The sequence below is a fragment of the Bombyx mori genome, chromosome 1 (assembly GCF_030269925.1).
Source record: "Bombyx mori chromosome 1, ASM3026992v2".
Classification (NCBI taxonomy): Eukaryota; Metazoa; Arthropoda; class Insecta; order Lepidoptera; family Bombycidae; genus Bombyx; species Bombyx mori.
In genome coordinates this window covers 9332302-9386723 of record NC_085107.1, presented here as the reverse complement: position 1 = coordinate 9386723, position 54422 = coordinate 9332302, and the positions used below count along the sequence as shown (strand labels likewise).

The window sequence follows — 54422 nt, the reverse complement described above, 5'->3', positions numbered from 1 at the left end:
CAAGGTGGACAAAAATGTCTAAGTAATACATAATAAAATATTTAATATTTGTTCAGAGTAGGGGTATTCATCTGATTAATCCATGGAATAACCGACACACCTAATCTCTTAACCCAGATAGAAATATCAGCACTGTCGATTGCACCTATAATTGAGGTGATGTCTGCCATGTACTTTTGTCAGTTTTTCAGTTTTTTTTATTGATGATCACTTTGTTGGTGCAACTAAATAAATAAATTAATTAAAACTATATATAAAAATAAAAGTAGTACCAACCCTAGCAAATTTCTCATTTCGTCCCAATTAACCGCAATTTTCGGGTAAATAGGGATTACACCTATTTTTGCATTTTTTGCTTATACTGGAATGCTAGTTGCATAATTTTAAATTAGACAACAAAGATGCCCCTAAGACTCAATCATTTTGATCCTTATATAGCATTATATACATCAACAACTACCTTAAAATTGCTCATAAAGTTGGAATTTGTCCCTAATCGCCCCATTTTACGGTACGTAATAAACAAATAAAAATAATGCCGCTTTTTTCTTTTTATTGTCTCGCACGGATTGTGCATTTGCCACTACTAGTGTGGAAAAGGTAGGAAAGAAACCATTTTTATTTAGGAATCAGTTGGAAGGTTTGAAATTGGGAAAGGATACGTAATATGATTAGGTTAGGTAATAATATATGATAATACCTAAAAATGAATTAAAGATTAATTATATTATAATATTTGAGATTAATATATTATAAATAGATACGCAGTGTAATTTTACTTTTTTATTTGCTCATGTTTTATTTTTATTATTTCTATGAGTGACTGACTTTTTGTTAAAAATTTTAAGTGTATTATTTATGGCAGTGACTGAAACCTATAACCATCATAACACGAATACCGAAACTTTTCTTGCTACAAGAGGTTAATCTCAATCGTATCGATTAAATGGATGTCCTGTGAAAGTATTAAAATTTAATAGATTTAAAAACAATTTTAAATACCCAAAGGAACGGTCCTTTTTTTTTTCAGTATGGCAATCAACGTCATAAGATGTCATTATTGTCCGGCGATGTCCCATACGTTTCGATAATTTGGTTTATCGATACAACGGCATGCGACTTGCATATTTTTTTTATCGATACTTAACAATGCGTTGGCAGTACTGTATTATTATAGCTTCGCACGTCATTACGGATCCTCCTGATGCATTAACGGTGCTTTTAGGCACCACAAGCACTGGTCACCGTCTTCGTCGAACCCGTCGCTTGCGATGAATGGCTCGACGAGCGAATTAACCCACAGACACAACCCACTGAGTTTCTCGCCGGATCTTCTCAGTGGGTCGCGTTTCCGATCCGGTGGTAGATTCTGCGAAGCACTGCTCTTGCTATGGTCAGTGTTAGCAACTCTCCGGTTTGAGCCCCGTGAGCTCACCTACAAACGTTATGGCGAAGCTGAAATAGCCTTTCAAGGCTATCAACATAGGTAGGAAAAAAAAAAAATAGCTTCGTCGGAATATCATATTGTATCAAGTCTATTTCATATTTGGTCTATAAAATACTAAAATAGCTACCTAACAATCATGAAGATTAGAACTAAGGAGGACCATCTTACTATAATAAAGTGTCCGCCGAACGGGAGCCAATTAAGGTGGAGCCATAGTAACCAGAAGAAATATTAAAAAAAATGGTGCGCGTGCAAATTGATGCACGTGAAAGAAGTGAAACTTCTTTTGCAATGTGTATTATTGTGGTTCTCTTCAAATTATCTTTAAATGAAATTTATCTTGTAATAGGGAATACTGTGTATAAGAGAATCGACCTCTTCACCATTTATATACATATATTTTAAATTATATTCTGACCGCAGTAACCCCCTTACCTAATCCGGGTTCTGACCTCGGAGGGAATTGGACGCCTGGGCGAAGAGTGCAGGGGACTCGTTTAGTGGGTAGGGCCCCGAAAACATCCTTGGGCTCGCGGTCTCGCAGTCGCGAGAAAAATGTTATTTATTAAATCCTTCATTAAAAATAAAATATGTATAAGATAGCCAATATGTTACCGCCATCTACAGGAGCAATGTGAAATTAATAATAAGCCGTGTAGACAGCCGACGCCTGTAAGCAGAATTTGTATAAGAGAAACGACCTTGCTCGCTTTCTCCGTATCTCAAAGGTCGAGTGGTTCGTGAAACGCTCTATCTATGTTCTCACTCTCACTCAACCTAAATTGTAATCTTTTCTCTCTAGCCGCAAAGAAACTGTCGCGAATTAATTTTACTCTCAACGCATCTAAAGAAGTTTCACTTCAAAAACAGCGCCATAAACTACCACACTTCGGCTATGTTCCGATATACACTACACCTGTCACCGTCCTCGTCGAACCGAAGCGAGTTATTCCAAAGACACAGCCCACTGAGTTTCTCGCCGGATCTTCTCAGGGGGTCGCGTTTCCGATCCGGTAGTAGATTCTGCGAAGCACTGCTCTTGCTAGGGCCGGTCCGGCAACACTCCGGTTTGAGCCCCGAGAGCTCACCTACACGTTAGGGTAAAGCTGAAATAGCCGCTCAAGGCTATCGGCATAGGTAGGAAAAAAATATATAATATTCACTACGAGCCCGTGAACGTGCACGATCACGTGAGATATGACGTCAATTTAGTATATTGCGAACCATCGAAGTTTATAAGCGTTATTTTCATTAAAAAAAAACTTTATTATTTTTTGAAATTGCGTTTTCAAGTTATTTTCTTTATTACTATTTATAAGAATTAATGGCAGTAAGTATACTTTTAGGTCAAATTAAACATTGTGCACCAAACTAATAGGCTGCGGAAAAAGTCTTTTCGCATTATAGTATGTTTCAATGAACTTGTAATAAAATCTTTTTGGCTATACTATTTGTATCTGGCTAGTTTTGGTATAATTAAAAGTTTAAATTATAAAGAAGATAATTCCAAATTCAAATTAGGAAAATGTGTAATTTTTATTTATTTTTCGTACTGTCAAGACGAGTGAATCTAATGAAGAAATTCGATACATTTTAAAATTTTACTATAAAAAAGGTAAAAATGCAACGCAAGCCGCGAAAAAAAATTGCAATGTATATGGACCTAGTGCAGTGTCTGTGAGAAAAGCACAAATTTGGTTTAAGCGCTTTCAATCCGGAAATTTTGATGTCAAAGATGCATGTCGCTCTGGTCGGCTATTACGGATAAAACTGATGCCATTTTTGAAAAAGTGGAGTAAGATCGGCATATCAGTAGTTACGACGTAACTGAAGAACTGGGAATTGACCACAAAACATTTGAAAAAAACGGGGTACACAAAGAAGTACGCAAGATATTTGGGTACCTCATGATCTCACTGAAAGAAACCTGATGAACCGTGTACTCATTTGTGATTCTTTATTACGACGTAATGAATTCGAACCATTTTTGTAGAAGCTGATAACTGGTGATGAAAAGTGGATCACGTACGACAAGAACGTGCGAAAAAAGTCATGGCCAAAGGCCAGTCAGGCTTCACAGACTGTGGCGAAACCCGGGCTAACTCGCAACAAGGTGATGCTGTGTGGGTGGTGGGATTGGAAGGATATTATTCATTATGCGCTGTTACGACCAGGCAGGACCATCGATTCTGAACTCTACTGCGAACAACTAATGAGATTAAAGCAAGAAGTTGAGAGAAAGCGGCCGGAATTTAATCAACAGAAGGGGTGTGGTTTTTCATCATGATAACGCCAGACCTCACACATCTTTAGCCACTCAGCAAAAATTAAGAGAGCTTGGCTGGGAGGTGTTAATACATCCACCGTATAGTCCGTATAGTACCTTCAGATTTCCACCTGTTTCGGTTTCTTCAGAATTCTTTAGGCAGTGTCAGGTTAACATCACGAGAGGACTGCCAAAACCAATTGTCCCGGTATTTTGATCGGGAAGCCCCAAAATTTCTATAGCAATGGGATCATGTCCCTACCTACAAGATGGAAAAAAGTTATCGAACAAAATGGTACCTACATACTTTAGTTAAATGTAAATAAACTATATTAAAAAATGTTGTGAATTTTCTTAAAAAATGCGAAGAAACTTTTTCCCCAACCTATTATTTAATGCTTAATGACTTAAAACCGAATTATTGAAATGAGGTTGCACGGATAAAGTGATCACGTGATCAAAGCACTGAGAGGACCTTACTTCATGTTCACAGTAGAAAAATTGTGACGATTTATGACGTCTATATTTCCTTAGGATAATGCGACTGTATACTGTCAGTCCATAACGGAACGAATTTTTCCCCAGTAAGAATATTTAACACTGCTCACAGTATATATCAGTACATAGCCCTCAATGTACATAGCCATCAGTACATTGCCAATTCACTCTAAAATTGCTTTAATCATATAATTTCCACTTCTTACACTAGCACTATTTCGGTGAGTCTTTGAACAATAGCTTACTGTTTACTGGTTGACACTATTTCAAATTGTCCCTAAACGAGATTTATTTATTTTTTTGTCAGGAGGAAATCGCCGGACTTCCGCCCTTCACTGGGGATAGAGGGCGGGGTATGTCGGAGTCAAACCGACTAAAACCTCCTGTCGCTCAACAACCAGCATCCAAACCTCGCATGAGACAGACCTCATGAAAAGGCAAAAGGGGGAAAGTGAAGCGTTTAGTGAGTGCGGAGCACATCTCTCCCATCACCCTCCCCTTCGGGACGCCGGACTGGCGGTCGTCGGCGCCACGACCACCAACCCTCTCGGTCGGCAGGCTGTCCGAAGCCCGCCTAGATGGCACCGGTTGGTCTATCCTACGGAATACCCCGCTGGGTCAGAACCAGCGTGGGTAGCCGGCCTTCCATCACCCGGATGCTCATGCATAAAAGGCGTGCAGAGCAGCTTGTACGTCGTCTTCTTAGGCCCCCTTCGCCGGGCCACCAGGCCAACATGTCAGAGAGACCCGAAACACCAAAACACTTAGAGGGCCAGGGCTTGGGCGAGATCCGCCTCCCTGGCCCCCGCTCGACGGCGGCGGGCCTGTGCGTCTCTCACGCGCCCCGCCGCCTCCTTCTGCGAGATGGTACACTCGCAGAAGTCGAGCATCGCCTTCCACGACTCGTCGTCACCGAGCATCGATGCCACAACACTTGGCAACGACAAGTCGTTTCCTATTTTTGCGACAAGGACACGGCGCCACCCCTCCCATGCGGGGCAGGCGACGAGCGTATGCTCTGCCGTGTCCAAGTCGCAACCACAATGGTGGCACTCTGCCGTCGGCTCGGCTTCGATCCGGTGCAGGAACTCACCGAAGCAACCATGCCCAGTGAGTACCTGCGTGAGCCGGAAAGTGAGGCGTCCTCTGTCACGATTCACCCAATTCACAAGAACTGGGCGAATCGTCTCGACGGTCCTACGACCAGCAGAAGGATCGGCCAGCAGCCTGGACCATGACTCCAGCACGGACCGCCGAGATTGGGCCCTCCGCGCTCTGACCACACTAAGGCTGGGACGCGCCACTCCCCGGGCACGAAGGTTAGCCCGCCACTGATAGTCAGCGGCGAGAGCCTCCGCCTCCAGTACCCAAGGCGGCGTCCCAGCCATCCCTAAACGAGATGGTACACAATTTTATTGCAAGACCAGACATAACAGAAAATATTCGAACAAAACTTTTATCGACTAAAATAGTAAGGAAAAGTAGTAGTAGTAGTAGTAAGAAGTAGTAAGGAATTCTTTTTTTCTCAAAAAAAGGAAATTTAGTGGACTTCAATTTTCGTCATTCCTGTATGGTAATGTCTTGTTATTCTTGTATTCATACTAATATTATCAATTTATAGTTTAACTAGCGACTCGCCCTCGCTTCGCTTCGGAAACTGTAATTTATTATTGATTTCTCCACTATTTAATGGATGTTAATATACATATAATATACCTTCCTCTTCAATCACTCTATCTACTAAAAAAACCGCATCAAAATCCGTTGCGTAGTTTTTAAAGATTTAAGCATACATAGGGACAGAGAAAGCGACTTTGATTTATACTATATAATGAAGTACATACATACATACTTGAAGTTAATTTAAATTATCACTTTTCCTATTCCGTGATTTCCTCGCAGGGGATTACAAGTTTTACCAATACAATACTGTGTAGTACCAATGACTGATAATTTGATACAAATGTCACAGACTACCTACACAGGTACAAGCTAACATGGCCTTGCTCCGATAAAATAAAATTAAATGCAGATCATGCAGATGTCTTGTATGTCTTGACCTACATATTGTAGGTAGGTACTACATAAGTACCGAGGTACCTATATCTTCTTAATTTTTTGGCTCCGTCACGGTTTGTGCATTAACCAGCGTCAAGTAATAAGATTTTTATAATTCGCCGTTTTAATTATTTATAGTTTATAATAAATACATATAATAAAATCGTTAGGTACTGGTCGCTGCCTGTACATGGAAGATATCCCAGAAAAAATTGTTATTGGGGGCTTTATGAACGCAATAGAACACAAAATAATGATTTTTAGAATTTTTGTCTGTTTGTCTGTGCGTTTGTGCACGCTAATCTCAGAAACAGCTTATCCGATTTAAATGTGGTTTTCATTTATTTTATGTGGTAAGCTTTACTTAACATTTAGTGTATGTTTCATGTCAATTGGTTCATAAATAAAAAAGGTGTACCAATTTTCATCAATCATCATCATCAATACATTTATAATAAAATCGTAACTGGTCGCTGTCTGTACATGGAAGATATCTCAGAAAAAAATGTTATTGGGGGCTTTATGAACGGAACAGAACCCAAAATAATGATTTTTAGAATTTTTGTCTCTTTGTCTGTGCGTTTGTGCACGCTAATCTCAGAAACAGCTTATCGGATTTAGATGTGGTTTTCACTAATTTATTGTGGTAAACTTTATGATAAGTTATGTTTTATGATAAGTACGTGCTTACCAAACAACGTTGTGTTAGTAGGTACTAGTTATTGTAAGAACGCCTCGAAAAAGATCCAACCTCTCTCAGTGCAGCAGGAATGCTAAAAGGATGAGATTAGTTCGATCACAGGAATCTGAAGGAAATCATGAGGCAAGACTCAGGTTTGTCCATCGATCGTGAATCTCATGCATTATCGCTTGAGTCTGAGACCTTTACTGATAGGAAAATTCGTCTGAGCTCTCAGAGGGTTCGGACAGCAAATGCCCGGTCTCAGGAGACACTAGAAGATCGGGAAGCACGACTCACTGCCGATCGCGTTTCCAGTGAGCCTATGTTTCGTGATGATAATAAATAAAGCCCAAGGTCAGATGCTAAAAGTAGTAGGTGTAGATCTTAGTGTTAACTGCTTTTCACACAGTCAACTCGGTCACACGGCTATGTAGCTCTGTCACATGTTAGCAATCCTAGCAACCGGTATGCTTTGATCCCCGATGGCTATACGTGTAATGTCGTATATAGAGAAGCATTACTTTAAATTAGATTTTTGTAAATACCCAAATGACGGTGTTCATAAACCAAAAGATATGTCCTAAAACTGTCGCCCTAAGTCGCCATTCCACGCGGACGGAGTCGCGGGCACAGCTAGTGAGTAATAAAAAACTAATCGAGACATAACATAAATTATTGAAAACGAATTAAATGTACCAATGAGATGATATTGGATGAAATGTCTTAGTAAAATGGTGGTTATTTACTGAGACTTTTTCAATGGACTTTTTGGACGATCCAGAGAAATAACTAAGAAGTTACAAAGGCTTTGTTTCATTTTCCCACATTTGTGCACTTCCACAGATACTAAACAGTAAATAAACCACCATTATTACACATTTAAACCCGAATAAACACTAAATAGACAAAATGAAACAACTCGCACAACTTAACTCCTCACGTTCCCGCCAAAAAGTCCAACTACGTAATTCTAGAACAGCTCAAACTAGGGATAATGGATGTACAAAAGTATCGATTTAATATATCGAACCTTTTTGATGTTGACATTTTCAATGAAAAATATCGATCAATGCGATTTAAAAGTTGTTGTGTTAGAAATAGTTGTATTAGTATTAAAACAACTATTATTAAAAAAATTAAAACACTTAACTGAAGTCAATAACACCGATAAAAACTACACGATGATGCTAAAAATCAAACCCGCAAATAATTAATTTGCGTAATTAGTGGTAGTATAACATGACGTCTTGTTAGTCCACACCACCCCCCTGCCTATTTCTGCTGTGAAGCCTTAATGCGTTTCGGCTAGAAGGGTAGGGTAACTGTTGTACTGTAAACTGACCTTAGAATTTATCTCTCAACTTGGGTAGCGGCCTTTACGTTGTTTATGTTTATAGGTTCCAGTAATCACTGAAAACCACCAGGGTCGTGAGCTCATGTACGTGACACTTAAGTAATATAAAATAAAAATACTATTTCTTAATTATTCATGAAATTAAATCATCTGTTTATACTTTTTTGTACTAAAAATTTAAAATCGATTTTTCAAAATATCGAAATATAAAAATACGCCCAAAAATATCGATCTTTAGAATTCAAAAGATTGAGACATCGATATACGGTATCAATTTGTTTTCGTTATGCCAAAAGAATAAGAATATGCAGTAGTGAGTAAATAGTAGATACCTACACGTATGTCTATCTCGATGTAGTATGTTGTACCTACCTGCTCTACTTTACTGAAAGTAGCATTGCATCCATCACAGATTATTGGTTGCGCTTTGCGCAGAATCCATCGGGCATCGCTCGATATAGATTTTTTCTCAGTTGAGGTATCCATATTCAAGATTGAAGCTGTCTACCGTGTTACTCCTAAAAAGTGTCTTTGTTCTGTAAAAATGAGTAGTTCATTTGTGAAAGGACTTCATTGTGTATGTGGGTAAGAATCTCGCGAAATGATATAAATTGGCAGGTTTCAATAAACTCATTTGCAGCACATAATTACTAAATCGTCAGTAGATTTAAAGACAGGATGGCGCACAAAGTGGTGGCGGAGATTACTTCGTTGTACGATACCTCACCAGATTCCCTACTTGAGATATGTTTGGAATATTTAGTTGAACATCTTAATATAGTAACAGATTTGGATCATACAACTCGCTGGCGAAAACTCAAGGAAGACATAATACTTCCTGCTGAAATATGTGAAAAATTTCTAGAAATATACCAACGAATCAATCGCATTAACGACAATATTGCTAACTTGTTTCGCGATCGATTTCGTACACGCCTCGACGCCATAAAACTACGTAATTCCCGCATCACTGATGAGGGATTTCGATTCCTTATGGAGCACAAACCGCAGGAAGTTGAACTCATACAATGCGAATATCTCTCTCCAATGTCACTGGAAACAATAAACAGAAACAGCAGGAACTTAGTCTCTCTCAAATTTGGTCCTGCCACACATGTCCTAGCTCAAGATGAAAGTGCGTATAAACAACGCGGCTTCATAATTTTTGCACCTAGACTTCGGAGACTTACTATACACAAGCGTGGACTTGCTATTTTCCACTTACTGCTCCTTAAACCTCTCTCCAATCTGACACACTTGGATCTCTCTGAGTGTGCATCAGCTGGTTCAATATGGGCATTAACTCGATTACGAAATCTGAGATCTTTAGTACTGCACAGTGTGCACTGGACCAAAGATATCACTGATTGGATTATTGGTCTTCGAGCTTTACAACATCTGGACATATCACAGTCAAATGAAAGACATGGAAAATATCTTAATCCAAATGAAGTGCTGACAAAGTTAGTGACAAGTTTACCTGCTCTGGTTTCACTTGACATATCAGGCACAAATTTAGCTGGAACAGGGGCTGCAACATTGTCAACTGTCAATGACAGCACCTCTGATAAAATGGAAACTGAAGTACGCTGTGATATACCAGGCCTAGTGTCCCGTGTGAACAACCCTCTGAATTTTCTCGGATTGTATGGAACACATCATGGTGCGTGCAAGAGACATGATATACCCGCTAAAGTGGTGAGTATTTATAGATTGTAAAGAGAGTAACTGTGCTTTGTATTTTGCACTCGAAACAGCAAAATTACTTCTTTTTCACTGAAACAAAAATCTAATACTACCTCGTCCTTAGTAGTAGTATCTTTTTATTATTTTTTCTTCATCCAGCATTCATCCACCCTGTGATTGTCATTTTAACTATTTTTGAATAGAATCTGCATGGGTTGGTACTATTGTTTATTTATAACATGTATTTCCGGTCTGAAAGCTGAGGATAACTTTATTCCAATGAAATTGAAAATTTAGCCTTTTCTCTCAACAAGAATAAGAGTATTGATCTACAATAGCGGTCGGGGAACCAGGGTAAATTAACCCAAATGGGGTATAATGAAATTTTGGGGGGTAAAAATGAAACTTTTGTGAGTAAAAAGTATATATTTTCATTTTTTTTTGTTTGGCGCCATGGGGTAATATCAACTTACAGAAAAATATTTTGGGGTAATAATTAAAAAAGTTCCCTGACCGCTGATCTACAAGCAATATGCCTTACTCACTACTACTTAAATCTTGTAATTCATTAGGCTATTTTATTACTATGGTTTTTGCAGAGATTTTCCAAGCATGGCTGTCTCCATTGCTCTATGGTTGACTTTAAGCCTCCTGATAATGTTCATTATGAGCAACCACATCTTCCTGTCATATGTACTTGCAACACAAGCTGATCAAAAACTTTCTTTTTGAGATACTGTTATCTGTTGATGAGTAATATCTGCTGTTGCTCATTTGAGTTGTATTTGACAATTATTGTAACTATTGTAATTATTGTGACTTACCATCACCCTGACTATTTCTGTCATGAAGAATTAATAAAATTGAATAGTGAAGCAGCTGTTATACTATTCTTAAGAAGGATGTTGGCATCCACGTTGTAATATTTATAGGTTTTGGTAACCATTTAGGACCAGGTTATAAGCTTATTCAGCTGCCAATGTACTAAAAAACATTGTCTCTTGTACTTGAGACCATATCTATATATGCTAAGAAAGCTGGCAGCTGTTCTGGACTTACTACTACTAGAGGACTATTCATGTAGCTGATTTGTGTAAGGCCTGTTAAAAAATAAATAAATCTTCTTTGTTTAAGATTTCTGGTGATGCCAATGAGAAGCAGATTTTAATTGCAGCTGCAGCATATATGGAAAGGCCAGTAATGCTGACCCGTGTTTTAAATGATCTATATTACCTGTTTAGATATGAAAATAACACAAATGTGTTACGGGCCTTGAATGTTGTGCTTGATGCCATGGATAGACATGTGTCTGAAAAACACATCCAAATATCTGGAAGGTAACAATTTAAAAAAAAATATGCTTAATATTGCTTATGCACTTGTTTCCATGACTTATTTGTTATTATTTTTACAGTGCCACCTTGTTTTATATTGTGAAAGGCAAAGAAAAAGAACGTATTGGAATTAAGATGAAGAAGCGTATAATTACAGCACTGCTGGATGGCATGGATGCACATCTTGGTGATGACACCATGATGAGGAATGGATGTCTTACTCTCTGTGAATTCAAGATTCCTAATGATGTGGTACAAAGTCGAATGTGTAATTCAATTAAAATATTATATCAAACATACAATTGAATTACACTATTTTCTTTAATTTCAGCTTTTTGAATATGAACGAGCTGTGCAGATACTCCTAAGCGGTGTTACTGATGTAAATCAAGAAGGCTCTGTTCAACGGATTGCTATATATTTACTCAACTCACTCGCATGCCAAGTTGATGGAAAGCAAAAAAGATTCCTTGGGAACCAAGGCGCAATTGGGGTTAGCTTTTAGAACATACTATATTTCAAAATGTGTACTCGTATTCTTCATTCGTAAGGATGTAATATCATCTACGCATCCTATTTGTACTTAATTTTACAATATATAATAATACAGATTTCACGTAAATCCAATTGTTTTGGTGAGCAATATTTTTTCTCAGTTTTGTTCGTGTCATGACAGTTGCATAAGAATACCTCCTATATTTTATATTCATAAAAGTGATCTAAAGAATTGTGCAGTAAATTTTATCGAGATTATAAACTAAATTGACCCAGAACGAACGAACTCAAAATACTAAAATCCCCAAATACAAATTAACGTGGATCTTATCTGCTTGTACATGTAACGAGTACATGCATTTTAAAAAGTGGCAACGCGAATCTGTTGATTTGATTACAAATTACTGCGATTTCGATTAAAATATAACACAGCAAAAGCGAAAAGTACACAAAAGTAAATCAAATACCCTTGACAACGAGTCATCGAGCTCCTGGGAACAGGATACCGACCGTTTTATTTTTTCGAAAATGCCGCGACATTATCTACTAAATGCAGTTAACGTAACTTCATTACGCGGGACCCGAATAAGGGACAAACTAACTATAGAATATACACTAAAACTCAACGATTAATCATATCTGACATCAGGCATTGTGATGTTAGAATATAGATTTTATGTAATGATTCAAATACTGTTTTTGGATCTGATAAAACTAATACACGTAAAAAACAATTTAAGAACGACTTCCATGCAATTTTTCTCAGTTTTGAAAAAAATATTAAAACAATATTTCCTTTTTGAAATTTTTATCAGTTTCCTTTGAAATAAAGTTATATAAAATTAAATTTACCCTCGGACCTTTGTTTTGATAGAGAAGTAAATAAAGTGATGCATTTCACATCACAGTTTCAACTGATATTGTTTAAATTCAATAAATGTCAATTGAAGTTCATATTGAGATGCGAATTTTGAACAAGGGGTCCGTAAACAGCATGTGTGAAATCCTTGAAAAAGAAGAAATTTGAAATGTTTGATAATGAATTTACATGAGGGCTATTATTGAAATGAAATAACATAATTAAGTAAAGTGGATAAAAGTCTTCTGGGTTTTGTGTTTTTTCTTTTTTTGTAATATTGAGAGGTACTATAATTATATTGAAAACTATAAGCCCCCCATTCTAACTATTCAATCATGCTTCTTACGTTTATTTGTTTGCATAAAAGAGGATTAATTTGCGTTTTAATCATATTTTAATTTCGGTCATCGTGTTTATTAGACGAAATATTTTAGTATTCTCAATTATTTAACTGCAACTTTCTTTACGAATACATAAAAGGTTATTGTTTTCTAAATTTCCTTATTTGTTGCGTATTAGTGCGCATTCACAGTCCACAATATGGCCCTAGCGCGGTTGCGACGATGGGTGCGAAATATCAAACATAGTATTTAGGAAATAGCCGTTTGCACCCACAATGCAATATTTAATAAAGCTGGATTTAAAGTATCGGCGTAACTTAGTGCAGCGATGGGCGCGATAAGCAGGGCGTAGCCATGATCTTTTTAAACGTTTAGATGTATTTCAGGTGCTTCAAACTACGAACGAAGTTTTATTAGTTAGTTTGTACGAATATTTATGGCATGGGATGGCATGGGATGTGTTATAAAGATGCTTTTCCACGAAGTAAATCGTTGCGCAGTGGATGAAAAAGACGATTTCGTATTTTTAAACTTTGCGCACGTAGTTCGCGCATATACCGTATTGATTGGCAGTCGGGGGTGGGAGAGGGGGTGGGAGGGGAGTGGGGTGTTTTCCGTTAGACCTGAAATACATATAGGTGCTAAAACAGCTCCCGGCGCATTGTACCTTCACGTCCTGCATATTGTTTTTTTCCGTCGACACGCTTGCGCTATGCTTACGCCGATACCGCTTTTTATATAAAATCCAGAATTTAAAACAAACAAATTTAAGTCAATTTCGAAAATGATAACATAGAAAAACAATTCAGATCTGCTAATGGGAGTTGCTCTTTAGGCTTTATGACGTCATCGATATTATAGAGCGGACGTGCTAGGGAAATGGGAATATGAACTACCATGTAAAAATATCAGTTTTCCCGTAATTTTAAAACTAATATTCATGATGCTCTCAAATAAAAACTTATTATTGAATGGTATACATATATATTTAAATAGTTATAAAACCGAAACAGTTATCAGTACATGCAATCGTTACATAATGATAATATTATTGCAATAAGTATTTAATTCACGATATCTTCAATATGGGTGGGCTTATACTTTGTTTGATTAGAACAATACATTGAATTTTCACTATTGAATGTTTCAAAAATTTAATTTTCAATAATTGAATGTGCCTTGCAAAATACACTGACTATAGAAGCTACAACTATAAGGGAACTCGAAGCCATTTAATAAGATCGTACGATTTCTGTAATCACGTATTATATTCGTTACTGTGCGCTTTAGTAAATTTGTCATTGAAGACGTATCTTCGTGATTAACGTAGCGTTCGACAGGTCAGCTTACATTAGAATATCAACGGTGAAAAAAAAATATGGCAGATATCGCTTGCGGGAAATGGTCATTAGAATGCATAGTAAAAATAATTATCAACCTAAATTTGAACGTTATTTTATAACATGACTAGCTGACCCGGCAAACGTTGTGTTGCCTTAAATAAGATTTCTAGGGAAATTGTACTGAGAAAAAAAAACCTCACTTAACCACATAATACCTCATTATAAACAAAAAAAATATCCAAAAAATTAAAATAAAAAGTAAATGTTTGGGGTAGACCACCCTTTTCACTTAGGGGTATGAAAAATAGATAGTAGCCGATTCTCAGACCTACTGAACATACTATTGATACACAAATAAAACCAATAAAACATGGCTGAAAAATGTATAGTATTGTATAGCTCTCAAATATATTAAGTGTATAATCTATGATGTATAGTGAGTAAGTAAGACAGGAGACCGGCTTCGTTCTCATCCCTACTACGTGATGTTTGCTGGATGGGTGGTGACACCTGGCGGGGATAGCTGATCGATTGATAGTTGATCAGTAGTCGACCGGCGAGGGCGGGAGACCAAATTCAATTTAAAAAAATCATAATTAAAGGAACTTGAAATTATAAACTCTGAATAAGAATTTATCGTACTACAATTATAATATTTGATTGCCATCTTGCAACCTTATTGCGGATCTGTCCATAGAATAAAAAAAATGTTAATCGGGATGGAAAAATAGGGGTTGATCGTATAAGAGTGAAAATTGAGAGTAATATGATTTTTTTTTTTTCATTTCACAAAACAAAATAAAAAACTTGCCAAAAAAATTTAAGTTTATAATTAACAAATAAAAAATAGGGGTTGATCATAGAGGGATGAAAAATTATGAGTAACATCAGATTTTTTATTTTAATTCATGACAAAATAAAAATAAAAATGAAAATCTTGCCAAAAAAATTAAAGTTTATTAATAAATAAATAGCAAATAAAAAATAAGGGTTGATTGTAGAAAGGTGAAAATTTAGGGTTGTATGTATTTTTGTATGTTGTATCATAAAAAAATAAAAACAAAAATTTTCGTCTAAAAAATAACAAATAAAATTTAGGGGTGGACCACCCTTAACATTTAGGGGGATGAAAAATAGATGTTGTTCGATTCTCAACCCTGACCGATATGCACGCTAAGATTCACGAAAATCGGTCGAGCCGTTTCGGAGGAGTATGGCAACGAAAACTGTGACACGAGAATTTTATATATTAGATTAAGTTCGTACCTGACATTGCTGCCAATTAGATCAAGGTAAGAATTTGTAACAATGTAGTGTTTCTAAATAGTTAACTTTGTATATTCTAATGTTTGTTGCTCAAACAGTTAATTATGGAACGGTAGTATTCATTCGAATGTTCAAATATAAATTTGTAAGTAAATGTTTTTAGATTAACGATTCGTGCAATGCTTTGTTATGTATACCTACGTGGTTAAATCTGCAATCGATTTAGAAACAAATATTTTACTGTGCACGCGTATTAAGGAATTTTAATTTGAAACATATTAAAAGAACGAAATGTTTCAATTAGTTATAAAATTTAAATCATCCGACGCGTTTTATGAAGTTACATGAAAATAAGACGTTGCAATGTCTCCTTCTACGAAATCGGTAATGAATCTCCAAACCCTATCATATTACATCAAACATTCCTCCGCCTTAGGTATCTTTATTACTATTGGCTGATTTTGTTTTATGTTGGGCACACGACCGGTTGAGTTAAACTATTTGAATTTTTTGAATAATAAAACAGATCGTGTCCTCGAAATTTAGATTCCACAGTTGCTTAATAATAACAAATAGTAAAATTTTGTTGTCGAATCAATGCAGGCCTGTGTTATGAGTGAACGCGATAAACCGGATTCCGCGTTATCGCGCTCATAACCAATGACAGAACATGTTAGTTCGTCGCTTAAACGATATCCATCATTTTAGAGGTGCCCGATAGAATACTGGACGTAAGGCATGTAGTGCTGTTTTCGGAACTCTCCGTTTCTCGATATCGGAGGTCAAATAGTCACGATATCAATCTGTTTAAAATTGTATTCGTTCTAGTATGTTTTAAGATTTTAATTTTTTAATTTTATTTTACTTCGTTGTGACTATTCGAAAAATAGTAAAATGTAACCTTATTTGTAAACAATTTTTGCCGAAATAGCTAGACGGAACTTCTCGACCGGAAACCATGACCAAAATCATAATATAATTGTAAACTTGTTTCAAACTATTCATTATATTTGAAAGAATTACCAGCCTTAAATTCGGACTTTGCTATTACCCAGGCCAAGACGAAGGCTATGATAGTAGATAGGGCTGAATAACTTAGAACCGATGTACAAAACAGCTATTATAATTGCGAAGTTTTACATATCTACATCTACCGCGACTCTAAAATCTGCAAGCCTGCACTGGAAGACTGCACTGGAAGATGTGATGACGAGATCCATCACTAGGTTGGCAGTGGAGCAGCTGAGGTCAAATTGATGGAATGTCTTATGTTTCCAATCTTTCTCTATGGAGCCGAAATCTTGTCTCTAAGACTGCATGATCACCGTAAAATAGATGTCCTCGAGATGTGGTGGTGCTGGAGACATCTAAAGATCCCGTGGACGGTATTCACCATCAATGCATCCATCTTCAAAGAATTCTTTATCAAAGACTGACTTTCGTAAACTGTGCAATTGCGTATTTTAAACTTCTTTGGTCACATCCAGAAAAAGGAGACGATGAAGATACTAATCGTTCAAGGCCAGTAAAGGAAGAGATCACTCGGCCGATCACTAACCCATTGAACTGACCTAATAAAAAAAGAAAGTCAACCAGAACTGCCAGGTCTGGAAGCGCAACGCTAAGAAGGCAATCCTCGACTATTGGGGACCTAACGAATGCTTCTGGGTGCATATCGTCAGCTTAACCACGACGACTCTGACAAGAGTCTCCGACTAAGAAGAAAAATATTTGTAAGATTTCTCCTTGCGGCCTTGAAACATTGTACCATATATGTACGTGATTTGAATAAGATGATGCCACATTTAAGCTTTCCTGAAACAATTTCCCAGATAATTAATTACAAAAATATATGAATATGTATAAAATTGAATTTTGCAGCTTTAAACAACGACACGTGAGCTCGCGTGCTCATTATAGCCAAACGATATATTGGTAGTAGGTACTATTGGCATATATGACGGTTTCTCTAATTTATAAGCGTAAAATCAATAATTAATACTAATACACCTCAACATTATCGTTGTGGCTCACGGCGGCAGTGTGTTTGAAATGTTATGATTGCGTTTACAATTTGACTGTTTTGCAATATTAACATTGCATCGGAGGATAGCTAAAACAATGATTTGTGATGGTGTAAGCTTGATGTTTCGAACAAAAAAAAATATACGAAAATAAGAAAAAAATATTATTAGATGAATCGTTTTATGGTTTTTTTTTATTATTTTAGAAAATGTTGAACTTGATATCGGATCGCCTGAATCGGCGCATATGCGACGATGTTTTGGAGGTGGCCTGGTCCACTATGTGGAACGTTACTGACGAAACGCCACAGAATTGTCAAAGATTCCTCGAGAACCGCGGCATGGAATTTTTCCTGGCATGTCTTAAAGTAAGTATCTAAACAAAATGTGTACAGTCGATATGGAATTTTGCTTTGAAAAAACTCGAACTGGATGTAAGTTTCTGTTCTTATGTTATGCCTTGTATACATAGAATTTTTCGTGGTCTAACGTGAAATGAGTGGAGTGACAAAGAGAACCGAATTTTCATAATAACGTTACAAAAAAATGGTATAAGCTAAACACAACTTTTCGAAGCGGTCTATCCGCCTGTTCGTGAAATGTTTGCAATGTATTTTATCTAGGTAAATGAATTAACGTGAACGAAAATGAATTGACGTGCTTTTAACACACGTGCTTCGTGCTGTCCTAAATAATCTGCTCAATAAATATAATGTACAAGTATAGTTCCGACAGAGGTTGTTATTTTGATTATTATTATTGACCGTTATTATTATTGATTTTGACTAAGCTGCATGGACGATATATTAAGTAGTTGAGCTATAAAGACATGAATCTCCTTATTTGATATGGATTTTTTGTAAAATTGTTTAATTTGACAAGGACAATAATGTCTTTTTACAACAGTTTAGGTACAATTGAGTGAATTTATAATTGACACAATTAATATTTTCCTCATTAGATATTTTAAGATAGGGAACAAATTCGTAGTAATGATCATTGAAGCGGTTTTTAATTATAGGCGATCGATGACTTGTTCATGGGTAGAAACACGTTTTACTAAGTAGGGTGTTGATTTAAATGTTGCATACATATAGGAAAAAATAATATGTCGTCTCGTATGGTTCAAAAATGTGTTCTTCGCGTTGAAAAGAATGTAGTAAGTCTTAAACATTCATGAACAAGCGTAGTCTATTTTCGAATACTTCGATCTATAGTTGCGACATTGATAAATAAATAATGTTTTGGTAGGCCATAATTGGACATTCGTATTGTGGCTATATTATAAAAAAAGGAATTGCGTCTTCTAATACCCACGATCAAAAGTTAAACCAAATGCTCCTTCAGTTGTGTTCTTCGGGTCAGAGGGTCGTGACCACTTTCATCCATGAGTTTCATCCTCATTACGTTGTGCCATCTCGTTCGTCTCCTTTGGGCGACTCTAAGTATCGGAAATGGTATAATCGAGGGCAGTGTAGATCTGGTCAGACTAACGCGCTGCATTGCACACCGCCATCTTTGTCCCTTCTACTTTGTCAGTAATCATCAGTTTTTTCAAGATTGGCTCGTGTCTTTCCTGGCAATGTGTCCGTTGTAATGTAGGTTTCGTTTGAGGCTAATGCGCACTAGAAGATGTTTTATGTTCAGACGTTGTTCCTGCGCAGGTGGAGCTTCGGTAGCATATTTCACACCGTCCGGTCCAACAAGTTGCTTTCTTTGTCTACTATATTCAGGGTGACAGGTGTTTTCTTGGGAATATAGTCGCCGTGGGTTCCGACGTCTTTCCGGATCAGCCTTTCAGAGATGATTTAGATCTTTCTGTCGTCTGGTGACCACTTCTGGTTACACAGGATATTAGGTTGCTCAATCGCCGCCTGATGTTCGGTGTTGGCTTTTTACGGTTAGTATACGGGAGGTACCTCTCCTGACCAACCTTCTTTTTAAATCCGGAGTTGCCGCCACCAAGGGCAGAGTTAATTTCAAATAAATTAGATCAAACTGTGAGCTTTTCTAATTCTGAGCTTAGCTAATATTAGCTAACGCTCAGCACACGGCCTTATTATATTCGAAAACCAAATTTGTGCTCGGCTTGTATGTAGCGACGTATGTGCGTAGAGTCCGAACTAAAGTCAACAGCACTTCATAGATTTTACGCTTGGACCTTTATATTTTGGTTATATTTGCGAACGAAACACATTTAAAACAATAAGTAAACTAATTTTTAATTAATTTACAGAATTTCCCAGACAATGAAGAATTGCTTCGTAATATGATGGGCTTACTGGGAAATGTCGCGGAGGTCGGTGAACTGCGTCCTCAGCTAATGAACAAACTGTTCCTTACGGTCTTCTATGACCTCCTGGATTCTTCCAGTGATGGAATTGAGGTCTGTATTGTTAATTAAATGAAAACGCTTTAATTTATTTACTAATTCGACCCCAGATTGGCCACTATATCATTATTTAAACATCTTAAGCATTTGTAGTCTGGATTCTTAACGCACTTGTGATTTGTAATGTGATGAAACGAAAAAGCGACACTAAAAAAAGACAAACAAACTTTATAGAATTTTAGCCTGTGAGTGAATGAGACAGAATACTTCTATGACATTTCGCATCTTCCGTGTATGAAATGCATACATGTTTTCGTATGTATGTGTTTTATATAGCTCACTCCAAAATTTTGTACTATGTATTGTATCAGCGTCTATATACACCATTAACGAATGAAGGCAAAATCTTAATTGCATTGTGTAATAGCTCCTTGGCTAAATGTATGACTGCTTGAAGCAGAAATAGGCGGAGAGGCGGTACTGACACGTGCGGCCTTACGAAATGCCGTCTGCCCAGTAAAATCAAAGTTATAGTACGCAGCGAATGAAACTAGAATAAAAAAGAAGATGTAATTCTGTGTACATCCGAACTCATAATTACTTCACGTCTGTCGGTTTCACAAGAAACACTAATTATTGTGTAAATTAAACGATTTGATTTTTAGGAATAGTCTTTTTTTTGTAACGTAGGGACTTAAAAATTCTCGTTTTTTTTTTCTAAATTTATTTATAATGATTCGTAATGTAAGGCCAACCAGACGAGATAAAAAATGTAAACAAAGTTTCAGGAGTAAAAATCATTTTTATGTAAATAAATTATTACAAAGTTCGAATTTTAATCGCTGTCATCTGTACTAGACAAAGATGATTCGTCGGAAGAGTCCGAGTGAGCTGTGTTTATGATAAAACTATCTATTGTATTATCAATCATGTTGTCAATATTGCTATAAAAATTATCCTTGATTTTTATAACATGATCCACACAATTTCGCCATTTATCAGCAGATACACGTTGGATCCCCTCTTGTAGCAGTTTTTTCATATCTTCAGATTTAAATGTAGTATTATTGCGAGCTACGTATCCCTCTATGTCAGCCCATACGAGTTCAATGGGATTGAGCTCGCAATGATAAGGTGGCAGTCTTAGGACTTCCACCTAAAATTTTTTTGCTAAGTATTATTTATTAATTATTTTTTTAACTAAGTACTCACAATAACAGCAAAAATCAAAAATAAAACTAACAAAAACGGAATAATAACAACAACAAACCAAGTAAATACGGAAACGAAAAAATATGTATCACTTCGAACGCAATCCAAACAGGAATGAACTTGTTCACAAAATGGCGGACCAAATGTTGACAACTGCGGTACTCAGTGGTTTCCTGTACCACGAAACACACAACGACAGCTGTTGTCGACCAACTGACGCCATAACTGCGCGTACGAGTGATAAGGACAGAGATAATAATCCCTCGCTATCGCAATGTAACTCAGTAACGGTCCGCTTGTTTACGTTTATTATCTCGTCTGGTTGGCCTAAGTTTAGTACAATGTATCTTGTAGTTAGCAGGTCCAAAAATTTAATGCGTAGCGTCAGAACTGTTTTCGTCTGGCCACACTAAATTGTCAAAAAATTCTGGATGCCAGAGTTATCTTATTAACTAAAAGCATTGTTTCTTTTTTTTTTGCTTAGGTTAGTAGACGAGTTCACGGCCCACCTGGTGTTAAGCGGTTACGCTCCGGTAACCGCTTAACAACAGGTGGGCAGCATCTACAACGTAAATGCTGCCACCCACCTTAAAAAATGAATTTTATAAGGTGTCACTTTTAACCGTACAACCGCTACCCCGCCCTTCAAACCGAAACGCATTACTGCTTCAAGTAGAAATAGGCGGGGCGGTGGTACCTACCCGTGCGGACTCCCAACTCTCAACACGTCCTTCCACTAGTAATTACGCAAATAATAATTTTGCGGGTGTGATTTTTATTACATGATGTTAATACTTCACTATGGAAGTAAATCGTGAACATTTTTTAGGTTTTTATTATTATTTTTATTGCTTAGATGGTTGGACGAGCTCACATCCCACCTGATGTTAAGTGGTTACTGGAGCCCATAGACATCTACAACGTAAATGCGCCACCTACCTTGAGATATTAGTTCTAAGGTTTCAGTATAGTTACAACGGCAGCCCCACCCTTCCAACCGAAACGCATTACTGCTTCACGGCAGAAATAGGCAGGGTGGTGGTATCTACCCGTGCGGACTCACAAGAGGTTCTACCACCAGTAATACAGTAGTACACACCAGGTACGTATTTTGTTGGAAAAAATGGTACCTGCCGGCGGGATTCGAACCCATAGCTACTACTACATACGAATGCACCGGACATCATATCGTTTAGGCCGCGACGACTTCAATGGAATTGTGTCGGTAGCCATCACAGAACACAAGACATTTGACAGATGCCTGAATCTCGCTTACGACATTTTCAAGATAAGCTCGCATATATACATTTCCGAAACAACAACATTCGGACCGTCGGTCTACCGAGCAAATATCACCCGCTCGGTGGAAGATCTTCCCTTTGTCGTATATAGTCCCCGGCACGTAACTTGGCAAGAGTTGTTAGATGCGTAGAAGTCGTTTTTTAGGTCTCTTTGGTTGTCAAGCGGGACGTGGGGAAAGACGTAGCACGGTTCCGAGCGCGCGATTGGTGAGTCAGTCGACCCTTGCCTCCCGCACCGCGTCCACGTTCCGTTCGCTCCCGGTTACACATGCGCGTACTAAAGTTGTAGGAACCCTTTGTTTATACTTACGAGTTGTTATTATTGTTTTAAATTTAGTTTTTGTTACGAGTGTTATTGTTTTAAGTTTGTTTGCAATATCAGGACCAAATACCAATGACCATATAGTCGATTCAGTCACTGAGCCGTTTTATTATTTACGTCAGTGACGACAGCGACTCTTCGTCATGTCCACGATGAGGAGGCAACTCCTTCCACCAGCTCAGGTGCTACCATAAATTTAATCCAAGGGGTAGCACTATTAGAAAATGATAGTGACGACGGCGACACATAATTTTTAATATTAACTATATTTTTTTAAATAAACTTCTTAACTTTTTATTGTATTTTATTATAACACCTAATATACTTCACGAATTCCTCTCTTTTCTTTAACTTTCTTCTAAACAAACAGACTTGAAAATAAATTATGGCAAATAAAAAATTTAATAAAATTAAATTAAATTATATGCGGGCAATAAAAGTGACAATTTTTTTGTTGCAATGTGCACTATGCGCGACATTACCCCCACTACACCAAAACCTTGCCAACTTACGTGCCGCTTACTATACCCACAGCACGTTCAATGGCATTGTGTTTTAGGTTAGCTACAATGCGGCTGGGGTGCTGGCCCACATGGCGTCTGACGGGCCGGGCGCTTGGACCGTCGACGAGCCGAGCCGCGTCTGCGTGCTGCACCGCGTGGCCACCGCCGTCGAGCGCTGGGACCTGCACGCCGAACGCAACATCAACTATCGCTCCTTCGAACCGATACTGAGTCTGCTCCACGCTCACCACACACCGCAGTGCCAGCACTGGGCCGTGTGGGCGCTCGCCAACCTCACCACAGTCTACCGTTAGTACTGGAGTTTATTGTATACGATTAATCGAATTTCGACCTTAATCACTGTCAATTCATGGTCTATATTCATTTGATGTAGGTATCGTTTTTTTTTCCTACGTATGCTGATAGCCTTGAGAGGCTATTTCAGCTTCGCCTTGACGTGTAGGTGAGCTCGCGAGGCTCAAATCTGACGACGTTGCTAAGACGAACCCTAGCAAGGGCCGTGCTTCGCAGAATCTACCACCGGATCGGAAACGCGACCCACTGAGAAGATCCGGCGAGAAACACAGTGGGCTGTGGCTATGGGTTTATTTACTCGTTGAGCCCTTCGTCGCCAGCGACGAGTTTGACGAGAACCAGGACCGGTGATGGGGTACCAAAAAGCACCGTTTGGATCCGAAATGACGTATTTTGGGCGACGTCGACAGTTTACCATTTGGTCCGCAGGATCGGCTGTGTAGTTTCCGGCGGCCACGATGAGAGGATCCTCATGTCGTGTCGCTTTATCGAAGAGGCACATTGATGCTGACTGTAGATACTTACTGATGGACTCTAGGTCCAGGTCATTATGGAGATCTACATTCCTTAGGAACCATGGTGCTGCGACGGCTATCTTGCGATATGTATCGTGTTTTCTCTTTTGTTAATGAGTAAAAATAAAGTACGCCAACTAAATAAATAAAAAAGTCGACAAAGAGCGTGAACCGATACCGAACTATTTTGTTGCATGGTATGCAAAGTCAAAACAATTGAAACGGAGTTCGTTTTGTTATAATAAAATTTTTGTGCGTTTTATTAAGTAATGAATAAATAAAAAAATGGGTCAGTATACAATAATTATACGAATCATAAAATGTGAATGTAAAATGCGAGTAAATATGGTATTCTAGATAAATTTCTGGAATATTAGTGAAAAAATTATAAAGCTATTTAATTTTTATAAACTATTTTTGCACATACTCAAAATTGACGACAAATTTCAGTTTCAGTTTTCTAGGTGATGCGATGGAAGTGCTTAAAAAATCACTGCTTAAAAAATCACTACACTTTTTTCGGTCTTGCCCCTCAGCCTGCAAACAAAACGTGTGATTCGAAAATTTTAAAAAATTATTATCATAATTATTATTATTGTGTTAGTCAATTCTATGAACATTTTCAGCCGAGAAGTACTGCAATTTGGTGGAGGCCGAAGGCGGATTGCGCCTGCTGAACATTCTCTTGAACCATCCGGCTCCGTACGATCAGATCAAGAACCTGGCTTGCATTGTAATCAACAACTGCACTAAATACGCCGTACGCGACGCCTCCACTCCCCCGATACCGACCACTCCGGATAATTAACTAATGGAGTACTTTGAGGAGATTGACCCCTTCCTCGAAGAATAGCAGTACCTCTGCAGGGTTGCCCTGATAGTTGGTTTGGGTCTTACAGTAGCATTTTGCTGGAAATTCATAGCGATTCTCCTGTATGTAGCGGACAATTAATTTAGTCGCTTAGAGACGACATATTTTATGAAATTATAGTATTTAACAAGTTTAATCCCCGTAGTAAAATGTATACGCAGCACGTTTAAATTATTGGTGTCGTAGTAATGTTTAATGTGTGTGAGTTTAGATTTCACTATATCTCTGAAGTCTCAAGGAAGTTCGAATGATTTGACGACTCGCGCCCCACCTATGGTGCGTTTATGGTACTATGACAAGAAGCTACTGTGTATCATCAACTGTATCTATAATACCTGCAACCGACTCAGACATTGCCTGAGTTTGTCGTTCTCATAAAAATACTAACATTCATCAATGAACAGATAATCGAGTGAACTCATTTTCTCCATTCAAGCATACACATAATATTTCCAAGTATATTCAATGTAGTATGGTTATAATATGGTATGAACTTATAGTTAAAACTATAACATTATATACGTTTTTTCTCTATCGGTGTTTTAGAATATAACGTTTTTGAATCATAAATGTCTAGGTGTGCATTAGATTAAGTATCTACTATGATTGTAGTTTATTTTTCAAATTACTAAATTACTATTTATTTTTTCAGGGGTGTCTAAAAATTATGAATATTTATTTAGAGATATTTTTTTTTTGTTAACATGCCTTCATCATTCATTTACACTGAACATTGTTTATTTATTCTATTGTTTTGCCTGAGTTTATCGTTCTCATAAAAATACTAACATTCATCAATGAACAGATAATCAAGTGAACTCGTTTTCTCCATTCAAGCATACACATAATATTTCCTAGTATATTCAATGTAGTATGGTTATGATATGGTATGAACTTATAGTTGAAACTATAACATTATATACATTTTTTCTCTATCGGTGTTTTAGAATATAACGTTTTTGAATCATAAATGTCTAGGTGTGCATTAGATTAAGTATCTACTATGATTGTAGTTTATTTTTCAAATTACTAAATTACTATTTATTTTTTCAGGGGTGTCTAAAAACTATGAATATTTATTTAGAGATATTTTTTTTGTTAACATGCCTTCATCATTCATTTACACTGAACATTGTTTATTTATTCTATTGTTTTTATTGTTTAGGTGGGTATTTATAACTTTGCTATGTACCTTAACTTCAACATTATATAGGGACTTAGTCCGTTTACGTAATATTAGAATTTACGATACGTAGCGTAGATTCTTCATTAAAATATTATTCATTCGTAAAGATAAAATTTTGTCTCGTTTATCGATTACTAGTATTAGGAAAAGCTATAACAGCAAAATTTTCTTTAGTAGTTTTTAAATCGTAAGTCGAAATTTATTCGAGAACTATTTTGTGTTTTCTTGATAGTCGCATTATAAAATTATATGTCGTAACAACGATGGAAGCGTTACTCTGGTAGTTGCTTTTCATGCTAAAAATGTAGTGATTAAAAATATAGTAATTGTAATAATCATCTAGTTATATATTATCTGGGTGTTTAAATAAATAGATGTTGTAAATTTGTTTTTGTTTATTCTGTGGTTTTTTTTTTTCATTTAAATTAGTTTTCATTTATAATAATTATATTATAGTATTACTAAACCGTCTGGCTTTGTAGCGTCTGTGCAAACTAGAAGTGGCAACAAGTGAATTTGTCTCTTCAGGCACTTTAGACGGTACTTGCATTATAGTAATATATATGTCGTTCTGTTACTAGATTTGTCTTATCTTTATATAATATTATGTATTTATTCGTACTTCTTTAAAAGATGTGTCATTGTAGAAATTATTATGTTATCAATAAAAGTGATTATTGATGTGAGATTGTAGTTTTATTTCTATTTATTAAGTACCCTACCTTATTTTTATAGAAAATAAGTATTCTATGGTCTTGGTCTATCCTAACTGTTCTTTGGTCAGTTTACTCGTAGTCTAGTCTAGCAAAAGATTCTTACAACAGCCTCACTGTAAAAAGGTTTTTGTAACTGAACTGTTACTTAAAAGTCTGGTATAAATTATTAAGATACTATTGAAGAGTTCAAATAAAAAATACAATTTTAATACAGCTACCACTGAGTATTAGGATACTTAGTTTTTTTCTACCTGTTCGCTGATAACCTAAGAAGCTATTCCAGCTACGCCCGGACGGGTAGGTGAGCTCACGGGCTCAACCTGAGAGAATTTGCTAACGCTTCGCAGAATCTATCACCGGATCGGAATAGAGACTCACTGAGAAGATCCGGCGAGAAACTCAGAGGGCTGTGACTATGGGTTAGTTCGCTCGTTGAACTCTTCGTCGTAATCGACGATTCGACGAGGACGGTGACCGGTGCTTGAGGGGCCTAAAAGTACCGAGAGTGAATCCGGGGATCTGACAAGACATGTGTTGGGCGACAGCGGCTTTGCATTGCCCCGTGACGGTCGCATACGTTGGTACTCTATTCTCACAGGCTTACACCAAGTGCTCGTATAATGCTTAGTTCTCTCCCAGTTAAATCGATCCAAATCTAAGTCGGAAGTGTTTGCAATAAAATCAAGATCAAGGTCTTTTTATCGATTTTTTTATGTAATACTAGTCAACAATTCCTGTAATATAAGATTCGGTTAATTAAAACGCAATCAACCAACAACAACAACTGCCAGCTATTTTTCAACTACAAACAAAAAGACTTTGGGTTCCTAGGTTGAAGGATGTTGAGATAAGATGAAAGGTACCCCAGCCTATTGTAATTATTCATATATTTATCGATTGTATTTTTTTCGTGTTTAAGTGCGTCCACTTAATTATAAATTATTTTAGCAATCAATTGATTGAACCATAAATCATTCCATATTTTCAAAAATGTTGATTTCTATCCGATCTAAAAATCAGGCCTCGATTTCAGTTGTTAATATCGGTGAGAAGTCCTTTTTTTTTGGAATTACTTCTATTTTCCCGATTTGTAAATGTATGTAAATGATTAAAAGTATTTTTATAATATTTATCGAATCGGCGTCCCTGAATACAAAAACTGAAGTATTACAAATGTCGTTTTAACCAAAATAAAAACTATAAATGAGAAAATAAACCGTAAAAAGAGCATTTTTATAATTTTGGTTTAAAAATCGATTCTTTGATTAATAAAATTTATCTCAGATCGTGAACCTACCTTAAGGGTAGGTACTTAACAGATTTTCTTTAAGTTTGCACACCGACTAACCAATGTAATTCCTGCTAAAATTTAAGGTACTTTTTATACTAATTTTTACAATTTCTTCCAACAGTTCAACGATGCAAATGTCAATATGTCGTTTGTTACGGTCGGCAATGGTTTTTCATTGAATCAGTTTACTGAGTTTGGTACCTTACCTACTGGTGAATTCTTTTATCCGTATTTTGCATAGTTCAAATCAGGTAATATAAACTTTTTTGCGTAAGCGGTGTGAGTGCTGATTCGAGATAATATGATTGTAACCTTCGGAAGCGACAGGAAATTAATTGCATGATTTTTGTGTCGTTTCATCTCAAGTAAATAAACTTAGGCAACTTATTAATACTTTAAATTTTATTAAATATCAATAATAACAATAAAATTGTTTTCAAATGAAGCATTAGTTTAAAAGCGATAAGCATAAGCTTGATGAGCATTTTTTGCTTTATCCTAGTTTTTACTTACGATTAATATTTACGACGACGAATATAATAATTCAATAGCTTAGAGTAAAAAGCAACATTAAGCTCTGGCTTATTTATAATAATATTATTATAACCTCATATTATGTGACCTTCTTAAAATAATAGATAACGAAACAAAGCCACAAAAAAAAACAAAAACACATAATATCTACTTAAGTAGGAAAATTACATTAATGTAATTAAATTTAAGATTTACATTTCAACATTACCTACATAAACTTGAACAATAAAAATTGAGAAACCATTTTATTATTCTGTAACGATTATAAAAGGAAGCCACTGAAAATCAAATATAAAAAAGGTACCATGTCATAAATGTGAAATAAATTATATAATATATTTTTTTCTATTTATTTCACTGTTTGTACAGAATACGAAATTTTCAAATTCAAATAGGTTTTTGTAAGAACTGAGGAATTTGATATATTGATTTCATTAAAATGGTTTATTAAACCAACGCTATTGTTTCTGTTCTGAAAACGTGTCCTTAAATGATGACTTAAAACTTGCGCAAAAACTTTATTAAACGAAATATTCACTTTAGCACAATTAAATGCACTCGGAGTACCAAAACGATGTAATAAGAGTTACTACTCAAACACAGGAAACATTAAACAATTTTTGTTTATTTTTTATCACAATGCTCAGTAATAACTAAGTACTTACTTACTATAAATGGATTTTAGCTAATAAAGTATGATCAACTTCTAAGTGATTTTTAAATTAAATGTAAGTATAGATTAGATCTCTAGATTAGATATATAGATATCATTCCAAGCACTTTGAAATTCTGAAAAAAAATAATTGAAACGAATATTCATTAAAATTAATTGGTTCAACGCAATTTTCACGCGAAAACAGATTTTTCATTTTCTATCTCTGTCAAACAGATACGAGCATATCTTTGACTCAGCACTTATCGAAATTCGTTACCTTGTCGCTAATGGACATCGCCGTCACTAATGCGGACCAAGCCGCTTATTATTTTTCTGGACTCGTTTCTTATATAATTCGAATATGAACACTTCATAGAGTTACGAAGCATGAAGGAGAGGAGTTCATTCCAGAGACAAGTTTTTCATAGCAAAAATAATCATTGGAGGTTCATCGTCGGAAACCTCAATGGTGGTGGTGAAAATCCGTTTCGCTTGCGATTTGTGGAGTCATCTCAATACTTCCTCAGACCACTTTTAATGAAATTTATTACGTAGATTTCAATTAATGACAATAATCGAATATCAGCGAGACTGACCATATTGGCTTTGTGAAGAATAAGTCTTCGAACGGATAAGAAGTTCTTAATCTTTTTCTTTGTAGAGGTAATTCCAATATTTTCAAAGAAAGCTTAGCTTTACTGTTCAAATTAATACGATATTATACGAAATTAATACGACACCGAGCAAAAAATCACCTCTGAAAAAGAAATATTCTATTAAAATTGGACAGCAGCAGAATTCGTGTGGTCTATTTTATCATTTAATGCAAGGTGTGTTAAGATATGGTGATTAATGTTGTATGGTTAAGGTTTGTTATATACAAGGTGAAGGTATAAATAACAGTATTTAAAATTATAGCACCATAAAAACTCATTTCAATTCCACACATTTTGAGACCTAGCCCTAATATTTGGTCACTTTATAATATAATACAGGCTTCGCGATATTCTCTTGATCAGAACGACAGATACGTTACAGGAGTGGAATGAAAAATGTTGATTTGATGTGAAATTATAATAAAAATAATATAATGAAACGAGATAAAACGAAATTAAATATTATTCGAGTTAAAATTTGGTGGGAATTTACCGACACTTATCAGGTATTTTTGGACGTACCCAAGAAGCCCTGTTCAGCAACATTATTTGTATTTCATTTTCCATTAAAATTACAGTTACAGATACTAATCCTTTAATAAGCTCGGTTAGGCCTGAAGAAACACCTAATTGGCAAAATAAAGTAATCAAAATAACATCGGTCCTTCTATTCCTACAAAAATGCCTACGTGGAAAGAACGTGGTAATATTACGAAAATTCGTTGACTAGCGTATTACTGTTATTTGTATGGATTTATCTGTATCGTCGAGAGAAAAATATTTGGCAATAAATGTTTCATTTTAAGTACCTGGGACCATAATTGAGGACCGTTATCACGCAGTCTCAAGAAAGCAAGTAGGTAGGTACAAACCAGTAGTACTGCTTCACCAGATGTTCCATGTTTGGTAGAGACCATACTGGCTGGTCAAAGTAGTCTAGCCGGTTTTTTCTGGAGCAATTTGAGTTGCATTTCTCAACAAATCACGTGTTTTAAATAATATAGGGAGTGTGAAAACAACAAGAAATTCCGTTGTACTTTTTTTTTCTAGTAGATGAACAGAAGGCCATCGTGTGATCAGGTCCAAGTATGTATGGGATGAAGGCTACCTTAGTATTCACACTGGAGAGTGTGATTATTTCGGAGCTAAATAAAACCACCACGAACAGTACAACAAAATTATACTTTATTTCTTTTAACGTCTTATATTTTATATAGTAACATATAAATAGTTTTATTAATAGCAACTTTATAGCATATAAAGATACAAATAACCAAAAAAATAACCAAAATACGCGAATATACTTTGTGCGCTAATATATTTCAAATAGTTGTAATTATTCATTATTTAGATATTTATTCATAAGTGCTCATGTTTCAAAAAGGCTCCGAGTTTTCTGTTGCTTTCACAAACAGATATCTTATAAATAATTTAATAACATCATGTTAGTTCTCATATTATTATGTTCAACAATGTGTTTATACTATCTTTGTTAGTTCTAATGTTTAGATTATATACTAGTCTATTATTAGGTCCTAAAATACTAATGAATTAGTAAGTTGTTCCAATGTCACCTTTTCTGATCGTCCCGATCGTCCAGTAAACAATAGTAAATAGTATTAATTTTATTTGTATTAAATGAATTTATTACAAATAATGATATGTGATTACTTATTCGATTAAATTATTTAACATGAAAGTAACAATTTAAATATCACATAATATTCGTAGAAATATTTATTACGATTATAGTTTTAATATCTTTAAATGGTCCATTATTAAGCGCATTATATATCACGTGTCTGTCTAAATACCTATTATTGTGCAGTGCTTATGAAGGCTTCGTTTATTATATTCCATTTTGTACCGTTCCATTTATTCCTCTTTTTAGAGGAATCAATTTACCCTACGCGTATGGTGAGTTGCAGTTTTTAGGTGACACGTGGCGCAACAGTGAGTTATACATCATTTTATTCAGTGTTATTCATTAAGAATACAAGTACGCATGAGCGCATCGATCACAGAGTACGGGTCACAGTTTGAAGCCGGTCGACGATCTTCCAAATAACCCTTCTTATCTTCAGCGACAGAGCGAGGTATTCTGATACTGCTACCACGATTAGCCACGCCTGTATTTAAAAAAAGAATTCTTGGATAAACAAATAAACTACCAATGAGCCATTTGGCGAAATCCGCTCGGGGTATCAGACTTCTGTTCTTTAAATTCGTGAAGCATGACTGTTTCGCATTAGAACTATAAAAAATGGCGGTAACCACCGGTGCAGTAAATCCCTTAATCATTTTTGGGACACCCACGGAAAGAAAGAAGGTGAGTTACTTAAGACCGATGAACACCACGCACCAAAAAAATACATATTTTTTACAATAGGACTGCTTTTCTGAAATACGAACTAGCAAAAAAAAATCAGAATAGAATATTATAGCATAGTATTTTATACAAAGTTTCGAAAAGCGAAATTGACAACAGATTCATTGTACTTTATGTCGTGTGAATAAATGATGCTATTAATTGTCGGAAGTTCTTTGCACGACACAATAACATGATATGTTTCCACTCGTATTCGAGTAATCTCCTCTAATAAATAAATCCTTAATACATTTACGATCTGTATCGAACCAATATCTTATAACAATAAAAAGAGCGGTCTGAAACAAGCTGCATACCTGCACTGAAGTCATTAATACTGGCAGTTTCATGAAGACCAGTCAGCCTTCTCTCATTATCTTTTCCACCGCGAGGATCATAAACCTTAATGTGCTTCATATGCACTTTGGAGAGTTTATCAATCGCTTTTTCGATTTCACTGTAAATGTAATAATGAAATATTAGCTGGTGTTTGAATAACCTAAGAACAAACATAATTGAGGATACTTACATGATACCGTTATCATTTCTCATCTTCTTTGTAGAGAAGTTGGTGTGAGCGCCAGATCCATTCCAATCTTGAACGGGCTTAGGATCAAACGTAACAATAACACCGTATTCTTCAGCTAGTCTGTGCAAAATGTAACGAGCGACCCAAAGGTCATCACCAGCATGCACTCCAATTGAGGGACCGACTTGGAACTCCCACTGTGAAGGCATCACTTCAGCGTTTGTACCGGCAATCGGTACGCCAGCATAAAGACAGCATCTGTAATTCGTTTTTCGTAAATTCGTTTTGTTTTTAAAGTTTTGTTATTTTACATGTAACATTTTACTTATAATCACATTACAATAACGTAAGACGCAGAAACAATGTAATATTTAGTACTTCGATCGTTTACGAAATAACAGAGGATTTCTTTTTACGTGATATTTTGTAAAATTTTGTCGATGGAGTCAATTTAACTTTGATCGATTAATATAGATATCCGATTATTTGTTTTAACATTTATAAAGAGTTTCTGAAAATTCAAACATTTCTAACATAAGTTATATGTTTTAGAACTGACCGATAGTGGGCTTCGACAAGGTCTCTGGCAAAGACTTTGTTGGCACCGACACCGCAGTAGTATGGCCCTTGCGGTGGGGGGAAACCACCCGGGGGCCACCCGAAGGGGCGCAGATCTGAATCCAGTAAAATATATTCCTGTTCTATCCCAAACCAGGGCTCATCATCCTTGCATTTGTCGTAAGCTTCTTGACAACTGATGCGATTGTTGCTCTCTGTGTGTTATTAGAAATTAAGTACTTTTACATATCGTTTAACGGTAAATCATATTAATCGTTGTCACGAGATAAAGGTTGTTTCATAATGATGATTATCTAACAAAATGAACCTCTAAAGTGAAATATTCAGTACCTGTTGGCTCCATGTTGTATTTATACGTATCACACATAACGAGGATGTGATTTCCTCGACGGAATGGATCCTTGTAAATAGCACGAGGTACGAGGTAGGTATCAGAATTGTGCCCATCAGCTTGGTTGGTTGAGCTGCCATCGAAGTTCCATATAGGCAGATCTATAACAAACTTATGGTTAAGAAATAAATGATAACATGATGTAAAACGTATTTGTAATAATTCTAGAAGAATCTAATTAGTTTCATTCGATTGAGACAATAACAAAACTACATTTGCCCTACATTTGTCTATATATCTACATTCCATAAACTACAGCTAACAACAGACTATGTTTGCGACATTCAACATTTCTAAGATTGCCGAAACCTGAAAAGTTTTCATCAAAGCTGTTCTTGCGTTCATTTTTCGGTGAACAGTTAGATTCATAGCCTGACGGACCTTCTTGATCTTTCGGATAGTAATGTATTAGAAAATGAACTTCGTTCTTCAATTTCCATTCTCTAGCATTCGATTTTGCTCTTGCATTATAATCTTCGAGGATTCGACTTAGTTTGTCTATTAATTGAACAAATAATCACTAAATTCATAATTTAAATATGTACGTAAAAAGCGGATCTCATTCTCAGGAGTTTTGTCTCCGAAAAACCAGAAACACAATTATAGCTGTTTTTTAAATAGCATTGTTTTAGCCTGAATATTTTACTTTTGTGGTTAATCACACACAATGTAGTTAGAGGTCAAACAATTTACGTAAAATTGTTCTAATTACTTTAATTAGCTGTGAGAGGATGCATACAATATAAACGATCTAGTTACAACAGCAGTTTCGTCATCAGGTGACTATGTTACAACAATAATTACTGTGACATTTATATATTTATATATTTTATTCTTCAATAGTTAGATAAATAGAATGGCAGTTTTTGAAGATAATCAAATATCTATTCTTCGTTTTAATTCGAAAAACGCGCTTTCTTAATGATGTAATAATACATTTCGATTGAATCTTACCTTTGGGAGCTTTAGGTATGAAATTCAAGGTGCGATCTTTGCACCTCAGGTGTTCGCCAGAGCCGTCGATCCAAATGTAGGTGGCGAGAATCTTGTCAGCCGGCAGTGGAAGATCATTGTATCGACTCAGTAGCGTTTTGGACAGCACTGCGTTCGGGGAGTTGGTTAAAACCGGCCCCGATAGAATCTTCGGATTATCTGTAATACGTATTCCAGTTATACTCCCAAGGGTACACGTTTATTAATAGACATCGTTGGTATATTGAAATGGATACTGACAGGGTCGATGATCGATAACTGGGTCTACCATTTCTGTTGTTTGCATATCAAATATATTGTTATTGGTTGTCGGCTTCTCGCGTCTGACTGATTAGTACACCCACAATTTTTAATTCAACTGATATATTATTACGTGCATGTTTAATCAATGTTTCAACAAAGACAAAAAGTGATTCATATTGCGGTCATCGGGGTATTATAAACAGAAGATTTCATTATTGTATAAAGCCAATCTATGCACGTAACCACGATAATTTGTTTTGAAATGATCAATGACAATTTGCTGTCAATTTTGAGCGTGTAACCTCAACATTGCTTACGATCGAGCCGATGTTTGTTATATTAAGTTCTATTGTTGTTGTTGTGTTTATGTTAGAATATGCTCTAATAATATTTTATTTATGTTCTTTTTAATTTATTGAAGTTGTTTCTGCCTTCAGAGGAGTTACGACACCGCTAATATTATTTCGGATAGTACCTACAATGTATTAAGATATAATTACATACCAGGTTATAGTCAGAATTGCTGGTTACAAAGATAGATTTTCTTCGTAAAGTAATCACGTAATTCGCGTTGCGCTTCAACTTTTATGTAAAATAAATAATGAAACCAACTTGAAATCCAATATTAATTTGTGATGCGAATAAATAATATACTCGAATGTTCCTACCACGCCCATTCTCGAAATACGTCTTAGTTTTACTGACAGAAGGACAATGTGTATCTGATTAGATGAAATAAATTTCAACAAAAAAATTGTGATATTTAATAGTGAATACTATATAAATTATTGCCATAAATGCCATACAGTCTATGGTATTTTCTCGTGCCGATCGGAAATAGTAATTTTAGAAATGACCCATGCACAATGTTATAATCACTCACCTTCTATTTTGGTATGCGCTGTATCAGCCATTTTGAAACAGGTAAGGCACGATTATGTCTGTAAATAAAAATAAAAATATTAAGAATCTTACTATTTCGTATAAAAATGTATGAAAAAGAATGACGGGCAATCGTAACTGATCAAAATTAAGATGTTTCTCCTTGACATTTAATTTTATTGTACGCTTATTGCCTACTTATGGAACGGCAAACGAATGAATTTAAATTAAAAATATTTTGATTTTGTGAATGACTAAAATATTTACAAGCACATTTAAAACACATCGACAGCTGATTATCCATTAAAATGTAAAAAAATATATATTATTGGAACGATTTTTTTTATTTAACGAGAATATTGAACAATGTATCCATTAAACAAAGATGAATCTAATTTTTCATTTACTAAGAAGCTAATAATCAAATCACGCATTAAGATCGTGGTTCCAATACGTAAGTTAATTCATTATTTCGATTATTTCAATACTTTGAGTGCGCGGGCCATTGAAAAAACATTACTAGAACAAACAAAAAAATCAAGCATCAAGAGATAAATTATTTATCTCTTGATGCTTGATTTTTTTGTGTGAAACTTTTCAAATTTGTGTTTGTCTTCGTTTTCGGGTACGATGCTAATAGACCCGGTACACTAGTCTAGAAATAATATCAAACGATAGGAAAAAGTGACTTAGCAGTGCTCCTGGTTATACCGACGTCCTTAATGAAAGGTAACCGCTGAAAACCAGATGGACCGTAAACTCGCCCGTGTATGGTAATAAAAATATAATTGATATATGCACTTTGGAATTTTTTTAAGCAAATTAGTAACATAATCTCCAGTATTACTAACTTTACCAAAAAATAGACCAATAAAAGCCTTGACACGATTACAAAAAGATCTTTTCGTAATCGTCCAATATTCATCTAAATTTCAAATAATTAATGGTTATGATATTATTCCCTAATTGGACTGACTAGATGAAATTGCTTGAACTATAGTCATTTGATACTAAGAAACAGAAATTCATTTCACAACTTCTACAAAATTAGGTACTCAATTTCAAACACGTCGCTTACAAAACGATTTTTGGATAAGGACATTATAACCAAATAGGATATTTAATGGGAAAGAAGAATATAGAGTTTTGTGTTATTTTCTGATAATGTTTCGTATATTGGTTACATATAAGTCGTATTAAATGGTATAAAACAGACAATTTTTTGTGTGGTTTCTAATGCCTTATGCCGGAGTTATTTAGGAGTTTTTGAAGACTTTATGTTACGAGATTTTTAATCGATCGATTAAATTAAGAGTTAAAACAAAAGGAGGTAATCTCAATTATAAAACTTAAAAATCTGTTGTAACTAACCAAAAACATTCATAGTGTAATCCAAAGTCTAAAATTATGATTTATTTTATAATGCGTACGCTCGATAATTATTTGGGGTTGAGTATTTTGTATTGGAGATGAAGTTGAAGTAATTCGAGGTATACAAACGGTAAAAATAGGAAAACCTTTATTCATAAGTACAAAAAACATTTGGATAACTTTTTCTACGTCAAATTTAGTATCCATTTATAGAATTTTGCACAACGCATTATTGTATGTGGCAAGAAGTTCAAGATTTCTCTAATGAAAAAAAAACCTTGTTTACATTAATTGCGTAGAAAATCTATTAAAATATATGTACATGTATGGGAAGAACTATGTATGTTGTATGTAACAATATTAATAGTCAGTTTTGCTACTATTTTTGTAATTAAGTCAGAAAAAAGGGCGCGGCCATTTCGTGGCAATCAAATAACGCTCGCTAGTATAATGCAGGGTAAGTCGCGGCACTTACCCCCGTCGCTTGCGACGATGGGCTCGACGAGTAAATTAACCCATAGACACAGCCCACTGAGTTTCTCACGGGATCTTCTCAGTGGGTCGCGTTTCCGATCCGATGGTAGATTCTGCGAAGCACTGCTCTTGCTAGGGCCAGTGTTAGCAACACTCCGGTTTGAGCCCCGTGAGCTCACCTACACATCAAGGAGAAGCTGATAAAGCCTCTCAAGGCTATCAGCATAGGCAGGAAAAAAGAAAAAAGAAAAAACAAGTGGCACATGAATAAGTCATTTATGTAATGGGAAAAGTTCTTTATAAAATATATGCTAGCTATCAATAATAAACCGACCGATATTAAGTTTTTTATAGTCGGTAGTTTGTATATTTACCTATACGATTGAATTCGTTAGACCTTATAAAAGTAAAAGCATCTTTATTATAAAATACGTGGATGCTTGTAGCTTTGTTTGTTTTTATGTTGTCCTATTTATCGTGATCAATCTCTGTATCTTAATTAGTTTAAAGTTATCTAGTACTTGTGTACATACAAATCTGTAATGACATTTTTATTATTAATACACTGCAGTTAGTCTTGTGGTAAAATAATGATTAATTAAATGATTAAACTAATGTAAAATAATCGAGATTAGAAATTAATTCACGTCTGAATCTACATAACGTATCAAACCTAAACATCTCAATAATATTTTCTAAATGATCATCAAAACATCATAAACAAGCTCAAAAGTACAAAGTCATGAAACATGTAGGTACGTGAAAAATGAAACCAGAATTAGCTGGTTCACTCAAACGCCATTGACTAGGTGCTAATTATAATTATACGAGGCATTAAAGTATAAAATAAACATATCAGTGTAAATGTCTGCATCGAGATCTAGAGCTATGTGTGGATTCAACACGGGCGGAATCTTCCCAGTTTACTTAAAAAAAATGTGATTTCATTAACCGAATGGTTCAATTTGAAATTAAAATAAGTAAATAAGAATAAATTGTATACTGAATCTATGACGCTCGAGTTATCAACTGCATGATTAGTTTCGTTTTTTTTTTTTCAATTTTTTCATTATAAATTGAATACTTTAACGGGAGTACCAAAGCGCCATTGTGTACTATTGTTAAGGTTTTAACAAGGAAACATTTCGATTATTGTAATGCGGAAGCAACGACACAGATTGTATTTTAAAACGAATAAGAATAAATGTTTTTTTTAATAAATTTTATTGTTTATATTCTTTTTAACACATACTAAACGTTTTATTTTATTTTATTATCGATTGTTTATTACAGTTGTTATCTATTTGGGTTAACATTATTGAATCGTTATTATTGCCCTATAGATCATACATTGCATCAGCGCTTAACGATTGGATTGTAAATGCACTTGAATCAATGGAGGGCTTTAGATGGTCTGAACAATCGGTAACATAGTACAAGTACTTACATCCTCTTTGTGTCGCACTGCGGACGAATTAATGCACTGTTCAACGTTCACAACTGTATCATTAATAAGCGTACTAATGAAACAATACGCCAGGAAATAATGAATAAGACAGGTCATCATAATTATAACAAAATTATAGACTCGAATGTGAGCTAAATGGTTTCTCCTTCTTTTTCTATTTTTAGGCTGCAACATTTTTTATGTAGGGGCAATTAATTGGCTGAAAAGATGAATATGTGACTTTTTAACCCAATTTGATCCCGAAAAAATGAAACACGACTATCATAATTTTTAACTAACAAATTTAACGTAGATCAAACATGCGGCATATCGTCTTGATCTAATTTATATTTGTTATTAAAATAGAATCACTACTAATTTAGCTACATCAAGATTGTCTTAAATCTCTTTTAAAGTGAAACAACGCAATAGTAGCAAACTTTGAGTCTTTACAATTTTTTCTTTAAAAGAAAAATCGGTTTTATTATTACAATGTTCGTCGAATTTTCTTTAAAATATCATTGAGGGCAATGACTGACTCACGCATAACGACCGTGCTACGGCATCTCGGTCGATATACATACCTACCCTGCTCTTATTCAGAATGTCAATATTTTACTAATTTAATAATAAATAATGCACCATTAAACATATAATGAAGATATTCAGAGTAATTGGTTTAAACAACTTGAAATTAACTGATATATTTAATAACGAACAAGGTCATAACAAAAATTAGGAAAATTACTACAGCTATATTTAAATACTACTGTCCTCTATTTTTGTATGAAATAAAACAATTTTATGGCTTGCAGCGTTCTTTGTGTCCATTTTGTTCTGAATCATCGAGTAACGTACCTATTGCCCGTTCGTTTACGTCAAGCTCATAAAGACAAAGAAAGTAAAACAGTGATTTAAAGATTTTAAATAAAACGCATACGTAACGCAATTATGACTAGGTTCAATCATTTATAGGTATCAAAAGTGAGAGTCCGTAAACTAAAATGGAATGAATAGTCTATTTATTCACAACGACATTCCATAAAACATCTGAGCCAGTTTATTCATACCCATTTACCTTAAAACATTTCGTGTTAACATTCTGACCCAATTTGCAGTGTTCGAACGGAATAAAATAGTAAGTTCTCGATAGACTGAAATCTATTTCAGTTTGTAGAATTATTTTGAATGTTTTCATTTATAAAATTATTACTATTTAGAAATAGTTTTTTTAACGCCGTTAACATTAATACAATTATTTTAGTAACATTAACTATGTAACAATATATAAACCTTTGTATATTAGAGATGCTTCATATCAATTTTACGACTGATAAACAATTATATATAATATAGGTCAAACACTAACTTGCAATATGTGTAAACTAAAATATATGATAATAATATATGTCAGAGTATAAAATCGTGTGCGTAAAATGTTAATATCTAATCTGTCTGTATGTTTTTTCTGTACGCGGGGGGAATAAACCCGTTGCGCAGTTGCGCTATTAAAAATATCATACTAAAATTATTGTGAAATACAAGCAAGTATTTATTTTTCAAATTAACAAAACGATCTTCAATGTAACGTAGATTGTGTGAACTTACGTATTCTCACTTACCATTGCTTATAACAAACAGTACATAATCATTAAACCGTACTTAATCTGTAACCTAATCGAACTATTAAAACATCTAATCACCATCGTACAGCTTGAATGTCTTTTATCTAGAGGATAAAATGTTGCAATTTTTGCTTTTGGCCATTAAAGCGTTTTTCCAAATTCGTCTTTTGTATCATTGTAATGTGTTTCATGGAGCGATTTAGTACAATAATAGCGTCAGTTTACGCAAGACGTTCTATAATTTAGGTCAAGAATAATCAAAAAAAATTTACGCACTGTAATGTTCCATAGTCTGATTGTAAAACACCTATATCACTTAATTTATCTTGACATCTATTTGATTACTTAGTTGATAGTAATTATTGAGGCAATATAATTAATATCGCAATTACTTTAGTGTGTCAGTAATCTAATTGCCAATAAGAGTTACGTAAGTTCATAGACCAATTAAATTAAGAATACCTCTGTTTCTAAAAAGGTCTACTAATATTCTAATTTAATCGTGTAAGATCAATAGTTATTAAAAAAATATAAAAGTTAATATCTCATATACGCTGGAAGAAGGCAATCAAAGTGGATTAAAACCCGATAGACTATACAGATGAGTATATATACCTAGGTAAATTGGGGTCTTTCAATGCAAACAGCAACGAAAAGAAAATAGAAAGGCGAATACTTCAATTACGCATGAAAACTAAATTAACTGATGCCCTTCATTTTAGTTTGAAACAAAAGTGGAACTCGGCAGGACACTTATCCAGATATAAGCATGAGAGATGGACTTACCGAACTACTAAATGGCTGGGCCCAAAGGGTAAACGAAATGTGGGAAGACAGAAGAAAAGATGGGTCCCTGATATAATAAGGACTGCTGGAGCAAGATGGATGCATTTGGCTAAGGGCAGGGAACAGTGGAAAAGGATGGAGGATGCTTTTACCCAAGATGGGGCCACATAACAACGAAAAAAGAAGAAAAAACTAGTTTACAATCGGACATATTGCATTGTTAAGTGCAAATAAAGGTATAATAATAATAATACGCTAGAAGGCAATGTCTTATTTACTACCCAACCTTTTCAAATGCTAAAATTTTGTTCGTTATCATGTACTAAAATTAAATATAATTAAAATAAACAACAATAAATATATTGTAAAGGAAAAGACAAGATAAATTTACGGATACTAATGAATCACGCGTTAATAACACTGAACCTCTACGCGACCGCGTGAACGAATTTAACGTTATCTTCACAAACACGTGCGGTTGTTTCACATTTTAATGTAAATTTTTTTGAAGAACAAGGCCGACCTTTTGTTCTTCGATCTTTAACAAAATGAAATCAAAATGAGCGAGCATTTTAAGGATTTACTAAATGCTTTTTTTTAATTGTTACTGTTTCCTTATCTTCAAACAAGACCATGAAACTGAAACTTGTCACTGAGTTTTATTACTAGTTGTGCTAGATAATGCTGTGTAAGTGCTCTAGGTGGTATTGTTAATAAGTATAAACGGAGATTATTGTGAGAAGCTACAATGTTGTTTACAACAATGACCTTCACTAACATGTAACGAGGCAACCTCTAAGAAGGATAACGAACGGGAACAATAATATACAGCACGTCAGTCATTGAAATGCTTACCTTTAATTTATCTAAGGTAATTCACCCAGAGCCTCGATACCCGAGAAGGTTATTTTTTATTTGTCATGATATTTAATGATAAAACTTAAGTAATTGTAATATAGACTGTAGTATGTATGTATGAATCGTTTTAATATTTTGTAAATAAGAAGTCTAAGAATCAAACTAATTCTTACTGAAGACTAAATACATATATAGCTCGTATCTTTAATTTCGTAATTGCTAAACTATGATCAGTGAATACTGATATGATATGACTAATGGCGTAATATGGAGGGAAAAGCAATATTTTAGCTCATGTCTATGAAAAATGCCTATGAAAATGAAGTGATTTATTTATCTATAGTTTGTAAGCTATTAAGGCTTTGTAGTATCCAAATGGAGGAAGGGATGTTTTACACATAATTATATTTTTGTTGTTGTTGGAAGTTATTGTGATCCTGATTGTACTAACGAAAACATGTATACCTGCTGACTTCTCTTGCAAATTGGTAGGAGCAATTTAAATCAATAAAACTTAGCTCGCGTCGAGTTTTTATTAATTTATTTATTTTATTTTCAAGTTTTTGTCTTAAATTTGTCAATAATCTAAATTGGATTAAGAGAATTTTCAAAATAATAATTGTGATTGTTGTGCATGATTGTAGGGAAACTCAGTAGTATCAGACGATAGCCAAAAAGTTGGATGTACGATTCGAAGGTGGTCGATTCTGACAACCGGGAAATAAGGAAATTAAGGTCTATTTCTAGAGGAGGATATCGTACGACTGATACTGATGGCGATCGAAGACTTAGTGACTTAGTATGTGCAAACACGTATTCTTACTAACAACCCGCGGCTGTAAATGGTTTTAATTATATTGATTTTCCCGGAAACGATGTATTCTATTTATTAGATTTTCGGTGGCGGACTAAACACATCGATGAATAAGGAATTTCAAATTTTTTTTGTATTTTTAGAAAACGTTATAATTAAATGATTATGGTGATTTAAAATATTTTACATTGATATATTTATTGTTCTGTAAATATAGTTAATTCATTTTGAAGTAAAATTAAATTTCATATCACGATTTAATACCTATTTTAAATTTTGTTTATATTATACAAATTACAAGAATCCAAGTAAAAAACGGTTTTTATTATTACGAAATCTAATCAATAGTTTAATTACAAAATAAATAATTTATTTTTCAACAAAACTTATTATACTAATCTTAGTTTAGGTTTACCATATTTTAAATAGAGTCTTAGAAATTTAACCTCAAGAATAATGATATTGACTGGGTAATTAAAAAATTATAAAACAAGTATGAAAAATGGTTTACACAATAATGACTTTATTCCATTACTAGTTTTTGTTCGCGGCTCCACTCTCATTAATTCAGGAATAAATATCCCTCTGGAATAATTCTTTTTTTCTGGATGAAAGGTACTCTATGAGATTTTGTATTGTAACCCTTACAACATGTATGAAAAATTTCTTTATTATTGGCTGGGCAGTTAAGATTTACGTAAACAAACAAACTCACTTTCGCATCTTTAATGTTAAGTAGCATTTGTTTGTTTATGCTCTTGACGATTTTAGGTACTGCTTCAGCTTTCAACGTTAATTTTAAGTTTCATGTTTCCAGTACTGACTATTTTTTTTCAGATTTTAAAAAATCCCCTCTTTACCAATTTTATAAACTAAAAAAAAAACTAATAATGTTATTGTTGCGTATAAGTTAACGCAATAACTTGTTTGTATTACATTTTTCAATCTCGTCTGGGTTCTATGAGTCGTGATGTTATGAGTTCGCTGTCGTTAAGTTCGCTAAGCTTTATTGGTGTCGGCGGCACAAATGTTGGCCAAACTTGATGCAATTCGCAATGCAGCCGGATGATGGCTGGCGAGTGGCGCGTGCACTGCGAATGCACGTGTTAACTAAGGTCGACGGGAAGTTTCCACACGCGACTCAGTGCACCACCCACCAAAAACATTACGTACTTTGCAGCCTTTCGGGTGCAAAAGCCTGATTTTCTCAAACAGCCCACTTAATTTATTAATGTTATTGTTTTGTTTACGATACCTTGAAATGTTCCCTCGATGCGAGTGTTGAATATTGCGCGAAAACGTATTTACGAAAGGTTTTGTCGGAGCGTAAAATGTTTCGATCGCCTCACGGGGCGGTCTAGAGATTGACTGGTGGTCGCGCGGAGTGCTGGAGTATTTATGCGCGCGCATCTCTTTGCGTTTGCGCTGTGGTGGGTGGGAGCACATACGCACACACACACGCGTTCTATGCATGTACGCTCAGTTGTATGTAACCAATTCATTCACATCAAATTTCGTCAGGAGGGAGAGATCCCTCTAATAGATCCCACCCGTTGTTTATCCAGGATGGAACTTCTAATCACTGAACTTTGATCTCGGATACCAACGGCATCCACAATTTGCTGATCAAATATTTGAGGGAACATAGATTACAAGTTAAAAACCACAAGCTTACAAATAAGTACATCTACGTAAACGTCTACACCAATTCTGTTAATTGTTCTACGTTAAATATACCAGAACAAGAAACATAATTAACAGTCAATTAAGAATTTCTATTATACTAATTTATTTTTAATTGTTTTGATTTTTAATGTAGGTATATTAATGTACAAAAAGTATTGTCTTCGCTCTATCTACCTCATGGAACCGAAATCTTTCCAGATTTATTGTGAACACTGTGGTTAATTACGTTTGTTGTTTCATTACGTTTATATTCTTGTGCATTCATACTAAGGACATTACTGTATCTTTTGGTTTGGCGTCTGAACTGTCATCGTCTACTGGAATATGAGTGACGTCTTTAACTTCGCGGGATTCCTTACGTCGTGAACGTTTATCGAATTCTTAAGACTGATCATCGATCTAGTGTCGACACTGTCCATTTGAAAATTGTTAAGTCGCTCGTGCCAGAGACGAAATCTCTAGCTTGTCGGATCGCGAGCGGCTAGCTTCCTGCAACTACAGAGGAATCCAGCGATCTCCACCGGCTATCAGAAGACGCTTTTATGCCTTTATTTCCTCTACATCTGGTAGCATAAGAGGCTTATTCTATCTACGAGCGAACTAGTACATATAATAATATGGTAAAACTATAATAAAGAGACTACGAATAGAATATTTCGTAAAACAATAACATGTTGTGTTGTAGTTGAATTCATGCTAAGTTTCTTAACGCTGTCAACGTCAACGCGGTCAAAGAGGAGATAAGGATGTCAACAACATGATTTAAATGTCAACTCGAGTAACATCAGACATTTGAAGTCGTCGTGGCCTAAAGGATAAGACGTCCGGTGCATTCGTGTTGAACGATGCACCGACGTTCGAATCCCAGGCGGGTACAAATTTTTCTAATGAAATACGTTCTCAACAAATGTTCACAATTGACTTCCACGGTGAAGGAACAACATCGTGTAATAAAAATCAAACCCGCAAAAATTATAATTTTCGTAATTACTGGTGGTAGGACCTCTTGTGAGTACGCGCGGGTAGGTACCACCGCCGTGCCTATTTCTGCCGTGAAGCAGTAATGCGTTTCGGTCTGAAGGGCGGGGCAGCCGTTGGAACTATACTGAGATCTTAGAACTTATATCTCAAGGTGGGTGGCGCATTTACATTGTAGATGTCTACGGGCTCTAGTAACCACTTAACACCAGGTGGGCTGTGAGCTCGTCCACCCACCTAAGCAATAAAAAAAAAACCCAACATCTACGCAATGAAGCTGCTCATCATTAGTTACTCTAAACGCCCCGAACACTACCACATACAAGCTTGGACGCCCTATTACAGGCAAAAGATGATGCCCTTGCTGAAGATAAGTTCTGATCGCTAAATAAACATTAACTTTAATCTATTTATGGTCCATTACTGAATTTTGATAAACTTAAAAATAATATTCAAGTACAATACGCACCTGATTTTTTAATTTAATTTTTATCGTCCATATCCTTGAGAGGCAAATAAACGTACATATATCACATATGTGTATGATATCACTCAATGTAAACTTTAATAGTAAGTTGTCACGATTTTCTATCAGTCTCATTTAATATAATTGGACACTAAAAAGGCCACAAAGAAAATAATCCGTGCCTGACTATAGAACCTAAATAACAAGCCACTTGACAATTGGTTCTTTATGTAAAGATGATCACGCGAATTTAGCGTGCAAGCAGAAAGTTTTTACCACATCCATCTGTTATCTACCAAATCTAAGTGTAAAATGAAATCGCAAATAATTTTACACAGGTACATGTAATAACGAAAATCTCAGATGTGACTTTGGCTTACTTATATGTGTTTTGTTGTATTATATTCTAGTCGTTTCCAAAGTTTTTCCTCTTCAGATGTTTTCCTTAAAAACACTTAAGATATCTATAGATACAAATAACAAAAAAAAAAAAGATTTCAAAGTAAATATATAAACAAATACATTAACTTCGAAGCATGACGCAATATTGTCATATGCTTAATATAAGAAAAGGGATATCTATAAACACTCCTCACATAATGCCCATACAGTTTAGTAATCACTTTGTAGCGTTACACTTAGTTATTTATACGTTTGTAGCGTAGCTCATTATACAATAAATTTTAATATATTATACTCTAATGCCTTTTAATAAAGAACATTATTTTTATTTCAAATTATTAGGTGAATAATTGCTGTTATATAATAGTATTTTTTTTGTTATCACGTTTTTTTAGGTTTTAAGTTACGTAGTTGGATTCTTCCAAAATGTTATTCTATTAGTAAGTACTGTATGACCTGTCGCACTTCCTGGCATTTTAGTAAGTTCATTGCTACTGCTTGTTTTGTTACGACTACTCCTGTTATATCTTCGAAGAAATATTTGAAGATTACACATAAAACTCTTATATCAAGGTGAGCTTCAAGAACGAAAAACTGGCAGTCTCAAGCTGATTAATAACTGACACGGGATATATAAACATAATAAAATTAATATATTCGTAATACTATTTACCTACTACTAAAATCCATATGTAGCAGTGGAAATTTTTATTTTACGGGTATCATTGGTATGAAGATTAGGTACTTCAAGAAAGTCTAACAAGAATCAATATTTCCACAGAAATATTGTATGTTTTATTGGAATAAGAGCTTTACGCTTAAAAACTAGTTATATCAAGATTTCAAATTTATCGCTACATTCGCAAGAGAATCCAAAATAATGCTGTCGTTTAAAAATAAAACAACAGTGTTTCGGATTTAAAGTAATTGTCTAAATCTCATTTCATGCATAATTCACATTGATAATACTCGTATTAATGTCAATGATCCCACCCTGCGATGACATGTAAAACAGTATTACATTTATCGTTGTTTGTATATCCATATCACGAGTATTTCGGAATGGCAAGGATGTCGTACGAGTATAACACAGTGATCATGCTGACAATCCTCGTAAGCACGTGCAAAAATAACCAGTCGAAACCGCAAAATACCGACCGAACTCTAGACTATCTAATTATTCAATGTAGCCTCCAATCATTATGTTCGATAAGAACACGGCCGACACGTAACTAATAATATTAGGTACCTACATATAAATTTCATCTGTTACCTTTATTAATGTCTTTTATTGTATTTTAATAATAACTGTCATAAGTCATATGGGTTTCAAATTTTAACAGTGATGGAAACTGAGTATTCTCAGTGACTATATTTATATTATATTAATTTCAGTAAACAAAGTACATTTTTGGTATTGTCTAATATAGATTTCCAACTTTTTTTTTTTTTTCTAACGCTGTGGAATCCATTTACGGATACCCGTTCGAGAGGGGTAATAAACCGGGTTATGTCAGACTCCGGCGCCTTCAGAGAAGAAGAGGGAGAAGAGGAAGGCCAAAGTCCTCCACTTCTTCAGATTCCTACCGAGAGACTAGGCCTTGAGAAAGGCGCGCGAGACGCTGCGCGGCGTCTACTCCTACGTCCGACTCCACGAAACCTACGGTACCGCACAGTGCGCGCCGAAGGCTCGCCGTCACCGGTACCCGTCCTGACAATAGGACGGGATTCCATCCCAGGGAAGATCCCGCAGGACGTTCTCTCGGGAGATACACCGTGAGTGGCGCATAGGAGCCACCTTGCGCCGCCTCACCACGGAACCGACAGCAGAGCACCGGGCGCCCCCGCACCCGGTACCCAACAGTCCCTACGGGAGATTAACGGGAGCATCGTGCCCGCGTTGCCCACCCCGCCTTCTTCGCTGAGGTGCCGAAGAGGGATCCCACTCCCTTTCGCGCTCCTCAGCCTCGCGAATATAGATTTCCACCTGTACAGAATAAAGAAAATTGAAGATTAATTTTTTTTTAAATATTCGCAGTTGTTTTCTTGGAACACATCCAAAACTATGTCATATTGAATATACGAAGCATTTCTGAAAGGATCAGTTAAGTGGGTTCATTTGAATGATAAAGTTGATTGTCCGAACAATAACAAGTAAATAAGACATATAAATTTTAATTTAAATATCTATACAAAAGTTGTAATATGCTTCTTTGCTGGTCAGTGATTTGAAGTATAAGAATGTGCGATTTCCCTTAACCAAATGGAAGTGAATTACAAGTTACGCGCGATGGTAATACCGTAAGAAGCATTTTCGTTACTTGATCGATTGCTAGGTCATCGACCTAATCGAATACGAAAACCATTTTACATGACTCTTAATGGCTTTTATTAAGCTCTGTACTTATTTTGGTTTGATTTGGTTTTACTAATCTAATAACTATAGGTATGTATTCCTTATATGTATTACAATAAAACATTATAGAATATTAGCAACAAAATTAAGGATTCAACATATGTATGTACCAAACTGAATAACAGACCCAATATGCTTCGAGTCGTCTGCATTATTATCATCAAGCGATAATTAAAACTACATTTATGGACACGTTGTCCGCGACCACGAAAATCGTAAAATAATCGAAATGTCAACAATAATTAACTAACAAAAAAAACGCGAGAATAAAACGTAAGAGTACGCCTACGACTCGCGAAGACCGAAGAAAAGCCATTTTTTTGTCAGGAGGAAATTGCTGGACTTCACTGGGGATGGAGGGCGGGATATGTTGGTGTCGGACCGACTAAAACCTCCTGTCGCTCAACAACCAGCATGCAAACCTCGCATAAGACAGAGCTCATGAAAAGGCAAAGGGGGGAAAGTGAAGCGTTTAGTGCGGAGCACATCTCTTCCATCACCCTCCCCCTCGGGACGCCGGACTGGCGGTCGTCGGCGCCACGACCGCCAGCCCTCTCGGTCGGCAGGCTAACCGAAGTCCGCCTAGATGGCGCCGGTTAGAATGGTCTATCCTACGGAATACCCCGCTGGGTCAGAACCAGCGTGGGTTGAGGATAGCTGGCCTTCCATCACCCGGATGCTCATGCATAAAACGCATGCAGAGCAGCTTGCATGTCGTCTTCTTAGGCCCCCCTCGCCGGTCCCCAGGCCGACATGTGAGGGAGACCCGAAACACCGAAATACTTAGAGGGCCAGGGCTTGGGCGAGATCCGCCTCCCTGGCCCCCGCTCGACGGCGGCGGGCCTGTGCGTCTCTTACGCGCCCCGCCGCCTCCTTCTGCAAGATGGTGCACTCGCAGAAGCGCCTTCCACGACTCGTCGTCACCGAGCATCGATGCCACAACACCTCGGCAACGACAAGTCGTTTCCTATTTTTGCGACGAGGACACGGCGCCACCCCTCCCATGTGGGGTAGACGACGAGCGTATGCTCTACCGTGTCCAAGTCGCAACCGCAATGGTGGCACTCTGCTGTCGGCTCGGCTCCGATCCGGTGCAGGAACTCACCGAAGCAACCATGCCCAGTGAGCACCTGCGTGAGCCGGAAAGTGAGGCGTCCTCTGTCACGATTCACCCAATTCACATGAACTGGGCGCATCGCCTCCACGGTCCTACGACCAGCCGAAGGATCGGCCAGCCGTCTGGACCATGACTCCAGCACGGACCGCCGAGATTGGGCCCTCCGCACTCTGACCACGCTGGGGCTGGGACGTGCCACGCCCCGGGCACGAAGGTCAGCCCGCCACTGATAGTCAGCGGCGAGTGCTTCCGCCTCCAGGACCCAAGGCGGCGTCCCAGCCAGTACACACACCGCCTCGAAGGAGATGGTGCGATAGCCACGGATGACCCTGACCGCGATGGTGCGTTGCGGCCGTTGCAGCAGCTTCGCTACCCCCACGGCCACTGACTGGCCCCACATGGGCGCCCCGTATAAGGCCATTGATCGCACGACCCCTGTATAGAGACGGCGCGTCACCTGGTCAGGCCCCCCGACGTTGGGAAGGAGCCGGATTAACGCGCCGGCCACCCCCAACAAACGAGGGACCAGGTTCTGAAAGCGAACACGGAAGGTCCAACGACTGTTTAGAATGAGGTCGAATCCCAACCCCGATACGGACGCCCCCAACCATGATATGGGCATCGAGAGGTGGCACTCTCCGGGGCCTGTGGAACCACATGGCTTCGGATTTACTTAGCGCCACGTCGAGGCCCAATCTCCTGATTTTGCCGACGACATGCGCCACCCCAGCGGTGGCAAGACGAACAGACTCAGCAAAACTCCCCCCCGAGCCACGACCAGCGTGTCGTCTGCGTAACAGATTACGCTTAGGCCCGGGAGGAGGGCACCCCTCAGTACCCAGTCATACCCGATATTCCACAAAAGAGAGCCGAGCACCGACCCCTGTATAGAGACGGCGCGTCACCTGGTCAGGCCCCCCGACGTTGGGAAGGAGCCGGATTAACGCGCCGGCCACCCCCAACAAACGAGGGACCAGGTTCTGAAAGCGAACACGGAAGGTCCAACGACTGTTTAGAATGAGGTCGAATCCCAACCCCGATACGGACGCCCCCAACCATGATATGGGCATCGAGAGGTGGCACTCTCCGGGGCCTGTGGAACCACATGGCTTCGGATTTACTTAGCGCCACGTCGAGGCCCAATCTCCTGATTTTGCCGACGACATGCGCCACCCCAGCGGTGGCAAGACGAACAGACTCAGCAAAACTCCCCCCCGAGCCACGACCAGCGTGTCGTCTGCGTAACAGATTACGCTTAGGCCCGGGAGGAGGGCACCCCTCAGTACCCAGTCATACCCGATATTCCACAAAAGAGAGCCGAGCACCGACCCCTGTGCAACGCCGCGCACGACCGGGAACCTGTGCACGATCCCACCGTGTCTGGTACATGTGACCGATTTGAAGAAAAGCCTAGACACGTCCCTACGGATCCATCAGATTTAATAACCCTTGCATTAGACGCCTTCAGCTCTAACCCCAGTAACCCGTCCAACTCGGCAAAGAGTTCGACGTGCAACCTAACCAATGCATCAGCCCGCTGAGTTTATCACCTGATCTTCTCAGCGGGTCGCGATTCAGATCCGGTAGTAGATTCATTAGGGAAGCAGTTGCTTTGGAGTTGTTAGGTCTCCTTTTGACGCGCTCGGGCAGCTGTTAGCAAATCCGATCCATCCTGGCTGAGGTTTTGCTCACCCACCTGTCCTGGTAAAACTGGAAAGGCCTCTGGACCACCAGGAATCTCTCATTCATAATAAAAAAATACCGAAGAAAATAATATCTTCAGTTATATATTCAATATCTTCATGTTCAATTGACATTAAACAGCGAGTTTCATAATCTTAAGCTATTAGGCCACTCTGGGAGCGCTCGGGTAGCTTTTAGCAAACCTTCTCCTCCTGCCTAAGCCTTTGAGCCTGCCAATCCGTCCTGACCAAGCCGCAAGGTTTCCGAACTGCCTCGATTCTTCCATTTAAAAAAGAACAATATTCTTTTATCTCAAAAACACAAATTAGTTACCTACACTTTCACATCATAACAACAAAATTTATTTATTAAAAATTTGTGTTTATTTGTAAAAGCTAGATAAGATAGGGAAGATATGCTGGCTTGTTATTGCAGTGTCAGTGGTCTTCCATGCAATTTCTTGAGTTAGTAATTAATTTGTAGACCAGCTTTCAACTAAACAGGTGTTTCGCAGTTATCGGGTCGACGAGGACGTAGCATAAAGCTACTGTTCGTCTTTATACATCTCAAAATGTATACATACAATCTTGTGTCTTTATACATACAATCACCAAAATAAGAAGAATAACGGAAGGACGAAGAATTTCGGAAGAAATAACGAAATCTTTGAATAACGGAACAAAAAGAGCTACGAAGGAACTCTGTGCAACGCGCGGGTGTGCTGCACACCAGTCAGCACTAACATCTAGTGTATATACAAACTGCAGCTAAATCCAAATCAACATGTTTACCAAACAAACAAAATTAACCAGCAACAACATCACTCCAGTTAAGCAGGAAGTTCAAGCACTGGTAGTGGGGATTTCTCGGAGGCCCAACCCGTACTCCCGAAATAGGTCACGATGACTCGACTCGACACATCTCATAAAGTCATAACCACCAGTGGCCAAATAGGATTAACGAAAAGAGCTGAGGAAGCTATCTCGGAATTAAGGTTTGGTACGAACTTTACTACCATGGGAGATTCGTTTGCAAGTATTAGTCAAAAGTTGGGTCGCAATTTAACCTATTTCTTAGATATTCTTCATATGAATCAAGGTCCGAGTGAATCTAGTGCAAACACGGCCTGAAACTAGAGAGAAATCGATATGTAAGCGTGTAATGAAATATAATAGTCACACAGTTAAATATTCAACAGTTTTGTTTTGTTTCTTGTGCGTATTGCCTCTTTTAAGCCATTTATAGTTATGCCATACAAGTAAAGCTTCTAATAAAAAATTAAAGGTGGTTAATGGTATTCAAGTTGTTTTTAGATTCTGGCTGTTACTTAATACCAAGTGGGGCTTGATTGTGGGGCTTGATTGTGGGTCTTGTCACGATAGTGACAAACAACAGATGCCAAATTCAAACTAACACAATTTATATCACATTATCTTTCCGCGCGGCTTCGCCCGCATTTTTTATATCGCATGGGAGATCCGTGCTCAGCATTAGGATGAAAGGTAGCCTAGCCTATATTCTTTCCCAAGGATAAAATATTTTCACACTTCGTCAAAATCATACCAGTCAAAATGTAAAAAGACTTTCTTTCTCTAATTTTTTTTTACATATATTGGAGTTTACTCCTTTAGAATCGATTTACATATATAGGCCCGGGGTATGAAAATTATGGGGACCAAAATCGTACTAGCATGTCACACGAAATGCGTTATGCGCCTGATTGCGCATGTCACACGAAATGCGGGTGACGCCGGGCTGCTGCGCCGGCAGTCCGCCACAAAGCCTCGTACTGATCGCGCGTTTCTCTCATTATTGTATTTTCATATATTTGTTAGTCGTTTGTTTTGTGTCTCGTTAATTTGTTAATAATCTGTAGTGTATCGTGTTGTCGTAATATAGAACTATTTCTCGTATTGTTTCGTTTAATTTTTTATATCCAGTAAACTCCAGTCGTGCGTCGGAGCGGACACACACACTTTTTTACATATATTATAATCTTTAGTAGGGGTACAGATGGATGTTTTTATTATTATTGCATAGAAGTATAAACGAGCTCACAGCCCATCTGATTTCAGGTGGTTACTATAGCTCATAGGCACTACAATGTGAAAGCCGCCACCCACCTTGACACTTGAGCTCTATATCCCAATTACTTAGCAATTACGCATGTTACAATTTTGACTTTTATGACACAATGTTATTCCTCATCGTAGAGTTCGTCCGTTAGTACGTATTTACGTTTTCGTGAGTTC

General features: G+C 36.5%; 2 protein-coding genes and 2 long non-coding RNA genes across 7 annotated transcripts; 3 read left to right on the top strand and 1 right to left on the bottom strand.

Moving 5' to 3' along the window:
• The first annotated feature begins 8539 nt into the window (after positions 1-8539).
• Positions 8540-26896, top strand: LOC101738622 (protein zer-1 homolog). Its single transcript, XM_004929801.5, has 8 exons — positions 8540-10003; positions 11126-11328; positions 11406-11577; positions 11657-11818; positions 17860-18021; positions 19890-20039; positions 23380-23632; positions 24780-26896. The coding sequence occupies exons 1-8, from the start codon at positions 8984-8986 to the stop codon at positions 24959-24961; spliced, it is 2304 nt and encodes a 767-aa protein (XP_004929858.1). The 5' UTR covers positions 8540-8983; the 3' UTR covers positions 24962-26896.
• Positions 26897-28096: 1200 nt separating this feature from the next.
• On the top strand, positions 28097-32194 carry LOC134198968 (uncharacterized). The gene is made up of 2 exons (XR_009973275.1): positions 28097-28230; positions 28339-32194. It is a non-coding gene; the product is annotated as an uncharacterized LOC134198968 (long non-coding RNA).
• Positions 31226-45362, bottom strand: LOC101738265 (glutamine synthetase 2 cytoplasmic). Of its 4 annotated transcripts, XM_021350410.3 has the most exons (9): positions 44678-44838; positions 36049-36106; positions 34884-35081; positions 34239-34427; positions 33869-34030; positions 33519-33732; positions 32960-33217; positions 32748-32887; positions 31226-32191 (listed from the first exon to the last, which is right to left on the bottom strand). In XM_021350410.3, exons 2-9 carry the CDS (start codon positions 36077-36079, stop codon positions 32043-32045), a joined length of 1341 nt encoding a protein of 446 aa, XP_021206085.2. In that variant the 5' UTR covers positions 36080-36106; positions 44678-44838; the 3' UTR covers positions 31226-32042. The 4 variants fall into 4 exon arrangements, with proteins under 4 accessions (XP_021206085.2, XP_004929856.1, XP_062524822.1 ...); XM_004929799.5 differs by lacking the exon at positions 34239-34427 and having other exon boundaries at positions 44678-45362; XM_062668838.1 differs by lacking the exon at positions 34239-34427 and having other exon boundaries at positions 35163-36106; positions 44678-44803.
• On the top strand, positions 41129-42011 carry LOC134198967 (uncharacterized). Its single transcript, XR_009973274.1, has 2 exons — positions 41129-41394; positions 41687-42011. It is a non-coding gene; the product is annotated as an uncharacterized LOC134198967 (long non-coding RNA).
• Positions 45363-54422: the final 9060 nt, after the last annotated feature.

What these genes read in the sequence shown, in the direction of transcription:
- LOC101738265 (XM_004929798.5), bottom strand. Translation starts at nt 35,208, where the DNA reads ATGCAAACAACAGAAATGGTAGACCCAGTTATCGATCATCGACCCT. An exon ending in AGTTATCGATCATCGACCCT is followed by an intron (nt 35,082 to 35,162) that starts GTCAGTATCCAT and finishes TACGTATTACAG; the next exon opens with ATAATCCGAAGATTCTATCG. An exon ending in CATACCTAAAGCTCCCAAAG is followed by an intron (nt 34,428 to 34,883) that starts GTAAGATTCAAT and finishes TTCAATTAATAG; the next exon opens with ACAAACTAAGTCGAATCCTC.
- LOC101738622 (XM_004929801.5), top strand. Translation starts at nt 8,984, where the DNA reads ATGGCGCACAAAGTGGTGGCGGAGATTACTTCGTTGTACGATACCTCA. An exon ending in ATGATATACCCGCTAAAGTG is followed by an intron (nt 10,004 to 11,125) that starts GTGAGTATTTAT and finishes TCTTTGTTTAAG; the next exon opens with ATTTCTGGTGATGCCAATGA. An exon ending in CAACCTCACCACAGTCTACC is followed by an intron (nt 23,633 to 24,779) that starts GTTAGTACTGGA and finishes GAACATTTTCAG; the next exon opens with CCGAGAAGTACTGCAATTTG.